Source organism: Apium graveolens, chromosome 7 (assembly GCF_009905375.1).
Source record: "Apium graveolens cultivar Ventura chromosome 7, ASM990537v1, whole genome shotgun sequence".
NCBI lineage: Eukaryota > Viridiplantae > Streptophyta > Magnoliopsida > Apiales > Apiaceae > Apium > Apium graveolens.
The window spans coordinates 152,826,301-152,898,389 of NC_133653.1; the positions used below are offsets into that span (position 1 = coordinate 152,826,301).

General features: G+C 35.1%; 8 protein-coding genes across 9 annotated transcripts; 5 read left to right on the forward strand and 3 right to left on the reverse strand.

The window, feature by feature from the left end:
• Positions 1–21,664: 21,664 nt before the first annotated feature.
• On the forward strand, positions 21,665–23,334 carry LOC141674128 (uncharacterized). Its single transcript, XM_074480852.1, has 3 exons — positions 21,665–22,085; positions 22,182–22,658; positions 22,931–23,334. The coding sequence occupies exons 1-3, from the start codon at positions 21,665–21,667 to the stop codon at positions 23,332–23,334; spliced, it is 1,302 nt and encodes a 433-aa protein (XP_074336953.1).
• Positions 23,335–24,123: 789 nt separating this feature from the next.
• Positions 24,124–24,507, forward strand: LOC141674129 (putative mitochondrial protein AtMg00310). Its single transcript, XM_074480854.1, has one exon. The coding sequence runs from the start codon at positions 24,124–24,126 to the stop codon at positions 24,505–24,507; it is 384 nt and encodes a 127-aa protein (XP_074336955.1).
• A 296-nt stretch (positions 24,508–24,803) lies between these two features.
• On the forward strand, positions 24,804–25,601 carry LOC141674130 (uncharacterized). Its single transcript, XM_074480855.1, has one exon. The coding sequence runs from the start codon at positions 24,804–24,806 to the stop codon at positions 25,599–25,601; it is 798 nt and encodes a 265-aa protein (XP_074336956.1).
• Positions 25,602–30,487: 4,886 nt separating this feature from the next.
• On the forward strand, positions 30,488–31,509 carry LOC141670684 (anther-specific protein LAT52-like). Its single transcript, XM_074476639.1, has 2 exons — positions 30,488–30,819; positions 30,928–31,509. Exons 1-2 carry the CDS (start codon positions 30,654–30,656, stop codon positions 31,263–31,265), a joined length of 504 nt encoding a protein of 167 aa, XP_074332740.1. The 5' UTR covers positions 30,488–30,653; the 3' UTR covers positions 31,266–31,509.
• A 4,245-nt stretch (positions 31,510–35,754) lies between these two features.
• On the reverse strand, positions 35,755–36,431 carry LOC141674131 (secreted RxLR effector protein 161-like). The gene is made up of 2 exons (XM_074480856.1): positions 36,428–36,431; positions 35,755–36,329 (listed from the first exon to the last, which is right to left on the reverse strand). Exons 1-2 carry the CDS (start codon positions 36,429–36,431, stop codon positions 35,755–35,757), a joined length of 579 nt encoding a protein of 192 aa, XP_074336957.1.
• A 2,831-nt stretch (positions 36,432–39,262) lies between these two features.
• On the reverse strand, positions 39,263–39,934 carry LOC141674132 (uncharacterized). Its single transcript, XM_074480857.1, has one exon. The coding sequence runs from the start codon at positions 39,932–39,934 to the stop codon at positions 39,263–39,265; it is 672 nt and encodes a 223-aa protein (XP_074336958.1).
• Positions 39,935–40,582: 648 nt separating this feature from the next.
• On the reverse strand, positions 40,583–51,943 carry LOC141672529 (actin-related protein 2). 2 transcript variants are annotated; one of them, XR_012555577.1, is made up of 16 exons: positions 51,769–51,943; positions 51,455–51,565; positions 50,539–50,673; positions 50,160–50,231; positions 49,971–50,049; positions 49,709–49,758; positions 48,992–49,095; positions 48,818–48,886; positions 48,668–48,731; positions 48,356–48,424; positions 46,646–46,729; positions 46,422–46,480; positions 44,414–44,480; positions 41,522–41,605; positions 41,018–41,234; positions 40,583–40,867 (listed from the first exon to the last, which is right to left on the reverse strand). XR_012555577.1 is itself a non-coding variant. In XM_074479147.1 (15 exons), the coding sequence occupies exons 1-15, from the start codon at positions 51,808–51,810 to the stop codon at positions 41,154–41,156; spliced, it is 1,170 nt and encodes a 389-aa protein (XP_074335248.1). In that variant the 5' UTR covers positions 51,811–51,943; the 3' UTR covers positions 40,890–41,153. The 2 variants fall into 2 exon arrangements, 1 of the variants encoding a protein (XP_074335248.1); XM_074479147.1 differs by lacking the exon at positions 40,583–40,867 and having other exon boundaries at positions 40,890–41,234.
• A 2,165-nt stretch (positions 51,944–54,108) lies between these two features.
• Positions 54,109–58,483, forward strand: LOC141673047 (uncharacterized). The gene is made up of 4 exons (XM_074479776.1): positions 54,109–54,282; positions 55,346–55,726; positions 57,654–58,211; positions 58,287–58,483. The coding sequence occupies exons 1-3, from the start codon at positions 54,124–54,126 to the stop codon at positions 58,197–58,199; spliced, it is 1,086 nt and encodes a 361-aa protein (XP_074335877.1). The 5' UTR covers positions 54,109–54,123; the 3' UTR covers positions 58,200–58,211; positions 58,287–58,483.
• The last annotated feature ends 13,606 nt before the right edge of the window (positions 58,484–72,089 follow it).

The following is a 72,089-nucleotide window of genomic DNA, read 5'->3' on the forward strand; positions in this document are numbered from 1 at the left end:
CTTCATTTTATCATGGCATTTAACTATCATGAAAAGGCTTTTGAACTACTTGCAATACATACTCGAGGGTTCATGGCATTTCTATATAATTCAAAGATAAACGAAAGATACGCTTGATTTAAAATATATCAAATGACTCAGGATAATTGCATCAATATATATGAACTGTTTATAGTAAATACGAAGGTCAAGTTGAATCACTTGCCTTGGGAAAGGCTGGTCTGGTCTGACTGGTAGGAGCAACTGGAGCTTCACTCGACCTTTATGGCAAGTTTTCTCTCATCTCGAGATCCTACATAATAATAATAATCCTCATTATAATATATTCTTACCGTCTTAACCTATTTACAACTTGAAATTAAACACGGATGGCACTTAGGCTTATACGCACTTAATTTTATATTCACTTTTAAATTACAAAAGTACACACATAGCCACATAATCACATATCATATATTAATACCAATAACACCATATATACCATAATGCAACACTAGGCTTGGATGATCTCGACTCACAACTTAAGTCACTTGGTCGCTAAACTAGACAAGGTCTTCTAATTTTGGCTTCCTAACTCGATGTGCCTTTCCTAAATTATCCAAAACCTTTTGACCCTCACTTGTGCCTTTTACTCTACTGACCTTATACTATCTTACAACTATGGTGGTCGACCTAATACTCACTTCTAAGGGTTCTAAAACTATGTGATAAGTGAAAGTGCTCACTGGTGCAAATTTCAGAATGACAACTATAGTTTCTTGAGTGCATTAGGCACTCTTAAACTACAATTTTTCCTTCAAAACTTTTACACAAGACTCTCCTGACCTAAGGGCATCTCACAAACTTGATGTGGCTCAAGGGCCTGGCTTGGGCCTTCTTGGGCCTAAGCTAAAAGTCCAAGGTTCCCCTGTTTTTCTGGGCAGAAAATGCCCTGACTTGAATTAACTTGTGACACATGGTTCTAACTCATATCCTATGAACTATGGTTGGAAAAACTTCTATGACACTCCCTCTAACTAAGGCCCAATAGGGCCTAATGAGGGCCTACCCATGACATGATCAAATCTTCCTATTTCTAAGTTGCAACAAAACTGTCCCCTGCTGGACAGATTTTGTTATTCTACTTGTGCACCTAACCAAAAGACAAGCAAACCTCCGACCAACTCCTAAAACCTTTTATATACTCCCAATACTAACGTCTGGTGGCTTGGGCCTCAAAGTGCACATCAATGACATGGTCAAAACTCACTCTAAACCTCAGGGTACTAAACTGATTTTCTGCACAAACTATAACTCTCATTTCTCCAAGGTTTTGACTTGACAAACTCAACTACCAACATCCCAATACTTAAACCAAGACTTATACATGGTAATCTACTGAACTAACTCCCTTATTCTCAAAATAACCTTGGGTGAGATCATCCTTACCTAAGGTACAATTATGGTAAAATAAAAGAGATCGCATTTCTCAACTCACCAATCATTAAGTTTTTAAAACCACAAGATATGCATTTTATAAAAGATAACCACGAATTATTACCATGCAACAAGAAGCATAAATCAATATTAACATATTATTCCTACTGAAATTAAGGCTCACTAACAAAATCTTTCCAAATGATCAAAATCTTACAACATTCTAAGAGAAATCCACATGCATGCATGTCCTCGGGTTTTGCAAACCAAAACAACATATTTTCTACATATATTCTACCATAAAATTGACATGCAAGCCTAGCATAAGCTATACCTAGATGATCACTTAGCATGCAAGGAGTTTTATCAAATTTTCACCATAAAATTCAAGTCATTATCACATAAACATGCAAAATTTGAGCAAAACAACAAGAATGATCTCAAGGACCATTCATTCGGCTCCCATATGGTCATGGCCGAATGAAATGGATGGGAATGGCCATTTAATCATCAAGAGTTTCCTTCTCAAGACTTGGCAGTTATCCATTCCTTGTAGTCCTCTCAAAAACAACCCTAAACTCACAAGAATCAAGGTTGTATTTTGAGTTTCACTAAAACCTTTACATGCAACCTTTAAACTTAAACTTTCTACTCAAAACTCTTTGAAATATGAGTGATCATGGTATGGGAAGTAACATTTACTTGTGTAAAGAGTAGAAGCTTGGTTGAGGAATGAAGAAAAAAAATGGGGAGGGGGGTTTCGGCTAAAAGCCGAGAGTGAGAGAGGGAGGAGGGAGGGAGGAGAAAGTGTGGTGGTGAGTGAAGTGAAATGATCATGTCTTTGCTTGTTTTATGGTTTTTGTATTGGAAAAAGTGAGTGGAATTAGGAATTGACATGATTAGCCTTCCACTTGAACTTGGTTCAATTTGCATGCAAGGGTAAAGAAGGAAATTGGCTAGAAAAATAAGAGTTAGTGGAGTTGGAATTGTCCTCTTTGTCCTTGAAAAGAATGAGAGGGTGGTTTGCATGCAAGGGCTTTCTTGTAATTTGCTAAGTATGACAACTAAAATTTATAATGATTTATTTTTATAAAATAAAATACAAGTTCAAAAATTATAAAATTTATACCATAAAATAACTTGGATTTTTAGAGACTTTATAAAATCATTTTCAAAATTTGTGAACAAAATACCTTTTAAAAGAAAAAATTTCCAAGGCTTGAAATATTCCTTATAAATCAAAAATAAAGAAATTAAATAAACTCTTGCTTTGAAAAATCATATACTACATAAAGCAAATTTATAATGCAGAAATTTTCACTCACACAAACGTACAATCATTGAATATATTTCATTCGGCTTTAATATTATACCAAATCCACAAATAATATTACGCGAAAATACCGGTCGTAACAAATTCTCTTAGTTAATGTTATTTAGTATAATCTCTTAGTTTAATAAAAACTCAATTTGTTATTTTTCTTAGCATTGAGCGATAACCATACATTGTTGCATAGGTGCATAAATTGAACTTAACCTAAACCAGTCTATGTGGGAACGAATCTGATTTATATCTTACACTACTTGCGAACGCGTATACTTGCGTGAATATTAGCGTGTGTTTTCGCCCTAACAACATCTGAGGAATTAATTAAAGAATTTGAGAAGATGTAAATTGACTTAAGGACGACCGGTAAAGGAACAGAAGGATTATTTGAGATTAAGCTAGTGTCAGAACTGACTGAAAAGATACGAGTATGTCAGGAAAAGAAGATGAGTGAAGAAAGAGGAACACTGACTGGTGAGGAAGTGAGATGCAAGAAGGACGAGAAAGGGATCATGAGGTATGCATCCTGAATTTGGATTCCCAATGTGCAAGAGTTAAAGGACGAGCTGATGAACGAAGGGCACAGCTCCAGATATTCAATCCACCTAGGAAGTACGAAGATGTACCATGACCTTAAGGAATATTATTGGTGGCCTAACATGAAGAGAGAAGTAGCAGAGTGGGTCAGCAAGTGCTTGACATGCCAGAGAGTGAAGGCTGAACATCAGCGACCTAGTGGACTATTACGGCCCCTGGAAATTCCGGAATGGAAATGGGAGCATATAGCCATGGATTTTGTGACAGGCCTACCAAGGACAAAGACCAATCACGACGCCATATGGGTTATCATAGATAGATTGACCAAGTCCGCACACTTCCTACCAATCAACGAAAGGTACACCATAGACAAGCTAGTGGATATTTACTTGAAGGAAATTGTAGTGAGACACGGCGTCCCTGTTGCCATAGTATCAGATCGAGACCCAAGGTTTAATTCCCGATTTTGGAGAAGCTTCCAGGAATATGTAGGCACCAGACTAAACATGAGTACCGCTTACCACCCCCAGACTGATGGACAAAGCGAAAGGACTATTCAGACCCTAGAAGATATGCTACGAATATGTGCCATTGATTTTAAAGGAAATTGGAATGACCACTTACCCCTGATCGAATTTGCTTACAACAACAGCTATCACGCTAGCATAGGAATGCCTCCGTATGAAGCTATTTATGGAAGGAGATGTCGCTCTCCCCTATGTTGGGATGAAGTTAGAGAACACAAGATAATAGGACCAGAGTTAGTCCAACAGACCAGGGAAATGGTAGGACTCATCAGGAAAAGACTGGTAGCAGCTCAGGACAGACAAAAGAAGTACGCCGACCAGACCAGGAAGGATAGGGAATATGAAGTAGGAGATTCAGTGCTATTGAAGGTATCTCCGTGGAAATGTGTGATGAGATTTGGGAAGAAAGGGAAACTGAGTCCCAGATTCATAAGACCCATTGAAATTCAGAGGAGAATAGGACCTCTAGCTTACGAGCTCATCTTGCCCCCTAATCTACAACAAGTGCACGACCTGTTCCATGTATCCATGTTAAGGAAGTACCATGCAGATGCACGACACGTAATAGAATACGAGCAGGTAGACTTACAACCAGACCTGACCTACATCGATCAGCCAATAAGGATAATGGACCAAAAAGAACAAGTGTTGAGGAACAAGACTGTGAAGCTGGTTAGAATCTTATGGAGAAATCAAAATGTCGAAGAGTAAACTTGGAAACTTGAAGACGCAATGAGGAATAGATACCCCACCTTATTTTCTAATTGATTATGGGATGGAATCCTTGTTAGAGGGGAAGACTATAATAACTCAAATTTTTGAGACCTTGTAAAACGTTTAATGAATAGTAACCCTGACATATGGGGAAAAAATTTTAGCCCACACTATGTAGTGCATGAGAAAATGAGTTTCGGAGTTGATATTATGATTATACGTACCAAATGAGTGTATGTAAACGCTATTAGTTTTCGAAGAAAACAAACTTTGAAAAATGACCATATTTACGAATCATCGAGGATTACGGGAATCACAATATAATTACGAATTTAAAACCCTATGGATTTATATCCAAGTATGGTAATTCAAAACACAAGAAATAAATATGAAAGGAATTACGTCGAGAACCATTTACGAGGAAGTATTACGAAAACATTTAAGCGACCGAGTGAACGCGTGAACGATCACTAACTAACCATGGTAAGAAAGTAACCATGGTTACTTTATCAAATAATGAGCTAAGGTATAGGATGATCAACCAAGGCTAAGCAAATAGTGAGATAAAGGAGCTAAACAAGTGGCTTAGCTTATAAACTAGGAAGCTAGTTGGATTTGTCCCCAAGATTTGCAACAAGAATAAAATCCTAGGATCTAAACTAGAGAGTAACAAATAAATATAATATATCACAACCTCATTTCCAAGAAGCAACCAAGGAAGAAACAATAAAAACACTCCCTCTCTCTCTCTAAAACCTCTCATTCGACTTTTCTTCTTCAAGCCAAGAAATGAAAATCAAATCTTCAAGCTCTAGCCATGGATAAATCCTCCCATTAACTATCAAGCTTCCTAACAACCAAACTAAGGTAAGATAAATCTTTGAGCTCTTTTTATCAAGGTTTGATGGGTGAAATAAAATCAAGAAAGTTGAGAATGAATAGTATAAATAGTAACTCTTCTTTGGTTTTTTAATTTCAATGGTTATTTTAGGTTCCAAAAACCATACTAAGCACTCCCAAGACTTCACCATCATCAAGAACACATCACAAACTCTCAATAAAGGTAAAAATCTTTGACCCAACATTATTTAAGATTTAAGTTCAAGATCCTTTTAGTATGTAGTTGTAAACCTAGTTTTAGTGGTGGTATTGTTGAAATCTTGATGTTTAGCTAAATAGATTTAAGGTTGATTCTTGTTGCCTCAAGAACATGATGTTCTTGAGATGAGTTAGTGTATTGATGATGATCTGTTGATTTTTGGAGGTAGTATAAAGATTTAAGGCATAAACGAAACTCCGATCGTAACCCTAATCTCGCTAAAACGAACAAATCCTAACTTTAAGATTCTGCAGAAAGTCCCGAGAATTTAAACTGTAGTTTCTTGAAAAATAACCCTTGATTATGATATAAAACGTTAAAAGGATCGTTTAGGCACTTGAATCGCTTGATTCCGATTTACGGATCAAAAGTTATGGCCGGTTTACTAAATATGATTTACGCGACAAAAACTGCTACGAATATCGACTTAAGAATGTTCATAAATCATGAAATTTTTTACAGAGAGTGGTATTTTGAGTTTCCTAAATTCCATAAATAATTTCAAGTGAAAATAATGATTTTTCCATTTTATAAAAATATCAGAGCCGAGATCGCGCGATTAGAAACCGTAGAATCCATAAGCGGAGCCGACGACGAAAATGAAAATGAACTTAAGTTACTTAGAAAAAGGAAGTGACCATAATGTGCATAAGGACCTAAAGAAATAATAAGGGTAAAATAAGTTGAGAGGGTGCGTAATAAGTAGCACATGAGTGCGAGTCGCCGTAAATTAGAACGGGACCTAACGAAATGAATTGTGTTTATGGTTATAGATTTCCGAGCGTAACCTAGAGCATCCTCCACCTCGAGATACCCAGGCAAGTTTACGAACCCAACTCCATTTAATGTTGTGTTGTGAAAGGATTGTTTTATTATCATTGCATAAATACCATGCTTGCCATGATATGCAATAATTGAATTTTTCACATAATGTAGCGATGTTGTACGATAAGTATATATCATAAAATATTTAATTTCGCTTTAAGCGTGACGTATAGTTATAAGACCAAGAGTCGGTCGGGATTTTAAGATGAAAACCTGGGAATCATTCCGGTGATATTATTAGGACAATTATGTAACACCCCCAGATCCGGGGTCGGGGATCCGGGTTGTCACGGTCTTTCTTTCCACAATATCACTTCACTTAATTAATAATAAATAACCTCATGCTGTGACCCCATACTAACACACACCACAACCCGTTATAGTCTTTAATCTATGTTTCAAAGTAAGGCGAGGGAAAAAGTTTCGTTCGCGAAACGCCGTTACTTGAAACGGTCGTTTCTCCTAAACCGTGCATCGGAATCGAACGAACTACATATCAAAACGAAGCTCGTAACATGAGCTATCTAAACATGGCAGTGGTCATAATCTAGCAGGGGGTTCTCGGGTCATAATGCTATGCACAAAAACAGTCCAAAGAAAATCGGACGTTACGACGGCTATGTTTACGCGATTTCCCAATTTTAAACCATACAAAACCAACCACAAACCAACCTCAATCCAACATACAACCAACATCCATCCTTATCACATCATAACAACCCCAACCAATTCAATTTAATCATTCATACTTATGCCTAAACTTAACTTTAATCATACTTAAGTTCCTTTAAATCAAAACCACAACAATTACCATTCCATTTCACTACCATTCCAAATCCCAAACTCTAAATCATAACAACAAACTACAATATCAACCCACTAATCAAAATCATCTTATAATATATAGGAATCTAGGGTTTGGAGATGGTATACCTTCCTTGAAGCTTTTAATCCATGAAAGATCCTTGGAATGTCCATGGAAGCCTTAATATATGCTTAAGCTACCTTGACCTTGCAAATAAAATCAAGAATCACAAATTTGTTCTTGAAAGTTACTATTCACCCTAAACTAAAATGATTTGTTTGAGATAGAAAACCTTTGATTCAAGCACTCAAACTACTTGCTCTTCTTAGTTATGAAATATAGGATCCAAAGAAACAAACCTTATAATTTTCCATGGAGTATAGCTTGTGTTTTGAATTTCTAATTCACCATTTTGGTGAAAAATTCGAAATGAAGAAGATGAAAAGGGGGGAGAGAGAAGCTTGCTTTGTTTTCTTGATCTTTGTGCATAAAAAGCTTGGTTGATATCCTTTTGTTTTGTTAATTACCTTTTAACCATGGTAAAATTTGTGTGGCTTGAAATCAACCAACAATACCTTCCCTTTGGTCATGCTTATGTCATCCTCCTATGTCATCTTCCCACACTTGTCATCTTCTTGTTGGTGTGGTGACATCATCATCACTAACCTCTTTGATTAGCTCTTAATTACTTGGCTAATGACCGCTGATCTGTTATACGGTTCACTTAACTTTCGTTCTCGTTTATCGTTTGAGGGATCATACCCGGGATCTTATTACTTGGGTTCCCTTAACCTTTCTCAATACATTATATTCCTTTTATGATCCTCTCTTATAATCCTTGAATTTAAATCCTTTTAATCATGTTACCTTATACTCAATTCTTTCCGTATCTAGTGGATTTTCGGGAAAAATCAAAGTGTTCGGAATTGGATTCTGACGATCTTTACATACACTTATATACCATATAGAGTACTAATAAAATCTCAGAATATCCATAACAGAACCCCTACATAGTGTGGCATGAAAAGTTTTCTCATTCAGAAAAAACACTATTCATAAGGGTTTCAAAAATTTCCAAAAATTGGGGTTATTACAGTCTCCCCTCCTTAAAAGGATTCCGTCCCGGAATCAGATAGAAAATGAATAGGGATACTTTCTTAGTATTGCACTTTCTAACTCTCAAGTCAATTTTTCCCACATTGTGGTTCTACCATCAAACTCTTACTAGTTTGATAACCCTTCTCCTAAGCACTCGTTCCTTTTCACTCTATAACCCTTCCTGGTTGCTCCATATAGGTTACGTCTGGTTGCATGTCTATGCGCTCATATGCCCCTATTTGTCTGGCATCTGAATTACACTTCCTTAACATTAATACGTGGAACACGTTACGACCTGCTACATGTTCGGGGTTAGGGCTAGCTCATATGCTAACTTCCCAAACGTCTTAATATATCCAAGGGTCCAACAATTTGTAGACTTAGCTTTCCTTTCTTTCCGAATCTCATCAATCCTTTTCAAGGGTTTCCAAGGGGATACCTATAACATTACTAGGCCCCCTATTTCATACTCTTTGTCCTTTTTTGAGTCAAATCAGCATACCTCTTATGTCCATCTTGGGTTACTACCAGCCGTCCTCTGATTAGATCTATTATATCCCTGGTCCTTTGGACTACTGCGGGTCCGAGCATCTTGCGCTCTACAACTTCATCCTAACATAAGGGAGATCGACATTATCTTCCCTCAAGGATCTCATAAGGCGACATCTCGATAATGACATATGATCTATTGTCGTGATATAACTAAATCCGCGTTAAGTGATCATTCCAAATTCTTTCAAGTCTATTGCACAGACTCTCATTATAGCGTTTAGCATTAGAGCTTTTGCTTCTCAATACCCATTCTTTTCTAGTTCGTAATCGCTACAACCTTCCGTTCCTAATATTATACTAGTTATACTTTTGCTCGTTAGCGTTCTATAACCTTTTAATGACCACGACAACCTTAGTATCACGAATGTGTTCCCATTCTGCATACTACCACCACTTTATTACTCCTTTTTCAGTTGTTTCTATTTTCCAAAATTTGATCAATCAAATAGAAGTAAAGAAATTTGTTGAGAGATCACTATGATCATGAACACTTGTTATATCGCATAGTTAGTACAGAAGGTGGCCAGCCTTTAGTACTTGACAAGCAATTAAACAATAGATGGTATCCTACTAGGCTTCTATCACACAGATAGATAGTCATTCGGCAATACCTCCCCTTCTGGAAGGGTTGTTCTTCTCAGCTTACATGAAATGAAAAGAAGATAAAAGAACGAATGGAAGAGAATTGTATATATGAAAAATATACTGCCACAAAATATCTGGCTTGGAACCTACCTCTGAACTATAGAGGTTTGTCATAGGAGAACAAAACATATGTATTTATATCAACATCAAGTATTATAGCATCGTATTTCACGTGCCTAAATATTTTCGTTATCCCGTCCATCATTCTATGGACCCATGCTCTTCCTCGAGCTTATACATAATTACCTTTGAAACTCCCTCGACATCGAAAATCGAATCTGGGATCTCATTCTAGACATCATCGTTACTTGAATTCTATGCTTGCACCGTAACCTTCCTCGCATAATCATACGACTCTCTATTGATAAGAAAGAATAATAATTCACTATGTAGATACTCTACTTAATTAGTCTATCAATGATAACTTATACACTACCACGACCCGATTAGTGGTACTCAATCTCAACACCCATTCCAATACAACTCTCATGGTTGTAATCAGCTCACTACTCGCAGAATTATTGCTGCCTTACTATGGTCCACCACTGACCTACTGTAGTCATTCATTTTCCTTGAAGTCTTAATAGCTAACTATACGGAGTCCATACATATCGTATCGAATTCTTCTAAGGAGGTAACATAATCACCATTCATGATTCATGAAGAACACTCCTGATCCTGACATACATACATGACATGAAGCAGATAAAATTGCAGAAGAGTTTCAATCAAAGCAACGATAGCAGGGTAATACCATTCTAAATCATATGCCTTAAATAGAAGACTTACTCAAAGGTTCGTCTAGTCCTTTTTGAAACATGGTCCTGGCTTATCTCAAGATAGAACCTTCTAAGATAGATAGCCCGTTCATGGCGATTACACGAATTAAACCTTTGCCAACTACTATTACGATTGGGTATTGCACAGTCATCAGAAGGAATGTCAATCTTCCAAACCATAATACAATCTGCATAGCTTTAACCATCATCACTGTATTCCTTTGGCACAAGCGCCTATAATTATCCTCTTACCTTTAAAGTGTCGGCCACCTCTTTGGCCTTTCCTGATAGTAAAATTCCCTTACAGTCAATGTCACTTTAACCATCTCCAAATAAATTTTCTACCTTATTTCAATCACAGCTTATGTGAAAATGCTTTCCTTAAAATCTGATGAGTAAAAAAAAAATCACCATTTTTCTATAAGTTATTGCCTCAGTCTTTAGAGGTTAATCACTGTCATGACTGACTCTCAATCATAATTAGAACATCTTTTATCTTAAGTCCTAATTGCCCTGAATAATTTCGACCTTTACTGGTTCGATCCATACTTTCTCGTGGTTTAACACGTGCCCCACTTGGCACCATTATAATTACATCATATTTCTTTTATCAACATTTTTATTCTTGAGAATTTTGAATATTACCTTTCTCCTTGTAAAACCTCTAAGGTTATCCTTCAATCGTTCCTCCTGTATTCCCTAGATACAGGGCATATCACAATACCATTTACTAATACTAGAACCATTGTCTATATTCTTCTGAAAAATTTCTCCACTGATTCTTAAAGGTTGTTGTTACCTTAACCCTTTCCCAATCATACTGTCAAAACTCAAACTGTCCCTATTAAGGGTGACATGCCAACCTTTATGCAGTCCCCTAGGATTCATTTTAAGTTACCAATGTTCTATCCTTAATTCCACCTTTAAAAGGTACCTGCATCCTTCCATGGATAAATCAAGTCATATATCCTTGATAGATTATCTTATTCATCATTCCCACCTCGATAGTCTGTACCTAACTTCATAATAGCATCCTTATTCAAATTGAGGTCAATCCATATGGCCTCCAAAAGATAACAATGGTCATCCGCTTTTCTTTCCTGATTTGGTAATGATAACATGGATGTTCTGGAAGATATTGGTCATGTTCAACGTGAACTTCTTCTTAATAATTCCTTATTTACTTTTGTTGTTTATCTCAACAGTCACCTCAATGTTGGGATACCTCCCATACCTGGCGTCTCCCTTTCTGGGTATCGAGCCACCGGTCTTACATTTCACATTATTGAAGGTCACTTCCTTCATCCAATTTTTCCTGATTTCTTACTTTCTTGTCTCCTCAGTCTATCCGTGTCTCAATATTTATCCTTCGAACTATCTCAAGGTTTCCTCGAATCCTCCCAACTTAAAGGGGGTACAATATATGTATCTCTTATGCCTTCAACCATCAATTTTAACTCATGGTGGATCATCATCCTGACGATTACATACTTTTCTATTTCTATTGCTATGAGTCTTTAGGGTTTCCTCATACCCAACTCCCTTATCATTCCTCAAACTCTATTGCCTTTATATTCCTTTCCACTTCAATTTCTTTTTATTTTCCTTTCTCTTATCATTATTTCACAAACCAATCACAATATAAGCATTGATTTCAACATCCCGTCATTCTGGATTCGTGCCCTTAGAACGAATCTTGACAACTTTTACAACTTAAATTCACAATTCATCATACTCGTCTGCCTTTGTTCTGGCTCTAAAGCTTTTACACTCTCTCCATAACCTTGGGAATTACTTTCCCGAAAATAATTGGCTGAACTTTAATCAGTTTATTATAATCTCTTGCTCCGTGCCTACCTTGGCCTTTCACCAGCGGGTGGTCTCTCTCTTGGGAGGGTAAGTGACAAAAACAGTCCTTTTGAGATTCGTCAATCATTTAGAATCTCAAATGATTCCTATATTTCCTTTAGCCAGGCTCTTGCCTCGGCTGGTTCAGCTTGTTCCTTGGAACTCTAAGGGCTTAGCGACTTAAAGGCCCTGAAAGAATTTCTCACCGCATTGTTTCCTCAAGGTGGTGGTTGGGGATAGTAGTCTAAGTTCTTTTTAGACAGGTCCATGAATTTCCGTATAGGAGTACCGTCTCGGGTCTCCTTTCCTTACTCGACTTTCTATTTCCTTAGTATGAAATGTTTCATCCTTCTCCCATACTTGGGGTTATCTTATACGTTAAAATCCTCATTTTCCACTCCATTATGTCATGGGTTCCTTCTATCTTGATGGCGACCTCCCTGACTATCACGTTCAGGGTTTGCTCTAAATCTTATTCCTCAAACTATGGCTCTCATCTAAGTTCTCATCCTTACGCTCTTGAACTTTGGGAACCCAAGTTCTATAGGAATACCTCATTATTCCCTTATCATCTTTCTCGATATTAATCTTTTATCTAATTGTTGGCTCTCTGCCTTCATTCATCACTTTTTCTGGAACAATATGTTCTCTTCCAATAATTCGGGCTGTATTGCAATCTCAAACAGCTTTTCGGTACCGGCTCCGGTTACCTTCACTTCTATTTCCATTTTCTCAAAATCTCTTATAAACTCTCCAAAAGACATTATCATCTTGAGTCTCTCCTTTTTACTAAGGGCATCAGCCACCATATTGGCTTTCCCCGAATGATAAAGAATCTCCCAATCATTATTCTTGATTAGCTCTAATTGCCTCCTCTGGCATATGTTGAGCTCTTTCTACGTAAAAAGGTACTAGAGCTCCTATGGTTTGTGTAAATCTTGCACTTCTCTCCATACAAGTAGTGCCTCCAATCTTTAGGGAAAAACTATTGCCACGAGCCCAAGCTCATGGGTGGGGATATCGAATTTTTATATTACCTTAATTGTCTTGACATGTACGTGATTACCTTACCGTGCTGCATAAGCACGCACCCTAAGCCCTTGTGCGAAGCGTCACTACACTTCACAAAATCTCCTTTTCCATCCGGCAATGCCAGCATAGGGAACGTCACCAACCTTTGCTTTGGTTCTTAAAAGTTGTTCTCGCATTTCTCTGTCCATTCGAACTTCTCAGTCTTACGAGTAAGCCGCGTTAAAGGGGCTACTATCTTTACAACTTGAACGAACCTCCGGTAGTGACCGGCCAATCCTACCTCTGGTAGTCGACCAAACCATGGTCATCAATTCATCAGTGGTCCTTTATCCAATCCTATCAGGATCCTCCATGGGATCCTCCTCAACAACTATCCCTTCTAGGACAACATCCTCAACCGCTAAATCCTCAATATCAACATCATCCGGTCCTGCATTAGGACACTCTATCAGATCCACAATCCGATCTCCAATTAGTAATAAAATATCATCGCGATGTTGCTCCTCAACCTCGGGGTTCGGAGTCCCGCTACCATATACGATAACGAACTACGCTCCTATCACGATATTTATAAGGGTTCCCATAATGGTTTTAACTGTCAGTACTACGTTAGGTAGCCCGACTATGAACTTGGCAAGAGTTCTTATTATCTTAGTGAACTTATTATCTTAACGTCCCATCATCTCTGAGGTTTATAACGCTTAGCTCTGATACCATTTCTGTAACACCCCCAGATCCGGGGTCGGGGATCCGGGTTGTCACGGTCTTTCTTTCCACAATATCACTTCACTTAATTAATAATAAATAACCTCATGCTGTGACCCCATACTAACACACACCACAACCCGTTATAGTCTTTAATCTATGTTTCAAAGTAAGGCGAGGGAAAAAGTTTCGTTCGCGAAACGCCGTTACTTGAAACGGTCGTTTCTCCTAAACCGTGCATCGGAATCGAACGAACTACATATCAAAACGAAGCTCGTAACATGAGCTATCTAAACATGGCAGTGGTCATAATCTAGCAGGGGGTTCTCGGGTCATAATGCTATGCACAAAAACAGTCCAAAGAAAATCGGACGTTACGACGGCTATGTTTACGCGATTTCCCAATTTTAAACCATACAAAACCAACCACAAACCAACCTCAATCCAACATACAACCAACATCCATCCTTATCACATCATAACAACCCCAACCAATTCAATTTAATCATTCATACTTATACCTAAACTTAACTTTAATCATACTTAAGTTCCTTTAAATCAAAACCACAACAATTACCATTCCATTTCACTACCATTCCAAATCCCAAACTCTAAATCATAACAACAAACTACAATATCAACCCACTAATCAAAATCATCTTATAATATATAGGAATCTAGGGTTTGGAGATGGTATACCTTCCTTGAAGATTTTAATCCATGAAAGATCCTTGGAATGTCCATGGAAGCCTTAATATATGCTTAAGCTACCTTGACCTTGCAAATAAAATCAAGAATCACAAATTTGTTCTTGAAAGTTACTATTCACCCTAAACTAAAATGATTTGTTTGAGATAGAAAACCTTTGATTCAAGCACTCAAACTACTTGCTCTTCTTAGTTATGAAATATAGGATCCAAAGAAACAAACCTTATAATTTTCCATGGAGTATAGCTTGTGTTTTGAATTTCTAATTCACCATTTTGGTGAAAAATTTGAAATGAAGAAGATGAAAAGGGGGGAGAGAGAAGCTTGCTTTGTTTTCTTGATCTTTGTGCATAAAAAGCTTGGTTGATATCCTTTTGTTTTGTTAATTACCTTTTAACCATGGTAAAATTTGTGTGGCTTAAAATCAACCAACAATACCTTCCCTTTGGTCATGCTTATGTCATCCTCCTATGTCATCTTCCCACACTTGTCATCTTCTTGTTGGTGTGGTGACATCATCATCACTAACCTCTTTGATTAGCTCTTAATTACTTGGCTAATGACCGCTGATCTGTTATACGGTTCACTTAACTTTCGTTCTCGTTTATCGTTTGAGGGATCATACCCGGGATCTTATTACTTGGGTTCCCTTAACCTTTCTCAATACATTATATTCCTTTTATGATCCTCTCTTATAATCCTTGAATTTAAATCCTTTTAATCATGTTACCTTATACTCAATTCTTTCCGTATCTAGTGGATTTTCGGGAAAAATCAAAGTGTTCGGAATTGGATTCTGACGATCTTTACATACACTTATATACCATATAGAGTACTAATAAAATCTCAGAATATCCATAACAGAACCCCTACATAGTGTGGCATGAAAAGTTTTCTCATTCAGAAAAAACACTATTCATAAGGGTTTCAAAAATTTCCAAAAATTGGGGTTATTACAAATTAAAAGTCCATAATAATACGATTTGAAAGACTCAATTTCCACTTACAAAATATTAAATACCTCGTACTTTTATTAAAATGATTTCCAAAGATCACATTCCCTCAACTATACTTTATCGTTCGATTAAGAAATATTTACTAACTATTCATTTATTATGGGAGAATTATTCTCCAACGTCTATTTATTTCAAACTCGATAAAATATTAAAGATTATTATATTACGTAAACATAAATTAGTTGAGGAATATTATTTAAATATTCTTTTCAAGTAAACTCATTCGAGGTTTAATTATTTACCGATTAATATTTAATTATTTATTATTTATTAAAGGATTTATCTATGATTTAAAAATCATAGAACCTGATTTACAATACTTTCTGATTTTCAGAAAATCATTCGAATAATTTCGGATCGTCGAAAATATCATCTCGACTTATTTAAATATTTGAATATAGTTTCAAAAGAAACCCCCCTATTTAATTATTTGTTGACAACGGTCAATTCACATCCTTAGTACTTCCTCTGAAAAATTCGGAAGTACGTATACATATACATATATACACTAATAAATCAAGTTGTTTCTATCAACAAGCAAAATGCTTGGGGGAACTTCGATGCGGTTCGAGTTCTCGAGATATGATAGGATTTCCTAAAGGACAAAGGAGGGGTAGGATCCAAGTACTTCGTGTATTAGATGGACTACTGGTACCGTAGGAGATGGTACTTTACGTACCTATGGACTTGCGAAGTGTGTGTATACCCAAAATGAGGACACATAGCCCGTATGCGGCAAGGGTGATAACCTGGATACGAAGGTGTCGTCCTCCTACTAGTAGAAAAGGTTACTTTTATCATAGTACGACTGATCATCGTATGCGGTGGCTCCAATGAGTGTCCTATTCTTCCAATTGGAATTGTGATGCAATACCGTAACCCGAGCCTAGGTGCTGGGTTTACTTTTAAGGTATTCGCAGGATAATAAAATCCATTAAAGGATTGTTTTCATAAGAAGGTGTGTATCACCAAGGAAAACTATGCTCGAATAAAATGTAATTATCTTATAAGATGGTTTACGTAAGTTTACCATGACAGTCATTTTTATATTGTACATTATTATGCTGGGCATTATAGCTCACACTTATTTTCTTAAATTGACACAACACAACAGTGAATCAAGATGCCTATCATGAGAACCACAGCCAGGAAACGGGTAGGAAATGGCCAGTTGTTCCATAGGTTGTTTGGTGTTGTACCGCAGGTAGTCCGAATAAGCTGGATTGGTTTTCAGTTGTTTTTAGTTCGGCTTATTTATAAGTATGACTTATGTAAGGTAATAAATAAGAAACGTATATTTGGCCGACGGACTAGCCTTACTTAAAGGTTATTCCCCGGTAAGACTTAATTACTTTTGGGTTGTAATAATTATCACTTTGTGGTTTGATTTACTCTAGTTATGAATGGTTCGTTTCCAAGACAATAACCTATAAGTGTGTGTGTGTATGTTAAGTGTGGGGTCGTAAGGTGTGAGTATTTATATATTGTGGCGAGAGGTATGTGGTTTGTAGTGGTTTAGATGGCGTGGCCTCCGAGATCCCTTGTCCCAGATTTTGGGGCGCCACACTAACCATAGGAATGAAAGGTCCATTCTTGAGGATCTGAATGTAGAGTGGATTGGCCATCTTGATGAACAGCATCATTTTCTTTTTCCAAAGAGTGTAGTTAGCTTTGTCAAAGGTAGGAATTTTGATGCTACTAATTTTCTGTGTATTCATTCTTCCAAGATCTAAAATTTGTTTACTTTCAAATTTTGCTCTGATACCACTTGTTAGGAAATGAATAACACGGAGAGGGGGTGAATGTGTTTTACTGTTTTTGAGCTTTTCTTGAATGTTTATGGTTGAACAAAGTAAATTAATTGTTGTAGTGAAATGTGTTCTTACAGAAAAATAAAGAACACAGATCTTCAAAACTCACTTAATTTTATATTAAAATTAAGACTGTTTTGCTACAAAAATTTTAGGCTCTTTGTTGATAAAGATCTTAGCTTTCCCTGGAGAGTGTTACAAGAAATTTGATCTAAATTGTTACTCCTGACTAAAGACCAGTATTAACTTTATAACTCAGTTAACTGCTGGTTTACACAGTGTGTAATAAGACATGCTATTAACTTTTCTAAACTGTCACTTATCATTTCTATTTATAGAAAAGTAGATCTTCCATTTCTGGCTTAGGATATCATTAGCATCCCGTGTTCACTTTAATCTTCCTTTGTCCCTTAATCTTTATCATTGATCTTGCATATTCTTCAAGCTGCTTTTGTAGACTTGTCAATCCAACTGTTGGATTGTTTGTTGATTGATTATCTTGGATATTGAACTGATCTGTAACTTTATACTTTGAGATTGTACATCGAGATCTCCAGTTTAGATTTATAGAACACTTGACATCTCGATAAGTATATTGGCTTATCGAGATCTCTAGTACTCTATATTCAGTTTGGCTTGTAGAGGTCTTCAGTTCTCTATAAGAGAATTTTGGCTTGTCGAGATCTCTAGTCTTCACATCTTCCCTTTGACTTATCGATAACTCTTAGTTCTCTAGTGGCTTCTTGACTTTTCGATTTCTCAGAGTTCTCTAGTCAAATTAACTTGTCGAAATCTCAGAGTCCTCTAGTGAATTTTAACTTGGCGATATCTCTGAGTTCTCTAGTGAATTTTAACTTATCAATATCTCTGAGTTCTCTAGTGGAACTTGACTTATCAATAACTCAGAGTTCTATAATGAATGTAGACTTGTCGATAACTTTGAGTTCTCTAGTGAAGAAATGACTTGTCGATATCTCCAATCTTCATGTCTTCAATTTGGCTTGTCGATATCTCACTGAGTTCTCTAGTAGCTTTCCTGACTTCTCGATAAGCCATTCTGGAGTTCTCGAATGACTTCTCTATAACATTAAATCTGTGACTTGTAGAAATCTTGACTTAGAGTATTTTTCCCCAAATATATTTATTCAACTCCAAGCTTCTTCGAAATTCTTCCGAGGCATGATCTTCTTGATCTTCTTCCAGATAGAATCCTTAGGCTTGATACTATTTCAGGAAAAAGACTCTAGTCTGCTCCTTTGCATTTTTACAGACTTTAAGTGTTACAAGTACAAAATACAGATTAAGATAACAACACAACTTACTTAGGGTTGACAAAATGTCTTAGTCTTCAAAAAGTACAGGCATGTCTTTTACAACAAAAACCCAGAACACGGCGAGAACTACGGCGGTGAGAGAGGCCGGAAATCGCCTTGCGGTGGCAAAGAGGGAGAGAAAATATTGTAGAAGAAAAAAAGTAAGGAGAGAATTTTGATAGATTTTTGTAGAGTGTGAGAAATGAACTCACACTCCACTCCTTTTATAGCCGAGTAGAGGGAACTCAACCGACAGTGGGCCTAAAAGAAATGGGTCTGTCAAGTCACCAAGGGCGGGAAGCCCAGGCATTTTGAATTTTGAAGATTCAAATCTAGAACGTTCTACTATACTTAAGATAATTCTAAAACATTCTTTACTAAAAAATCAAAAACATAAGTTTACTTACCCCGGGTTTATGAAAAAACCATGGGGTATAAATTGAGGTACCCAACCACGCCTCAGGGACATCATTCCTAGGCATTGTTGATAAGATGTCTCCTTGGCGTGGGTTACCCATGCCTAGGAAGTATTGAGGCTTGAAAGTCGAACTATGTCTAGGAGACATGATTTCTAGGCGTGGTTCATAAGGCGTCTCCTAGGCGGGGGTGACCCACGCCTAGGATATATTGAGGGTATGAAGATATATACCACGCCTAGGAGACATGATTCCTAGGCGTGGTACAATGCATACTTCCTAGGCGGGAGTAACCCTTACCCCCGCCTAGGAATATGGAAGGGTTGAAACTCAACCACACCTAGGAGACATGATTCTTAGGCGTGGTACAATGAATGCTTCCTAGGCGGGGGTAACCCACGCCTAGGATTTTGACAGGGATGGAACCCAACCACGCCTAAGAGACATAGTTCCTAGGCGTGGTACAAAACTTGTCTCCTAGACGGGGGTTACCCATGCCTAGGAAGTATGGAAGGAATGGAGCCTAACCACGCCTAGGAGACACAATTCCTAGGTGTGGTACAGAACCTGTCTCCTAGGCGGGGGTGACCCACGCCTAGGAAGTATGGGGGGATCCAACAACGCCTAGAAGACAATATTCCTGGGCGTTGTTGGTAACATGTCTCCTAGGTGGGGGTGACCCACTCCTAGAATGCATAGCACCATGAGAGCCCATTTTCTGATAATTTAATTAATCAGAAAATGGACTAAAATCAGAAAAATTGCTAAAAATTCCCAAAAAATAAGGAAAAATAAGCAAAAAATCAGGAAAATTAGAAAATAATTTTCAAAAAATATTTTTAATAAAATATTCTTGAAAAATTAAAGAAAAGGTACCTGTGAGTATCAAAAAATTCATGTAAATTAGGAAAAAAGCCCAGAAATTAAGGAAAAATTCCTGTAAATTGGGGGAAAATCTCAGAAATTAAGGGAAAATTCCTGATAAATATCAAAAAAATCCTAAAAAAAGGAATAAGGTAAGAAAAGTAATAGGGAGGTTTTAAAACAACCCTAAAGCCATGTAAAAGGCGAATTATTATAGATATGTAAGTCGCTTCACACTTTACGCAAAAACGATACCCTGTAAGGGAACAAATGAACTTAACTTCTGCGAAATCTTTTACAGTTTCCCAGAAGTTGGGGGGCAAATGATATGGGCCTAAAATTAGCCTAGAAATATAATTAATGTTGAATTAATTAGACCTGATATGGTCCAATAACGAAGCCCAATTAACGAGGCTCGAAGCCCTAATTATTTATTAATTTTGTAATTAATAAATAGGGAAGATTAACAGCTCGTTAAATGAGTCCAAACAGTGATATAAATATATAAAAGATAGCCTTGAGGGCACCTACACCCACAAGGAGTCTGATTCCTTGATTCTAGGACTTCAAAGTCTATCCAAAGTCTGAGACTTGTTCAACAAGTCTCCTAACCCTAGTCCAATTCAAGGACTCCCAACATCTATATAAGGGGTCTCACTCCTCCTCTCAGAACTACGGTTTTGGCTTGATTCTCTAATACACAGAGATACGTAGGCATCTCGTAAAGGCAGAATTAAGCTACGAACACGAGAGCAGCCATTAAAGGCTTTGAGCTCTCAAACCTTAGTAATAAATACAGTAGTTAATACACCCTATATTTTTATCCATAACACTTATTAACCCCATTTTCTTCACAATTCTTATCATAACAATTTGTCCATCTAATTATTTTTTCAAATCTTCCCTTCAACTCCCATTTAATTCCTTTAATTACATCAATTCCATTCCATTCACCCCAACCAAACACAATCTTAGGGTTATGAATATCAATAACTAATTTATTGAACTTGCTCTAACAATATTTTTTTATATTAAATTTAAGGATCAAGTTAGAACATGCTCTGAAAACTACATAATACACATTTAACCCATAGGTTATTTATCTCCTCCCTCTCCCGCCCCACCTAAGCAACACAATCTCATGGGAGAAATCATAATTACGTGATAAAATTGAAAATTACAGGGATATCTTCATCCTAATTCTCATCCCTTTTAGCATTGTAAGGATATCATAATCCTAATTCTCCTCCCTCTCCCGCCCCACCTAAGCAACACAATCTCATGGGAGAAATCCATAATTACGTGATAAAATTGAAAATTGCAGGGATATCTTCATCCTAATTCTCATCCCTTTTAGCATTGTAAGGATATCATAATCCTAATTCTCATCCCTTTTAGCTATTAAAACATCTCTGGTGGGGTGTTAAATCAAACGTACCAGTACTTTAAAATTATCAAAATTATTAGATACAAATGTGCAGCAGCCCCGCCTAGCATTATGACGGCCCTCAGCTGGAACTGCTAGGGTTTAGGGCTTCCCTGGAAGATTCAGTTCCTTAAAAATGTTGTTCAACAACATAAGCCTTCATTTGTATTTCTTTGTGAAACATTATGTGGGAAAGTAAGGATGGAAAAGATTCAGAGGGAATTAAATTATGAAGGGATGGTGGTAGTGAAGGCTCAAGGAAGAAGCGGTGGGATGGCGCTGCTCTGGAAACAAGAAAATCAAACTACTCTTTTGAGTTTCTCGAATTACCATATAGATATTAAAACTAAGAGTTTTAGAGTGGGTAGATGGAGATTTACGGGATTCTACGGAGAACCCAATAGGAGAAAGACGTGGGATCTGCTTAGAAATTTTTCTCGAGATAGTAACCTACCATGGTGTGTCATAGGAGATTTGAATAACATAGTTTCTCAGAGTGACAAGAGAGGGGGAGCCCCTTATCCTACTTGGTTAGTAGAAGGATTCAACGAGACGTTGGTTGACTCGGGGTTGGTCGATATGCATATTATTGTGCACCAATTTACTTGGGAAAGGAGCAGAGGTACTACAAATTGGATAGAAACACGACTAGATCGGGTGCTCACGAATGAAAGGTGGAATAACTTATTCTAGAAATCAAAACTTTACAACTTGGAAGGAAGCCCATCTGATCACAGCCCCATATACTTGGACACTAGAAGCAACTTTAGTGAGTCGAAATCAGAAAGAAAATTTAAATTCAAAAATGCATGGCTAGCTGAGCCCATGTGTTTCCAATTAGTGAAAGATAGTTGGAAGGTTTACGCTTCTGATAATGTTCGAGATAAAGTGTTGCGTTGTAGCCACAGCCTGGCATCTTGGGATAGTGAAGTGAAAGGGAACTTTAGTGGTCGTATTAAAAAGTGTAAAGCAGAGCTTAAAAATCTGAGAAACAAAACAGATGCAGAGTCCTTAGAGAAGTTTAAAGAAGCAAAACAAAAATTATTTCTCATTTTAGATCAAAACGAGATGTTTTGGCGTCAACGTTCGAAGCAACTTTGGCTTCAAGCTGGGGATAAAAACACCCGATATTTCCACGCTGCTGCAAGTGAGAGAAGGAGATCCAATGCTATTCAAAAACTTCAAAACACAGAAGGTGAGTGGTTTGAATGGAATAGTGGATTAGGTGAACTAATAGCCAACTATTTCGAACGATTGTTCTCTGTTACATAAGCAAATTGGGAGGAGGTTGTAGATAAAGTCCCGACTACTATAACAGCGGCTCAAAAGGAAGATTTAATGAGGGAAGTATTTGTAGAGGAAGTTAAGTTTGCTTTGTTCCAAATGCTTCCGGACAAAGCTCCTGGTCCGGATTGCATGACTCCGGGTTTTTTCAGAAACACTGGTCTATAGTTGGTTTTGATATAGTGTTAATGGTCAAGAAATTATTTGCTGAAGGAATCATGTTGGATGGGTTAAATGAAACAAATTTGGTGCTAATATCAAAGAAGAAGAACCCAAGCATGGTTAGTGATCTCAGGCCAATCTCACTTTGTAATGTGCTAATTAAAATTATAACAAAAGTGATGGAAAACCGCTTGAAAGTGTTGTTAGATGTGGTGGTTTCGGAAACGCAAAGCGCATTCACTCCGGGAAGGTTAATCTCGGATAATATATTAGTATCCTACGAGGTGATGCATTATCTAAAGAACAGGACATATGGTAAAGAGGGCTTCATGGCTATAAAGCTTGATATGAGTAAGGCCTATGATAGGCTAGAATGGGTTTTTATGAAAGATGTGCTTTTGAGAATGGGCTTCTGTGAGCACTAGATAAAGCTGGTTATGACTTGTATAACTACGGTCTCGTATAATATAGTGCACGGAAATCATACTTTGGGTCCTATTAACCCGACTCGCGGGATTAGACAAGGCGATCCTTTGTCCCCGTACTTGTTCATATTATGTGATGAGGGCCTATCGGTGATGCTGAAATATTATGAATCAAAACAGTGGATCTATGGTATTAGAGTTTATCGTCAAGCCCCACCTATTTCATATATGTTATTTGCGGATGATAGTTATCTTTATTACAAGGCATCCACAACATAGGCAAATCGAGTTTTGGAACTGTTGAGAATTTTTGAAGGAGTTTCTGGCCAAAAGGTTAGTTTGGAGAAATCTTCGGTGTTTTTTAGCTCTAATGTGATCCCATACAACCGTGTCAATATTTTCCAGGTATTGCTTATGAGTGAAGCAGACATGCATAGTAAGTACATGGGTTTACCTAATTTGTTGGGGCAAAAAAAGTCAGTTTTGTTGGGTTTTCTCAAAAAGAAATTAGAGAATAAAATTAGGACATGGGAGAGAAAACCAGTTTCGAAGCCGGGGAAAGAAATTTTAATCAAACTGGTGGGTCAATCACTCCCGACATACGCGATGAGTGTTTTTTTGCTACCAATGGGGTTGACTAAAAGTATTGAATAAATGTTAGTCAAGTACTGGTGGAATTCTACTTAAAAGGGAAAGAAGAAGATTCATTGAGCTAGTTGGGAGAAGTTGTGCAAGCACAAGTCAATTGGGGGATTAGACTTTAAAGATTTTAAAAGGTTCAATTTAGTCATGCTGGGTAAACAAGGGTGGAGGTTTATGACTAATCCAGATAGCTTGGTGTCCGGAGTATATAAGGTAAAATATTTTAGAGACGGGAATTATCTGAACGCAAAACTGGGGGCGAGTCCGAGATTTACCTGGAGGAGCCTGTGGGAAGCTAGGGAAGTAGTTAGTGCGGGGGTGTGTTGGAGAATTGGGTCTGAAGAATCAGTAGAAATTTCAGGTCAACCATGGCTCACTGATATGGATAATCCATATGTCACAACGGTGTCCGACTCATTCCAGAATAATAAAGTGAAAGCTCTAATGCGTATTGATAATAAGGTCTGGGATCACGAGGTCATCACGGATTTGTTTAATCTTAGAGATCAAAAGTGCATATTGGGACTCTAATCTGCGAACATGATAGTATAGACACCATTGTTTGGCAACATGATTTTAATGGATCTTATACGGTTAAAAGTGCGTACGGGTTAATTCAGCGAAGGAATGGTAGCTATATTTCTGAGGAGAGGTCGAAAGTGTTAATGTAACTTTGGAAAATCAAGGCTCCTCCTCGAGCTCTCAATTTAGTCTGGAGGGCTTTATCAGGATGCTTACCAACTTTGTTGCAATTATATCAGAAACGAGTCGAGATAGATACTAAATGTTCGGTCTGCCTAGGAGAGGAAGAATCGATTTTCCATAGCATGGTATCTTGTCCATTCGCAGTGAGTTGCTGGAATAAGTCTTTTCCAGGAAGTCAATCGATCCATACACAGGTGCTCGAGGTCTGGTTGGAGAAGATGTTTGGAAAATATAGTGATAATAAATATGCAGACATTGTGACCTTGTGTTGGGCGCTATGGAGGGCCAGAAACGATGTAGTGTGGGAGAAGAAATACTCGAGAGTAAATAGAGTCATAGCTTCAGCAAAACAGTACCTTTTACGATGGAAGTGTGCCCCGGTTACTTGTTCTAGTGTTTTATTCAGGTTTGTTGTTGAGGAGGACGGAGCTATTACGTGGGTAAGGCCGACAAGGAACTCAATAAAGGTAACAGTTGATGCTACTCTATTTGCAGAAAGAAGGGAATATGGTCTGGGAATAGTGGCTCGGGATGCAGATGGGTTGTTGGTGGAAGCAAAAATAAAGTGCTATTCAGGAACGGTGACAGTTGAGTATGTTGAAGCGTTAGGAATCAAAGAAGCATTGTCCTGGATTAAAAACAAAGGCTGGCAGGAGGTGAAGTTAGAGTCGGATTGTTTAGCAGTTGTGCAAGCAATTCGATGTACTGTGGAGATGCAGTCAAGCTTTGGCCAGGTGGTGGCTGATTGTCGTCGTGAGCTTCGGGATTCAAACAGTATTTCTCTGTTATTTATTAAACGATCTGCTAATGTGGTCACTCATTGTTTTGCAAGAGCGTCACATAGATACCCTGATCGTACTTTTGATTGGAGTGATATTCCTATTGAATTTCAAGATTGTATTCAGATGGAGTCTATTTAAATAAAACTCTAACTTTTGTCAAAAAAAAATGCACTTTATACCCCAACTTTGATTAAAAAATTATGTATCAAAAATTTGGAAAAATCAGGTTGCATACCTTAATTTATATTTTATGCACCCCTTTTCATAATTTTATTAAATTAAACAAGAATAAAATCGGAAATTTAATAAAAATATTAAGTAAATTGAATTTTATATCTTTAAAATAATATTAAAAATTGAATTTTGATTCAAAATTGTAAGTTTTTAATTTTTAAATGATAATAGTAATTTTAGTTTTGATTTTCATATTATATTATTAATGCTAATATTTTGTAATTCTACAAAGAATAATTTTAACAATTAGTTTTGATTATATAATTAAATTTAATTAATTAGAGTAATAAAATTTTGTAATTGATATTATAAAAATTAAAATCGAATGTAAAATTAATAGTGCTATTTGAAAATTAAAATTTTATTATTTTATAGTTGATATAAAAAACTATACAATTTTTAATATCATTTGAAGAAGATAAATTTTAATTGGATTAAGTATATTGTAGAATTTTCGGTTTTACCTTTTCAAATTCAACAAAATTGTAGAAAATGGTGCATAGTGAATCCCAAAATTGAAATATAGGGGTCAAAATGAATTTTCCAAATTTCTGTACAAATTTATTTTTGAAACAAGGTAATTGGGTGCAAAATGCATAACCCAAATTATTAATATATTATAGTCTATTTCTTCTTCAATAGTACTCTTTTAACACCTCTTTTTTTTTATCAAGTATGTTCAATTGTTGACACTGTGAGCAAATATATTAAAAATAGGCCGGAAGGTATATATATTTCCCCGGGATGCAATATATATTTTTTTTTATATTGAAAAGTGTCAAAAAATATCAAAAATTGAGTATTTTGAGTGACGCATATTAATTCAATTGACTGTCAACAAAAATGTAATGTTATATCATGATATATAATGTAAGAATTTGGTCGATGGTTTTATTGTGATTTTTGGTTAATGCCTTTTGAGTCGTTGGATGTTGCCCCTGTTTTGCGAGTAATTGAGATATCTACGTAAAACCTGTATCTTGTTTTTAATTTGTCTGTGCATGAAACGAACAGTAAATATATTCTAAAATAACAGTGATCCCAAATTACACATATATATTTGAAGAAGTAACTCTACACATAATTTCATTATTTGGGAATCTTTTCTTACTATATATTAAACCGGGACACAAGGACAAAAAGTTCCATTTTAATAACTGTCGAATTATCAATATATTATTATTTATTCAATAATTTAAAAAAAAAACATTACAAATTTAATTTTAAAAAATTATTAGTTGGTGCTTCCAAGTTAAAAGTGAAAAATGTCACTTGGTTTGCTTACAAATATGACAGCAGGGGACTTGAAGAACAATAAACAAGAGCTTGTGGACATGACTGGGCCGGATTGGGTCACCACTTGTTATATCTGCAATGTGTGTTTCAAAGTAAACTAGTTACCCGGATAACACACGTAGAAAACAGGACATGCATTTTCACCTCGGACTGTGGTGATGCTAATTTCGGGGTGTGATGAATTTCTGAATTGTACACAAAATTCTTTAATAAAGTATGATTGTAAAAGAGCATGATTTCTAAATACAGTGAATTTTTACTTTATGCAGTAATCTGAAATTACAACACTAACCTCCACTCATTTTCTGCACCATCACTGAAAATCTGCTACATTTAATACATTCATTGACTCATTGAGTTAAATGTATTACTAATTCATAATATTAACTATAAATATGTTAAAACGAGCAAATAAACATCTAACGACTGTAGTAATAGCCCTTTTTCTAATTTTAGCATTTGGATCATATAAATATTTGAAAAATATGCATATCGAAAAATAAAAATACATAATAAATATTCTGATTTCAAAACAAATACTTTTTACCTATGTAAAATTAGAAATATATACTTTAGATATTAACAATATTTTAATTTTATAAGTATAAATATGTAAATATATACACATACAGGTATCGTCAAAAAATTTAAAAATACTGTGACTTTTTTTCTTCTTTTTTTTTATCGTAGGTAACCCGCAGCCGCTACTTTTCGTGTGCGCACTGGATAAACCCTACGGGCTCACGTAATAGCCTGCAAACCACGTGAACCAAGGTAAAACGCATTTAAGCAACAGGCTCTGACTCATGAGGCATAATTATAAATTCTCCTCCCGTGAAATTCGAACATGTAACCAAGAGGATAATTATCCCCTCTTTAACCAACTGAGTCAACCTTGAATTAGTATCCAGAAGTTTTTCTTAAAATAAATTTTATTTCACTCTTTTACGTGACTACTTTTAAGTCAAGAAAACTATTTGTTTATTTTTTATTAATAAATTCCAAGGAAATAATATATATTTCTAGACTAGTTACTTCTTTATTCATGATAGATAATAATATTAATTTCAAATTTTATAATTTAATTTTTAAAATGTTTCACATTTTAAGTCTATATTATTTATACTATTATTTTGAAAATGAAGTATTAAAAATTTGGTTGTTGGTACTTGATCATTTAATCTAGGACCGTCAGATCAAACTCACGAAAACAGTGAGTAGGGGTGAGCGCGGTGCGAGCGGTGCGGTTTTTTCCTCAAACCGCAAACCAAACCGCGCATGCGGTTTGATCAAATTTCCAAACCGCACCCGCACCGCATACTCTCAAAAACCGCATAAACCACACCACGAAAATGTGGTGCGGTGTCGTGCGGTTTACACTTTACAACTTTGAAAATTTTAAATAAAATACAAAACTTAAATTTAAATAAAATACAAAACTTAAATTTAATCAAATTTCAGACTAATATAACACAAAGTTGCCAATATTCTTAAATAATACAAATTAGAAATTACACACCGGAAAGTTTAACTTTTTTAGGAATTCAATTACAAAACAAAAATAACTTATAAATTATAAGTTATAATTATTCTAATTAAAAATCTAAGTTATGATTAAAAATAACTAGTGGACAATAATGGTTAATTGCATTTTATATTTTTGATAACTAATGCAGCAGAGTAGTCATTTTTCCAAGCTACCGATCTCCCTGTACGAGAGCAAGTAACCAAAGGGTGAAAAATAATTTAATTCTATCGCAGCTCTTAAATTCTATTAAATGAGTTCACTATTTATAACATATTAAATATTGCGGTGCGGAACAGAAATTTAAAATCACAACCCGTACCGCACCGCGCGGTTTATTAAAAATTCAAACCGCAACCGCACCACGAAAATTAAAACCACATTTTGTGGTGCGGATTGGTGCGGTGCGGGCGATTTTTGTGATTTGTGCGGTTTTCTGCTCACCCCTAACAGTGAGATATAATCTTAAAAATTATTATACAAGAAATATAAGGTTCGAATCCTAACAACAATATATTAAAGTTATAATTTATAATATATAATAATAAAAATGATCGTAATACATTGTAAAATTATTATACTAGAGACATAAGGTTCGAATCCTAATACCAATACATTAATATTATATTTTATAATAAATAATAAAAAAAATATGCATAGCACGAATTATATATTGTGATATACTAGTATAATTAAAATTAAAATTAAAAGAATTAGGTATTACGAACGGATACAGTTTGCGGCATATATTTAAGCACCCCCGGGCCCCACGTCAATCAGTCATAAGTTATGGATCAGTCAAATTGCATTTAATCAATTAGCAAGACATTTTAATAGGAACAGGGACTAGGGACTAGGTTTATAAGTACTAAATATTTGCTTCTCTTCTTTCATCCTCTTTGTTAGGATTTGTCTATTTTTAAGTAAATCGAGGGGCTTTCACTGGTTTTCTCCGGTGGAAAGCCCCAACCCCTTCATTCTCTGTTATTCTCGTTTATTTCCTTTCAATAAAGCCCAAATTTTTGGGTGTTTGTGTGTCTCTCCTCTTGGAGTGTGTGTTTTGTCTCTCCTTTTGGAGTGTTTGTTATGTTTTTATTTAGTCATGCTTGGGTTTATCGGTTTATCTGGTGATGGATCTGTTGATGACGAATTTATTGATATTTTTGGTGATCTGCAAAGCCTGCATCGGATCTAGGACGGTGGTGATTATTGCAAGAGCTCACCTTTCACAACTAAAAATTGTTCATCTTTCATGGGTTTACACTTTCGGCATGTCTATAGCTGGTATACGGCATGTAGATAGCTGGGGTGCCTTCGGCATGTCTATAGCTGGTGTCCGGCATGTAGATAACTGGGGTGCCGCTTCTCCAATCTCATTTTATGCGATTGGTGTTTCTGAACACCGGGCTAACCATAGTTTTTATGTGATATGGTCAATTGCGATGTTGCTATTTTCAGAGATGCTGCTGCAATTTGGATCGCTTGGGATGTCTTTGATTTCGTTTTTAATTTCAAGAATTTTTAAATTCTATGTGTTAAACGATCAGGAAACAAATCATCTAATTGTTTGAGTATGTTATTTGTTTTATCACCCGGTTGTATCGACAGTTGGGGGTTTATCCCGACTGTACTATATTCAATTTAATGAGAACTTTCTGCATTTGTCAAAAAAAAAAAAAATAGGAACAGGGACTTAGTGGTAATTTGAGATTACTGCATGAAGTAAAATTTTACTGCATTTAGCACCACCCTAAAAGAAACTTGAACATAAACCAGAGCCACAAGGCAATAGGTAAAAGAAGAAGAAAAGGCAGAAGTGGAATAATTGAATGTTGGCAAACAAAGTAAATAAATTCCTGTTTCCCTCCCACGGTAGATCTACTATGCTCCACAATCTGCCATAGGACATTCACATGTCTTTGTTTGTTTCCCTTCATTCTTAAATAATTTTTACTTGGACCCTAAAACAACAAAAAGATTGTCCCAGTCTTTTGAATCACTTGTGTTATCCACTAAATCTACTAGGCATCACCTCATAGCCAGAACTTGTCAATCTACATAATCATGTTGTACACTTGCTCTACTCACTCTATAATTTATACACCAAATTTCCCAATTCCCCCCCATTCAGGACTATGGATTCTGTACTGGAGTTTCTACTTTCAATAGTTTTGTTAGTTTTGACAATCCCTCTTCAAGTTGAAGCACGTAAAGTTCATCCGCAAATCACAGTTATGGGGATTGTCTACTGTGACATTTGTTCCAATAACACCTTCTCCAGGAACAGCTACTTCTTGCCAGGTTAGTTATTACTTATTATATCCCCCCCCCCACCCCCATATTAATATCGGAAATGTGTTTAACTTTCCATATTCTTAAAAGTTAAAATCTTGTTTCTTTGACTATTAGGTGCGGAAGTGAAAATAGAGTGCAGGTTTCAAGCAACTTCTCCAAGAACAAGTGAGCAGATAACATTCTCAGTGAACAGGACAACCAACAAACATGGGATTTACAAATTAGAATTACCCGCAATAGATGGAATTGAGTGTGCTAGAGACAAGGCAATAGGGAATTTATGCAGGGCGAGCTTGATAAGAAGCTCAACCGATGCGTGCAATGTGCCTGGTTACAAAAGCACAACAGATGAAATCACTATAAGATCAGAAGCAGCAAATCTCTGTATTTACAGCCTTAATGTAATGAATTATAGACCATCCAAAAGAGATATTGCTTTATGTGGGAATTAGAAATTGTAGTTTCCTCTTCGTAATTGGATTGTACTTCCCATTTTCACCTTCTTAGCTGAATGCATTCAGGTGGCCTATGTGAGATCAGTCCTTTAAGTCATATTATTATTCAAGTGATTAGGTTTTGTGTTGTAGGAGCATGTACCAGGATCCTAGTGCCCTGTAGACTCTAGTCCTTCGTTTTGCCAAAACCATGCTGCAACTATTTTTTAGTTTCATTGTCAATTCCTATTGTCTTTGAGCATTTCGAAGCGACTCTTTATTCCAGCTCCTAACTTAAAAGAATGACAGGGGAGCACAAAAATGTTGCTCCAAAACAATTTTAGGGGCTCTTCAAATACTAAGACATCAGATTTCATGTCAACTTTAAAGCCAAATTTAATAACACCGGAAAACTTAACACGAGTGTATTAGTTGTGTATAGAGTGCTACTCCACTAGAAACTCTTTTATAATGAAAATTAAAATAATTTTATATATAACAACAAATGCTAACAACATCTCATACTGAAGTCAACATTAATCATCTATATTAATACCACCTTTGATATTTAACAACAAACTTAATATCAATATTAACCAGAAACTGAATCAAAACTGGAATTTTCACCTTTTATTCAAAACAGAAGCACGAGATAAATCATTTATGTATGATTATCAGCAACAGTATTATGTTGTTAAAGAAAGAAAAACAGATGATCAATGATATCTGAATAGTAACTGAAGCTAACAGTAAGCTTATAAAACAGTAAGCAATAAGTTTTAGATTGGGAATCACAATATTCCGGCGGATGCCTTATCACATGCTGATTAGCCACTGTGATAGAGCTAGATCATAATTCGTAGAATTGAGATCCCAAACACGAGTACTCAAACAAAAGCTACATACTGGCCCCAACTGATATGTACTTTAATAAAAAGGAACACTATGGCCAAAGGACAAAATTGTATTAACATATTTCAGTGAACACAGAGCCCTAATGCGGGACCGTCCTCCCGGGCCACTTACGTATCTTCCAATCAAAATAAATTTTCCGTCATAAAGGAATTGAATCAATCGATATCCTATCATAATCTACTCCCCATTTCTCATGGTCCGGAGTAATCTCAACAACTGATGGCGAAATAACTGGAATGATTAGTTATTCGCTAAATATCAATAACAAGTTCCACTGTATAGAGTGAAATGAGATAGCATAGTTATTCACTATCTATCTGGAAATAAATTATATGCTAGCATAACAATTGCTAGACAGGAAAATGAATTTTTTTGTCACCCCACTTATTGTGTGTTTAGAAACTTACCACTCAACTATATTTTTTTTTGTTTTACTCACTAATGTTAGGTTCGGATTTTTTTTAATCACTAACATTAGGTTCAGATTTGATTATTAGTATTTTGTCAATTTTCTATAGCATTATTAAAATATAGTGATAACTAGTACAAAAAGTGTTATATGTGTCTTATAAGAAAGCTTATATGTGTTTGCTAGATGCATATGGAGGAGTCGTATAATGTCTGAATTATATACGTATGTTATAGGAATAACGCATATTGTTTTAAACATCTCATCAGAACAGATGTATATACATTGTAAACAGACGCATATCTCAGTTCATATACGTCTGTTATTTTTTAGGTGAGGTACTAAGTTCAAAACCAAAATTATTAGGATGAGCCATCGCAATCCGCACTAAAATTATTGGGAAATAAAAAAAAATAAAAAATTCAATATAATTAAAATAGCAAACTGATCATAAAGTACTTATAAAAAAATTAAAAAATTACATATCAATATTTTACCAAACGACACTTTCAAAAACCCTATGAAATCACCAATCAAAACTCCTTCATGCAACTCTTACCGACCCAAAATCAAAACTATAAACTCATTCATTCTAATAGAATTGTGAAACAAGTATATATATAAATACACAAATATAATAATATTGTAACAATGTGAAGTTGGTATTAAATCAAACAACTCTCACAAGATATTTATTTTACAAACATGGTTTTATAACTTATTTTTAAGATTTTTTTTTGTATATAAAAATTTAAACGTTAAATTATTATTTATAAGAAAAAAAATTAAAAATAATTCATGAAACTACATTTTTAGGAGTCTTAAAATGCTTGTCAAACTCTCATCACCAAGGTAAACGTCTTGGGGGACATATGAAGTACTATATATAAAGATATACACATATATCAAATCATTAAAAAATTACAGACTACCACTATATTTTAATAATGCTACCAAAAATTGACATAATGCTAATAATCAAATCCGAACATAACGTTAGTGACTAAAAACAAATACGAACATAACATTAGTGAGTAAAAGAAAAAAAATAGTTGAATGGTAAATTCCTAAAAACACGTTAAGTTGGGGGACAAAAAAATCCATTTTCCCTTACTAGAATAACAATTGCATGCACGAGATAATTTATTAAGGGATTATTTCTATTTAAACAAATGCTTTATATATACAGAGAGTCTTATTCTAATATAAACTAATTAAAATATAAATTACAAACCGGACCACGCACAATTTAAATAGGATAGTAATATCCTCCTTTCAATCAAACTATTTGTCCGGTCTGTGCTACAGGATCTAATAAATCTTAGAGTAAGTGACAAACTATTAGTATAGTTTTACCATTGGTACGATGTACAAGTCTTCATTAATATTTTTATATTTTTTAAAATTATAATAAATTTAGTTTAGTTAATATTAAATAGTATATAATTAGTGAGATTTAGACCATTAACCTTATTAGTATGTTTATAAATAACAATATTAATATTTTTATGCACCTTAAAATGCGTGTCAGACACCCTCTCTATAAAGAAACGAGGAAAACGGAGAGAGTAACATTTTTATGTATTATATAAAATAAAAAAGAGGTATATTTATAATAATTAATATAAGTACAAATTAGAAAATTAAAAATTAAAAATTAAAATATAAACATAAAAAAATTGAATAATAAAAGGCAGATAAATATACAGGAAATACATGTGCGATGAAAACTTCAAAATAAGTATTCATTGAATGTTTGAGGTTAATTTTGTAATATTAAAAATTAGTGTGTGCAACAATCAATTTAGTAGGGTGTGTATATATCACCGCCATATTCTAATTTTCTTCATTTTTAATTGAATTTTTTCCTTCAATTGGTGAACTCTTTTTAAAATCTTACTTCACTATATTTTTTTACATTCTCCAACAATCAATATGAATATCATATTTGATATATTTTGACAATAAATCACTAATTATGCCTACGAGAATCACTAAAATTTATTGGTATCTGAAATAATACTGATTTCAACTTAGCGATTCGGGTAAGTATAAATACTAATTTCTCGCCAAAATATATAAATGTGCCATGCAAATTGATGAATGTGAGATGAAGAAAAATATGGTGAAATTATTTTTTTTTAAAAAGTTAATCGACTAACGGGAAAAGTAAAATTAAAAACGAAGGAAAAAATGTATATACATGAATATATAATACACATAGAGGAGAGAAAGAAATTAAACATTTGGTTGGTTTTTAGTTTTTTATTCCAATATTAGTTTGTATCCCAGCAGTTGCCTATCTATAAATATATTATTTTCTTTGTTATTGGGAAATGTTATATTCACTAGTATAATTGAAGTGTGAAACCGGTAATAAAAATCAGTAGGTTGTGTTGTAAAATACTAGTTATAACAGTATTATATCGAACCTCTATAAAAGTAAATATAGCAGAAAGGGAGAAAGAGAGCAGACTAGAGAGATGAAAGCTGTTTGGGTGTGTTTTCCATCATTACGAAGAAGGCTATTTATAGCCAAAACAAGTAACATAGAATTTAATGCAATGCAAATATTTTCAAGTTTAAGCCTAGCCTTACTATTTAATGTTTGAAAATTACAATCAATTTACAACACTCCCCTTTGATTGTTATTTTAAAATGGATCATAGACTGCCTCGTTAAAACCTTGTCAAAGAAAAACCCCATGGGATAAAAACTTTGACGAAGGAAAAAGAGTACAATCTCCCCTCGAAAAAAAACTAATGATTCTCCAAAGTTTTGTTGTAACAAATCCTTGAGTCGACGCATTCCAATGTTATGCCGTAACTTCCCAAATGTTGAATTCAGTAATGATTTCGTGAATAAATCAGCAAGGTTGTCACATGACCGAATTTGTTGTACATCAATTTCACCATTCTTTTGAAGTTCATGAGTGTAGAAGAATTTTGGTGAAATGTGCTTCGTTCTATCTCCTTTGATATATCCTTCCTTGAGTTGATCAATGCATGCAGTGTTATCCTCAAACATAACGGTAGGACTTCTAGTGATGTCTTGTAATCCACATGATTCCTGAATATTCTTGATGATAGACCGCAACCAAACACATTCTCTATTGGCTTCATGAATCGCAATGAGTTCTAAGTGATTTGTTGAGGTTGCCACTGTAGTTTGCTTCGTAGATTTCTAGGAAATGGTTGTACCGCAATATGTAAACACATATCCAGTTTGTGATTTGTCAAAATGAAGATCTGACAAATATCCAGCGTCTGCATATCCAATCAGCTGAGATGTTGAGTTTTTCGGGAAGAATAACCCAAAATCAATTGTTCCACGAAGATAACGAAATATATACTTGATCCCATTCCAATGTCTGTCCATCGGAGCAGAGCTAAATCTAGCCAATAAATTCACAGCAAATGTAATATCTGGCCTTGTATTATTTGCAAGATACATAAGTGCACCAATTGCTCCAAGATATGGGATTTCAGGGCCGAGAACTTCTTCATCATCTTCTCGTGGTCGAAATATATCTTTATCAGGCTCTAAAGATCTAACCACCATTGGAGTAGTCAATGGATGAGATTTATCCATGTAAAATATGTTCAAAACCTTTTCTGTATATGTAGATTGGTGGAGGAAAATTCCCGATGACAAGTGCTCGACTTGTATACCAAGGCAATATTTTGTCCTTCCAAGATCTTTCATTTCAAATTCTGTCTTTAGGTATATGACAGCTTCATCAACCTCTGTAGTTGTTCCTACAAGGTTTAAATCATCCACATATACAGCAATAATCACAAAATCATATTGTGATTTTTTGATATAAACACATGGAGAAATTTGATTACTAATATACCCATTCTTTTGTAAATAACGACTAAGTCTGTTATACCACATACGACCAGACTGTTTTAGTCCATACAATGATCGTTGAAGTTTAATGGAGTATATATGACGAGGTTTCTTGAACTCGTCCATTTTTAACCCTTCTGGGATTTTCATAAAAATTTCACTATCAAGTGAACCGTACAGGTATGCAGTAACGACGTCCATAAGACGTGTTTCCAATTTTTCTTTAGATGTCATACCTAATATAAAACGAAAAGTAATTTCATCCATCACTGGCGAGTATGTCTCTTGATAATCAATGTCAGGCCTTTGAGAAAACCCCTGTGCTACAAGTCGGGCTTTATATCTCATAATTTCATTCTTTTCATTTCGTTTTCTTATGAATACCCATTTATTTCCAACAGGGTTCACACCGATTCGTGTTTGGGCAACAGGTCCAAATACTTCTCTTTTACATAGTGAATTTAATTATGTTTGGATTGCGTCTTTCCATTTTGGCCAGTCTTTTCTTCGACGGCATTTATCCACACTTTGTGGTTCAGGATCAGAATTTATGTCTACATTCAATGTTGCGGAATACACAAATACATCATCAATTATGGCTTTACTTCGATCCCATAATTTCATATCATGCACATAATTTATTGAAATTTCATGATTGTTTAATCTCGTATCTTCAGGGACTAGAATCTCTTCAGGAGATAATACCACTTCAGGGGTATTTACTTCTTCTGGAGCATGTGCCACTTCAGGGGAATTTTTTTTTATTTTTCTTTTTCGTGGTACAACATCTTTTGCACCGACCGGTCTACCACGTTTCAGGCGTGGCTTTGATTCTGTAACCAATTCTTTTGTATCTGATTTTTGAATTGGTATATCTATTCTAGCTGGAGTATTTACTGCAGGTATATGAGATTTAGTTATATTTCTAGAATCGTTAAATACGTCAGGCATTTGGTTTGCGATATTTTACATATGAATAATTCTTTTAACTTCAAGTTCGCATTGACCGGTACGTGGATCTAGAAAATATAATCCTGACGCATTCCATGTTATGTCATGATTAACTTTATTTGAATGTTTATCTCCCCCTAAGGGAGGAAACATAGACTCGTCAAAATGACAATCTGCATATCTTGCGGTAAATAAGTCTCTAGTTAGAGGCTCCAGATATCTAATTATAGATGTGGAATCAAAATCAAAGTAGATACCTATTCTTCTTTGAGCTCCCATCTTCGATCTTTGTGGTGGAGCAATCGGTACATATACAGCACATCCAAAACTTTTGAAGTGAGAAATATTAGGAACTTGATCAAGTACCGGTTGTAGCGGAGAATGTTGGTTGTAGGAAGTTGGTCTAATCCTAATAATATTAGCAGCATGAAGTATTGCGTGACCCCAAATAGATGTAGGTAATTTTGCTTTCAACAACAGCGGTCTTGCAATAAGTTGGAGTCTTTTGATAAAAGACTCAGCTAACCCATTTTGTGTATGTACATGAGGAACTGGGTGTTCAACTGAGATTCCTACAGACATGCAATAGTCGACAAAAGTTGCAGATGTGAATTCGCCGGCATTATCTAAACGAATTGACTTGATGCAATGATCTGGGAATTGAGCTCGTAATTTGATTATTTGGGCAAGTAATTTTGCAAAAGCATCATTACGAGTTGAGAGAAGACAAACATGAGACCATCTAGTTGAGGCATCGATTAATACCATAAAATACCTAAATGGGCCAGATGATGGGTGTATAGGTCCACATATGTCGCCTTGGATCCTTTCTAAAAAAATTGGGCTTTCAAGCTGAACTTTAGTAGGGGATGGTCGAGTAATCAATTTTCCTAAAGAACATGCTGAACATGGAAGGTCATTGTTTGAAAGAACTTTAAAATCTTTAAGAGGATGACCAGTAGAATTCTCTATAATACGACACATCATAGAGACGCCAGGATGACCTAATCTTTCATGCCAAAGTGTAAAAGATTTTGGATCTATGAGTTTGGAAGCAACGACATTGTGTGACTCAATAGTTCTAATTTTCATCATATATAATCCTGAGAAAAGTGAGTGGAACTTTTCTAAGATTTTCTTGTTGCTAGGATTAGCGGAAGTAATAAGAAGATATTCTCTATCAGCCTCAGAGGTAGTTTCGATGTGAAAATTGTTGAGTCAGATATCTTTAAAACTAAGAAGATTTCTAGTAAACTTACTAGAATATAATGCATTTGAAATGTGTATGTGGGTACCGTTAGGTAGGACGAAAATAGCTTTTCCAAAACCTTCGATTATATTAGATACGCCGGAAATCGTTCCGACTTGAGCTTTGGTTTTGGTTATTTGGGTAAAATACTTTTGGTTCTGTAGAATCGTATGAGTTGTACCACAATCAGCAATGCATATATCTTCAGAATCCATTCTGTATATATTTAAGAAACATAATTTATTTGATAAGAACATAACACACTACATAGTTCAAACAAAATAAAGCACACAATACACACTACTAATCTTCAGCCTCCCATATGGGAGTTTCGTTAGGTTCATTCGGACCATTAATGCTCATTTCTCCAGTTGTGATTCTCGGGAAATCATCTATGTTATTGTTGGCGAAATTTGTTTCTACCATTTTCTCTTTTGATTTTTGAGAAGATTGGTATAACTTTAACAAGTTGATCTGGGTATGACAATTACGTGTCCAGTGCCCATTCATGTCGCACCTATAGCAAACATTTTCAGTTTTTCCTCCTCGTGATGCCTTTCTTTTACTCTGTGATTCAGATTGCCACTTCCGATGACAAGAGTTGTTATATGGACGAAAATGCCCGTGGCTCCGACCTCGTCAACGGTACTGCCCTTGGCCCCGTCCACCTCTATACCCTTTTCCACGTACATTCTGCTGGAATGACATGTTATTTACTTCAGGTAATGGGGCAGATCCTATTTGACGGGATTGATGATTCTTAATCACCAATTCATGATTCTGTTCAGCAACGAGGAGAGTTGATAGAAGATCCCCGAACTTAGAGAATTTGCGCTCCCTGTACATCTCTGCTAAGTTGATATTGTTGGGGTGAAAAGTTGATAGTGTTTTATCGATTTTTCTTTTTTCCGTAACTTTCTCACCACACATAATAAGCCTAGAACTTATTTTGAACAAAGCAGAGCTATATACTCGGACACTCTTAAAATCCTGAAGTCTTAAATTAGCCCAATCATTTTCAGCTGCAAGTAGATAAACTAGTTTCTGGTGATCGAACCTATCCTTTAGATTTTCCCATAAAATAAAAGGATCTTCGACTTCTAAGTACTCAGATTTTAAATCTTCATGCATGTGGTGTCGGAGAAAAATTATGGAGGTAAAGTTTTCTTCAGTCGTGGATTTATTTTCTGCCTTTATTGTATCGCTGAATTTCTTTGAACCCAAGTGCAACTTTACATCTTGTACCCATGATAAATAATTATCGCCAGAAATGTCCAAGGAAACGAATGACAAGCTTGTAATATTTGTCATACTAAATCTGAATTAACACGAAAATTATTAAATTTTAATTCATCAATGTAAATATTACATAAAATCCTACTTAATCGGGTGCATTAACAAGTATGCAATAATCAATGTATATATCATTATTATCATTGATAATATAAACAAATCTATATATAAAATGACAAATGAATTTTCACCCGCCATACGGACGTCTGCGTTTGCAGATTATCTCCGACCAATAATAAATTAAAGTGGACAATCCTGCATAAGTTAGTTATGGGCAAAATTATTATCCGATAATTATGCAATTTATAAAATAAGGTTCCCATTATATTTCGGTATTACCCAAAATTAAATGGTACCGTAAAATAATTTTAATAGGCGGTGCTTCAGCCATATATATTTAAATTATTAGTAGAGGGTGTAACCACGTCTACTTCGGTCACATATATATATATATATATATATATATATATATATATATATATATAAATTATATGCAGAGGGTGTAACCACGTCTACTCATATATATGCATATTTAAATTAAAATTATACCTTCTCAGTTTCGGCAGGGTTTCGTGCTGATAACATGTTGTAAAATACTAGTTATAACAGTATTATATCAAACCTCTGTAAAAGTAAATATAGCAGAAAGGGAGAAAGAGAGCAGACTAGAAAGATAAAAGCTGCTTGGGTGTGTTTTCCATCATTCCGAAGAAGGCTATTTATAGCCAAAACAAGTAACATAGAATTTAATGCAACGCAAATATTTCCAAATCTAAGCCTAGCCTTACTATTTAATGTTTGAAAATTACAATCAATTTACAACACGTTGTACATTTTGATACTTTCTTCATATTTTGTGCCACAGTTTGAATTCCAGGTGTGGCCAATTACTGGTTCCAACAGGGGAATGTCAGCAATGATTAAGTTACAAAATAGATGACACCCAAGCCTCTGTCACATTTTAAAAGGAGAATTAAAATAAAAGCAATAAATTATAAAACTTTCAACTGAGTTTATAAGAAACCTGTCAAATAAACTGTAGCACCAATTGAAAGAAACAAATTTCCTTCTCTAAAATATAACACAAGAAACTTATTAAACCTTGGCCTAAAGTTATTTTAAGGATGCACTGTCAATTCCAGCAGACTACCATAACCTTTGCTGATCCCCACACCAGCTGCAAAGAAAGATGGTCTCAGAAGAAAAAATGAACCGCCTCTGAACCGCCTCTGACATATCATGCCTGGCCGCACTTGCTCAAACAAGCGACTCCTTCTTCCAAATAGTCTTCTCTATTTATCCAAAATTCCGGAGCATCCTATCAAGAGATCATTTAATGTAAATAGTTGGGTAAAGTGTCATGCTATCTGTATCTAGACACTGAAACCAAACCCAGAAATTACACTATTCTAAGACAGCAATCAACATGGAACCAGTCAAGTATTGTATGAGTCAAATGTGAACTATGACAGATGTTCATTGTTCACAAACTTAAGAATTGTATAGAATGGGAGCAAGCACCTGTCTACCAGTTTATGTGCTGTGTGCGTGTTTAGCTGTGTGCTAGGGGAAAAACAGAGTGTGTGGAAGCTATGTAGTGCTAACCTTCATAATTCCTGCAAGAACTGCACCTCCAAGGTACACCATATGCTTCCTTCGTGGCGGATCCTCTATCCTCAAGCGAAGTTTCTGTTCATCGGGATGAAATGAATAATAAATTTGGAAAATTAGACTCTGCATGATGTGGAGGCAGTAATGAGCAAAGAATTCCATTTAGGGTAGGCTAAATTACAATATCAAAAATTATACTTACATGTGATAGAACAAATAATTAAAAAGTGGTTGAGCTTGTGTCTCCCGCAACTCGTGTCTCCCTTGCGGGAGTCACAAGTTCGACTCCTAGTGTGTGCGTGTGAGATTAATTATCAAAAAAATAATAATTAAGAACCGATAATGATCAAATTTTGCATTGTTCTTTTTGGTATAGATCTTCCTATAGTTGTATCCTATGATTCTATAATGCATCTTTACATGGCAATCAGCCTGCCATTTTAATAATTACTAAACCATATTTTATTCAGTTATAACTTATAAATTGAAATTACGTTTGACTGTTTGCTTCGGCTTAATTTTAGGCTCTATTTCATGAAGGTTTCCTTCCTCAATTTTTCCGTCTGAAAAATCTTCACAATGTACACACCACTGCATAGTAAATATCAGGAATGAACCACCCTACTGGACCCTTATCACCCATAGTTGTTAGAGCAAGTTCAGCGGTGGTGCTAAGATACTTAGCTATTGCTATATTTTGAAATCAAAAAGTGATTTTTGATGTTGAAATAGAACTTGTGCTCCAACTATATATAGTTATAAAATGGCATTAAACATAACTAAATAAAGCTATAGTATAACTACCTAATCTTTAAAAGCACAATTATGTTTGTCACTCTTACTATAGTTACCCGGATCCCTCCATTTTCCCACTTGCAAACTTATGTGGCAATTATAGCAACATCTGTACTTGGTTCTATTTAGCATCAAGTATAGCATTTTGCTATTTTGCATCCATGTTTATGACCCCATTGGAGTGGGATTTTTTTCTTAGGTGCCACATTATAGAGATAGCATCAGTTTTAGCAACCCACCGGACATGCTCTTAAAAGCGAAAAGTGCAACAAAGTGTATGGGCCTGCTAAAGCTAAAGCACAATGTGTAAGTGTGTAAAGTGCAGCGATGCATAAGGGTCTTCCAAAGCTAAAGCACAATGTGAATGCGTGAAAAGTGTAACGATGCACAAGGGCCTCCCGAAGCTAAAGAATGATCAAACCCAGCATAAATTGAGTGCATTTGCAGTGGTAAATGGCCCCAAGGAAATTTCTTGCCAATTTAGGCAATTAAACACTGACGTATCAAATTCTTCAATACTCTTGTAGCTGTGATATACACTTCACAGTCCTTAGCTTCTTGGAGCTCTCTTGATCTATTTATACTTATTGTTGGATAAGTTTGCTGGCACTTTTAATAATTAGATATTAAGTTTTGTTCTAATATCGATTGATATTTTCTTGCAATTTTTGGAATTCTCTAAGTTTAACATCTTTATTATTTTTGATTTTGTACAACATCCAATTCTATATTGTAGATTAATTTTTTTACATAATGACACCCACACCCACACACACACACATATCTTTCTATACAAGTGTTGAGAAATTTCCGTCATTGATCCTATGATGAATTGATGATATATCTATATTCTCAGGTCTAAAGGCCACCTTAGATTATTGCTGATGTCATTTGAAAAATCTACCAATATTATTATTTGAAAGAAAAAATTGCATTCAAAACCAATAAAATGGCTAAAAACATAGTAATTTGGGTGCACATCTAGAACACATGCCTAATATAAAAAGGGTAACAGGCACCACTGCTTTCCCATATCTATTTTCGATATTGAAGGAAGTAGGTTCTAAAACAGCAGACACTTAACTTCCTATATACATGAGTGAGGCCTAAAGAGTAAAGATGCACCACTTTCAAGATCTCAGATAAAGAGATCTTTGTCCCACATTGAAGTGCACTTTCAATACTCTTGTAGCTGTGATATACACTTCACAGTCCTTAGCTTCTTGGAGCTCTCTTGATCTATTTATACTTATTGTTGGATAAGTTTGCTGGCACTTTTAATAATTAGATATTAAGTTTTGTTCTAATATCGATTGATATTGCATTCAAAACCAATAAAATGGCTACAAACATAGTAATTTGGGTGCACATCTAGAACACATGCCTAATATAAAAAGGGTAACAGGCACCACTGCTTTCCCATATCTATTTTCGATATTGAAGGAAGTAGGTTCTAAAACAGCAGACACTCAACTTCCTATATACATGAGTGAGGCCTAAAGAGTAAAGATGCACCACTTTCAAGATCTCAGATAAAGAGATCTTTGTCCCACATTGAAGTGCAGTTCATAATATGAATAAAATATAAGGCATGTTGAGGGCTCTACAAATTTTATCAAGATATCTGACAAGTTACTACATTAATGTGCTGCGGATCATTTTGATTAAGAGACGTGAAAAATTATAAAATCGGCTTTAGCCACTTCAGACAAGCTAACCAATCTTTAATACATACCGAAAACAATAGATACACATCTAATCTAATCTTATAATACTCCAACGCCCAAGAAGACATTTTTATATTGTATTACAGGCGTTTTAGGATCTTGCAGACCTAAGACTCTAGATTCAACTGGCTTGTAAGTTAAAATACGCTCCTTGTTTCATCAAGTTGTCCTGGAGACTTGAATAAAAATTTTCAAATTATCAGTTACGTATTTCCAAATTACCCAATAAAGTTTGGTCACCAATCTCAGTTTTTCTTAGCATCATATCATATTGATAGCAGTAAATTGTACATGCGATTTAAGATAGTTTATCATCCTATCAGTTTTCACTTTCAATTAAAAGTAAACATAAATCAAAGATTACCTTCAGTCCATCTTTGTTCCCTTTCAAAACAACATCAAGATACCGATCTTGAATTTCTTTCTCAAGGCTGCAGAAAACAACTGAAGTATGGTTATGAAACAAAATACGCAAGTGATACTGGTAACTACACCCAAGAGAAGTGTTGGTGTCCTGAATTTGTATCTTCATTGATTTAAATTAAAAAATAGACGTCGCTCATTACTACATGATACATCCATATGGCTAAAAAGGGCTAGGAACATGAGAAATACATTTTTCCATCAACATGTTACAGGTCATATATGTTTCCAATTAAAATATACTATATTCAGACTTGGCTATCTGGTAACCATATCAGCCATACCATTCTCACCACAGTGAAAGTAAAAACTTGTCTGACAATGATGGCCCTTTAGAAATCACTTTAACGTCCAACTAATTTAAAAAAGTGCCTTGCAAAAACGGCGGATTTTTTTTGCTAATTTAGTCATTGTTTAAGCTGTTTAAAATTTTTTATCTTCTTGGTCTTTGAACTGAGAACAAATATTTCTATTGCTTGTCCCAGGAAAAGTGGGAACTACAGGCAAAAAATGATTCTTCAATTTATGGAACATTAAAGATAACATATGATCAACTTAAGCTCTCCTCCTAACCTTGAGATTTTAGGAGAGCTAGTACCTTGACATGGTATCAGATGCTACAATTCTCAAATTTTTAATTTTAAACACTATACCTAATTATTGCCTCAAAGATGGGCTCCTAGTTATACACTATCCGACCATATTGGGTTTTCGACTGAGGGGAAGTATTAATTAAGATTATGCATGATCCAAGTAGGCCCTCCTCTTACTCTTAAGGGTTAAGGTTTTAGGAGAGTTGGCGACTTGACAAGGAACATTAATTACCATAATACTAGTTTCAGATCCAAGAAGAAAGAAATCTGAATGCAACATATATTGTATTATGTTATACATATAATTATAATGGTGTCATGTTGTCTCAAAGAATGTTCTTTAATTTGTGCCTTCACTGATGGAACAGAGTTAAGAAGTTGGCTACTACTCCCTCCGTCCCTCCCAAATGTTTGGGTTGGGCACGGAGTTTAAGAGAATGATAAAGTAGGAGAAGAAAGTTAAAAAAGTGAGTAAAGTAGTGGGACCCATTAATATTATATATATAAAGTGGGTATAGTGGAGAGACGTAGTGGATGTAGTTATTTTAAAAGTTATAAAAACTTAAATATTTTTGGAAAATTTTGAAATGTAAACAATTGGAAGGGACATCCCAAAAAGAAAAGTGTAAACAAATGGGAGGGACAGAGGGAGTAATACAATACAAGATCAAATTCATGGAAATACAAACAGTTAGTAAAGGAGGGACTAGTATTTAACCAACTTCACTTTTAAATTTATTCTTATATAACACACAGGTACTTGGAACAGTTAGTAAAGGATGGTTTTCTTGTTCCAACCGGAACCAGGGGTACTTCGGTTTGGGGTTTAACAGTAACAGGGGCGTTTGTGCAAACGAGCGAGCATGCATACACTCCTAATAAATTAATGTTTTTGTCTATTTAAGATAAAGCATAGTCATCTTCCTTCCCTAGCTCCATACCTCTCTTTCTTTAGACATACTATGATTTTGTTCTTATATTTTTATAAATACTAGTAGGATGTATATGTATCTATACAAACATATGTATAGGTTATTTAATGTGTGATTGCAAATTCTCTAATAAAAATGACTTGTCCAAACAAAATGAGGAGCCATATGTCAAAGATGGTCATTTGTATATGTATCTGGTGGATCCACCGCTATTAGCAGACAAATATAGGCGATAAACAATCAATCGGCACGGCATTAAACATGTTACTTGGACTACGGAGCAAAGTGTCTACAGAGTGTCCAATATGGCAAGTGAACTCTACCTATTTCTGGACACAAGTACGAGGACATAACATGATTTACTAACAAAAAAGTATAGAATATTTCACAGAAAATAGTAACAGTAAAAATAAAAAATGCGTACCGACTAGGTAAACCAGGATACATAGTACTCCCTCCGCTCAAAACTATATGTTGGTAGAGCTGTAAAAGGTAAAATACAAGCTCAGTAGGACATAGTAAGAGACTTGCAAAGTGTAGAGATATTATGATACAGGAATGGCCGCTACTTAATAAGGTATTCAAATACAGCTATTTAAAAAAATTGTGTGAAATATAACTATTTAATAAGTTTCTAGATTTAGTTACCATCATTCGATTGTCAATATCCATTTCCTGTATGCAGCGAAATACCATGTCAGCCATTCCATCCCCTTCAACATCAATAAGTTCCTACAGGAAGGAAAAATATGAGCTCGTAAGTTCCAAATTAATGTCGCTTTAACATAGGGAAGGAGTGGGCCTGTGTAGATCATATTAATGAATATTTTACTTGGGAAAGGAGTGAAATGCTCTAGTTTGTGTCAATCATATAAATGAGCTGCTCTTTCACTTGAATGGGAACTTGTGCAACTTTATATATCTAAATACCACACTTGGTGGTCAGTCGATACTATTCATACTTGTTATTTCGTAAAACTTGATACATATAATGACGTTTCATAAACAGGATAATGGTTGATGGAAAACATATTTTATCTGGAATTAGTTTACATGGATTGGTGGAGAATTAAATGCTTTTACACTGTTCAGAGTTAATCTTTACTTGCCAAAATAAAAGGTTAATTTCAGCTATGGTCTAGCACTTGTCATCCTCGACCTGTGATTTATATCTTTCAGTATCTTTGGTTTGTACTAGAAAGTATTGTGTGATCATATCTTTACTCCAACTAGAAAGGTAAGAGGTGCGAGACCAATGCTTCTCATGGAAATGGCATACCCAATCAACAATTTAAGTTTAATTGGTTGTCTAGGACTGGTATGTTTCCCAAGTACTACAATATGTATTCTAAACATAATTTAAGTTCTCCATATTTGGCTCTAAGGTGGGAGAATATGCAGATCAATGAATTTGAAGATTAATTTTTATTATTAATTAGTAAAAGAGATAATTGTGTTTTATTATCAGATTCAATAGTAAATAAGTATATTATTATAGATATTCTAGGTTATGATAGTAAGATAATGAGTTGTCTCATTACTTATATATGGCAGTAAATTACTATTAAGAAACAAATACTGGTTAGGATAGTTTCCGTATTTTCAGTATTACTTTTATAATTCTGCACCTATATAAGATGTAAATTATTTCCAGACTTCGATTAAATATTGAAATTGAGTTTGATCACTTCCTATGGGTTTTGATCCGAAAAAAAAAAATAATGGTTCCATAATTCCTTTTCAGGACTTGCGTATCATGCATGTTGTTTCTATACATGTTCAAGATACAAATCTGAAAATTTTGGTTGCCATCACTCTTTTTGTTGGTTGTTTATGCACAGGTCATGATAGGGTCATGGGGATGAGCATAAACCGAACCAAACCGCAAATATATCAAAATCGCGAGAACCTCATCATAGGTTTTGGCTTTAAAAATCATAATTAACATGTCTGGTATGTGGTTTCCATTTTTATTGTCAGAAACCTAACCTTAGTTCATGTCACCAGTCTATCAGAATACCAAAATAACCTACTTAAACAAAGAAAAACTGCCAACCCCAAGGTGAGTGACAAAGAAAGCTGATTAGATAATTTGTAGCTCCCTTTTTATCAGAAACTAACGCATTATACTATGTCAATGAAAAAAATTACATTACTCTAATTTGAATACTGCCAGTGACTGCCTAAACTTTTTACATTGCTTTCAAGTATTTTCTAAGGGCAACAAAGTTTTTAGCTGTGGTGGGGATGAGTACAACATAGAGCAGGAAGCCACTACATCAATGTTTATACAAGCTTTCTGTATATGAATTAATTGACATTGTATTTACTTCCAACACTAAAAATTGAATGTCTTACAGGTGTAAAGAGAGCCTCAGGGGCCTGAAACCTTTCAGTGCCAACTTTGATGACTCTTCCATCTGGGAGCTGAATGAATAAAAATTTTATATGAATCAGAACTTACTCCACATGTTCACATTAGAAAGCCGTACATGCAAATAGCCAAAATAAAAAGTTCTATAAAAAGAAGACTGCCAAAATCCAAATTCCAAGAAAAAATATCAATGATAAAACAAAAATCAAGCATAAATTGATGTTTTGCAGCTATACACAACATGAGACAGTATAGTAACATATAGTAGAAACACAACTACTAGGTCATCAACTTACAGTATAGTTCTTGACAAGGATAGTGGTCTCAAGTCCCAACTGATATTCCCTTTTATAATCGTAACTGCAGTATAACAGACATCACATAACATGTATGATCTAACAAAGAACATATTTTGTTAGAAATATATGAAAGTGTCACACGTTTACCTCAAGTAGCACAGCTTCTCTTTTATATCCCTAACAGTCTCAAAATCAGCACTCCTATTCATAGCATACCTTCAAAGCAAGCAATATGCCTATGGTCAACAGTCAACACGAGTAGTACATTAAAAGTAGACTTTTTTATTACTTTTAACAATTGGTTAGATTAGAAAGGCTAACCCTCTTCTCTGAAGCAAGTCAACAAGATACGATGTAATATGCCGTCCAGCAACATTCATTCTTTTTGTAAGATGAGGAAATGAGTAGCCATCAACAACAGGAACCTGGAAAGAATAGAAAGTACAAACTATAAAAGCTTTTGAATTATCTAACTAGTGGTTATGCAGTAATCCGAGCAAGAATTACAAAAACATTTTATATAAAATGCCAAGATGGACTAAAATATATGATGAAATAGGAATACAATGATATACAGAGTGTTAAAAACACTAGAATGGAAAGAAAGATAAAATAAGTATAAAAGAAAGTAAGTGTATATCACATAAGAGTCCGACAATCTACGTCTTTCAAAATTGGATCCAACTTGGAAGTAGTTATAACACATGAACAGTCCACCAAAAAATGTATTAGTGTTATAATAGCTTAACAAAAAATAGATAAATTTACTTGGCAATTTATTATTAGATTGTTGTAGTCACTCAACCAAGTAGATCAATTCACACTCACACAGAATAATACGGATATCCCTATTATTTGGAAACCCGTTAGGCCCAGAGCACTAACGGACCGATGGGTTACCTACAGTTTGGCTTTCGGTTATAAAGTATAGATATATAAATAGTATATATATATATAACCATATATCAATGTAAACCATGAAATATAGATTAGTGCAGTTGAAATATCTTGAATTCCATGGGAGTGTCAGTAATTTACCACGTGGGTGACACCATCACCAGAGTCAATGACAAGTCCAGTTAAAAGACCTGAAATTTCAAAAAGATAATCACATGTTTGGCTTGTTGGAGATTATTATCTAAAACTATATCCTGGTCATAATCTTGGAATTATAACTGTTTCAAATGAGTTTAAAAAGGGAGAGGATTCACTCCTAGCATGAAAAACAGAAATAAATTCCTTGCATATCCATCATGACTACCATTTTAAATATTTAACCTTTAATCATCTCTCTAAGCACCTTGAGCATATAATGTCAAAACAGCCTGAATTTGTATGAAGACCCCGGCAAAATTGTACTTCTCAAACATAGTCTCAACCTGCAGTTGAAGTAAAATTCAGGTCAAGCATCGGAAATACCTATTGCAATATTAATAAATTCAAAAATCAGATACCAAAAACTTTTAGGGGATGTAAAGAGATCATTAACCATTTTTTCACGATTCTTGGAGGGATTGAGAGGTGGGTCTGTCAGTAGGATTTTGCATTCTGCCGGATCAACCTATAATATACGTAAGCAAAAAAAAATTGTTATGAATTCAACATACTCCTGATCCAAAGTGAAATTCCTGCATGAATTTCTGGCCCATCTTTAATGGACATTGCATATAAGTTTTACCAAATGACTCACTGAACAGATAAGCAGAATCAATACTTATCCCAACATTGAAGATTGAACTCTATGCTGTTTTGTGAAACCTTAATAAGTATTATGCGAGGGAGGTCTAAGTTTTTTTAAAGAAGTTTAGGATTGAATGACCAGCTAAGAAAGATATCAATAATATTTGAACACATATGAGGGATTGTACCTTTAGTTCGCTATAAAATACATGGTCCCATACATGACCCATATCATCCCAATTTTGAACTATACCATTGTTGACAGGATAGGAAATGTCTAATTGATGCTGCCATTTTAAACATGCTTCTCCAACAAGAGTGTCCTGTATGTATACAATTTAATTATTAAAAAGTATGTATACAGTGTATGCTAGAGAGAGACTTAATGATACATACTAAAGACACGGAATAATCAAAAGTATACAAAACAAATCAGCAAATTATGTTCATGGGAGATTAATATGGCATGCGTATTACTAAATCTACTCAAACGGTTTATACATGCCTTTTTTAGTTAAGAAGAAAAAGAATACAGACTTGAAGAAAAAAGGAGAAAATTTGGAAATTATTCTTTAGTCTGTTTATCTGTTTTTTGAGGGAGTAAATTATGACGTTTGTTATTATTAATTCATAAACTTATATATGGCTTGACTCTAAATAGTTCCGCTTGCAAAAGAACTTTGACCCAAGTTTTCCTTCTGTTCTCTCCTTTAGAAAACTTGGGAACACGGCTAGGAGATATCTTCATTTTTATTTTATTATGTTCCCAGATCTTAACTTATGCATTGTACTTGTAAAAAACTCTGCAGATAGGATCCACTTTTGATGCTATAACAATCTCAATAGTCAATACAAGTTGACGGCAATTTCATATCGGTTTAGGTAAGAAGGGACGGAATACTAACTCTACAAAGGAACAAGTATTACACAATCTAATAAGTAATTTAATTGTCAAATATAAACTTTGAAGGAATATATCCAAACTCTATGTTAGCAATCTATACCAATGTAGAAACGAAGTCACAATATTTACATAAATAAATATAGAAATAGTACTGATGAGGGGGTTATAGGTGTAAAAGAATGAAGGGTGGAATAACAAACTTGAAGTTCTTGTTCCATTAGAGATTCTTCATATCTAAGCATTGGTCTGCCAACCACACATGGAAACACGGAAGTAGGGAAATTCTCTCCGGCAAAACCACACTTGACATACTGCATCAGGTTCAATTAAAAAAAAAACATTTTATAATGAGATGGATGAAAGAGGGGTAGTATATCCAACAATAAAGTCATACAGGAGAAGACCTAATTGGGCTATACATGAATCATTAATAGAGAAGCAATTGAGAATATGAAATGAGTAATAGATACATGATATAAATCATAAATCATAATATATATGTATTCAGGATTACCCCAGTTCCATTGTCGCACACCACCACTTTTTTGCTATCCATCTTTCGAAATTATTTGAATTAAATTGAATTGAATTGTTGCTTCTTCTTTCTAATCAATCCTACAATTTCAATTTCATTTTTCAGGTTCAGTCTTCACCCAACGCCCCCTTTGTCTTTTCCACTTTTCCTTCAACAGTACCTAAACAAAACAAGGGACCAAAATGTCATTTTCGAGTCTTAAATAGTCCAAAATGTCAATTTTGAAAATAATGACCCAAAATATCACCTCATAACAGTACTTCGTCTTACGATTTGTATTCTTAATACAAAATGGTAGATAGTGTGCCGTTTTGGTACTTTATTTTTTTTTAATTTTTTTATAATGTGCAAAACGTTAGTTGAAGTGGCATTTTGGCTCAAAACGGTATATCATATAGCGTTTTGTACCAAAACGTTACTTTATCTATCATTTTGCGCATAAAAAAAATCAAAATGCCAAAACGTTATACGAAGTACCGTTTTATCTTTTACATAAATGGTACACGATGTACCGTTTTGAAGTGACATTTAGGGTCATTTTTAACCCCCAAGTGACATTTAGGGCCACCACCCTGGGGAGCACAGGTCCTGACAATGGACACTACCGAACCGTACCAAACCGAAAATACCGAAAACCTAAAGTTCCGTTGAATTTTGACTATATTCATACCCAATTGTACCCAAATTTGTACGGAAGCGAATTACCGAAAAAATGCAAGAAAAATTATATGGAGGCCCCATTTTTATCGGAAATCTTGGAGACCACCTACGTTCTGCAATTAAAACACTATAAAAGGGGGGTTGAATACGATACCTACAATCTTTTCGATTCGTTTCAAGTTCTTTGTTATAAGTATGGAATCAAGATAAGCACAAAACAATTCGAGGAATATATTGTTTTATTAATATAAAACTTGAGGTTGCACAATCTAATCCATGAATTGATTAGCTACAATAAATTCAGCAGCACTACTTACTTTGGGTTTACAAGCTCAATAAATATGGTCTTCAATGGAGCTCCCGTAATTCACTTTATGTTGGCTGAAGAAGATGACCAAATGAAATTGTATTCATATGATGCTTTGTAAACTTCCAAATCCTTAGGACAAGTGGCACAATTTGAACCACTTAGGCTCTGTTCACTTCACTTGAATGGAATGGTTTTGGGCTGAATAGAATGGTCATTCCGGGCTGAATAAAAAATTGGTCTGTTTGGTTGGGCCAGCAGAATGGAATCACTTATCCTAGTCCATTCCGTTTGGGCTAAAATATAACAAATCCATTCCTTTTAAAATATGCGGGGCAGCCTCATTCCTTTCTCGGGGCAAGCAAATTGGATCTCTGCAATCGATCTCTCGCTCTCTCTTGTTTCGCTCGCTCTCTCTCTCTCTCTCTCAATCTCTCTCGCTCTCTCGGTAAGATATCTCTATCCCCTACCTCTGTCTCTCCCCCCTCTCTCTCTCTCTCTCCTTCCTCTCTCTGTCCCCCCTCTCTCTGTCCCCCCGCTCTCACTCTCTCTCTCCCCCTCCCTCCGTCACTCCCCTCACTCTCTCTCCTCCCTCCTCTCCCCCTCCCTCCGTCACTCCCCCCGCTCTCTCTCCTCCCTCCTCACCCCCTTTCTCTCCTGTGTGTCTCTCTTGTGTGTGTATTAAATTAGATAATTTGTGATTTTTAATTATTGCATACTTAATTACCTTTTCTGTTCCTGCGATTTTTTAATTTAATTTGTGATTTTTGATTATTGCACTTATAATACGATGTTCACAGGAGTACCTTTGAGAATATTGCATACCCAATTTATTATTGATGTTCCTGATGTATCTAAATCTGTGATTTTTGATTTAAGTCTCCAAATTGGTGTTTATATATTTCAAATTCAACTTGTTTGCTCATCTCAAACTGTTTTATTTTATGTATTGATGTGCTGTTTCTTTACTGGCCTTTTTGCTGTTTTGTTTCAATGTAGTTATGGCCCGACTTTCGTTGACTATGATTCAACATATTCGGAAGAAGAAAGCTATTTTAGTATATACACTATGGATGCGAATGGTTTTATCATTTAATGTTGTTTTCCAACTTATATATCTCCCTCAATTGACGAGAAGAACATTGAGGGAACGATACACGATTTTTAAGATGGAGCGAAATCAATATATACATAGGCTGATTCACGAGGGTCCTTCTAGTTGTGTAGAAAATCTTCGAATGGATAAAAGATCATTTTATAAGTTGTGTTTTATGTTGGAGTCAAGGGGTTATGTGCAAGAAAGTAGACACGTTAACGTGGTAGAAAAAATTGCTATGTTTCTTAATATTCTAGGACACCACACAAAAATGAGAATTGTTCACACAGATTTTCAAAGATCAAAGCAGTCAATCACTAGGTATTTTCATGCGGTGCTAAATGGGGTCTTGAGATTGCAAGGAGATTATTTTAAGAAACCCGAGCCAATTCAAAGCAACTCAACCGATAAAACGTGGAAACATTTTAAAGTATATGTCAAATACGCTATATTTTACATTATTTACATAAGCTCTATGACAATGTGCAACTTAATTATGTATATTTATTTATAGAATTGTTTGGGAGCTTTGGACGGGACACACATTAAGATGACTATACCCGTAGAAGATAGGCCAAAGTACAGAAATAGGAGAGGTGAAATTACGACAAATGTTCTTGGAGCTTGTTCACCTAATCTACAATTTCAGTATGTATTGACGGGTTGGGAAGGATCAGCCGCAGATGGTAGGGTCTTAAGAGATGCTATATATAGACATCGATTGATTGTCTCGACCGGTAATTAATTATATTTTTATTGTTACACATTCAATAAAATAGAATACAACAATACAAGACATACTTTATTTTGTAATGAAGGTACTTATTATCTAGTAGATGCTGGCTATACTAATGGGGAAGGTTTTTTGGCACCTTTTAGAGGAGAAAGGTATCATTTGAATGATTGGGATGACGATAATCAACCGACATCTGCCCATGAATATTTTAATATGATGCACTCGTCAGCTAGGAATGTAATTGAGAGATGTTTTGGCATCCTAAAGAAGAGATGGGCGATTCTTAGAAGTCCATCATTCTATCCCGTGAAGACACAAAATAGGATTGTCTTAGCTTCTTGTATTCTTCACAATCATATTCGTACTGAATCAGAATTTGATCAAGCTGAAATTGAGTTTGATCAGCATAGGCCCGAGGACCCCAATGATCAAAATGAGCATGAGGCGGACGAAGATCACATCACAACTATTGGCACTTCAGATGTGTGGACTGCATTTAGAAATAACCTAGCTGACTCGATGTTTAATAATTGGAATCAGTAGATTATTTTCACTGTTATTAGACTCTGACTCGATGTTATGTTTCCTGGAAGTAAGCTGTAGCTTATTGATATTTATCTTGTAATTGAACGGTAGTTTGACTAGTTGATGAATGTACTAGAATTAAGATGAACACTGGTCTAGAGCTACAGTTCTGCATAATTTAATCATTACTTGATATATAATTACTTGTGTCTTCTGTCTTCATTGTTTACAGATGGCATCGGATACTAATACTACCATGGAAAAAGAGGATAATATTGTGGAAAGAGGTGCAGGCAGAAATAAAAGGAAGTGGAGTGAACTAGAAGATGAAAAATTGGTCGAGGCTCTTTTAGAACTTGTGAATAATGGAGCATTCAAAGCTGACAATGGTTTCAAGCCAGGATTTTTGGGGTTTTTGGAGAATTCACTGAACGTCAAACTGCCAAATTCAGGCCTAAAGGGGAAGCCGCACATTGAGTCTCGACTAAAAACTCTTAAGAAGGATTATACTATGGTTTACGACTTAAGGTATGGAAGCACTTCTGGTTTTGGTTGGAATTCCGAGAATCAACTAGTCACAGCATCAAGAGATGTATGGGCCGAATATGCCAAGGTATGTGTTTCTGCAGTATCTTTTGATTAAATTAATAGATTGCTGCCTATGTAATAGTTCAAAATCAATGTACACATATTTCATGGTTCAAATCCTACATATATCAGAATATATTCATTTGCCATGTCCTTTATGTCCTTTAAAACATCGATCAAATGTGTTTTATCAATTACCTGTGCCATGTCCAGAACCTCAGGGATGAACAAATGTGTTATATCAAATGTGCATATACGAGAACATATTTAGACAAGTGTCCAGATAACGCAGTTATGTCTTACTCAATGACCAATGTTACTTTAGCTGATATATAATATAATTTTTGTGAAGAATGTCTATCTATGTGAAGAAGGATAAGAACATGACACATTAGATAGTAAATAGTGGTAAGTGGTCATTTGAACTAGCCATCACAGTTACTGAAAACTTCACACTTGCAAGAATCTTAAAATAGGCGAAGAAATTGGAAAGAACATGATATAGATTAACATTCACCAAGTAAAATTGTAATACGAAAAAAGTAATTTTGGTTGATATCTCTTCTTCATAGTAATTAGCTTAACTAGATAAGAAAACAATAATATATTACTGACAAAAAAGGGTAGCAGATGCATATCTATACATGAATAAGTAAATATATTTTCTATATCATTGATCTGCATCACACTGGAGAGAGTTCCTTCACAATGTATAAAGTATCATGTATAACAGGAAGTTATTGGCAAAGATTTGAAGGATAATAGAGTAAGTGCAGATCTAGTAACAAAAAACAGTCAACAGAGGATATATCTTCTAATACTATATATCTTCTAATTTAGTGATTTCTTATATGTAATTTAGTGATTTCTTATATGTAATTTATTGTGAATTTGTTTCTGCAGAAGTAGATATTTCAGGAGTATTGATAACCAAGTTATGTGAAATATTAGGAGTAACTGGAGTGATAGAGACTCTGAAACAGATGTATCAGATGTAGAAGAGGGAAAATGATCATTAAAATCAAACCAGTGATTTGAGAAATAAGAATCTGAAGAAGTAGAAGTATGAGTAGTGTTTAGATTTTAGAAAAGGAAAAATTGACTGATGAAATACCATATGTCTAGACACAAATATTTGTTTAGTAGTCAAATTAAGCAACTTATAACCTTTCTCACCATGTGGATATCCCAGAAAAACACATCTGATAGTTCTTGGTGCAAATTTATCAGACTCATGAACAGAAGAATAACACAAACACCCAAAGTTGTTGTTAAGAACCAGATTAGAGATAGCCATACCTGCCATACAAACTTCTGGACTTTTAAAAGGAGGATTAATACCAAGAAACATAGTCATCATCTTATTTAATTGAGTTATTTGCTGCTGCATTTGTGCCATTGACTCTGTAGAACCATAATTTTCCTGAGTTATTTAGAAGTTGTATCATACATGCTTGATCATGGGTTGTAGTAGCAGGAGCAGTAGATACACTGGTTGGTATATGTAGTAGTTTTAGAAGAAGGGAGTGAAGGTTAGTCTTAATAATGGACCTTTTCCTTTTCTCTTGCATTTGATGATGTGCCTTGTTTCAAATAGGTCTGCTATCTTTTTTATGTGCCTGTTAATCAACAATTCTCGCAAGAAATGAGAATAGTGTTGTCTGCTTGAAACATCTGGTCTTTATCCTCGGAAGCACAAGTATTAGAAGATATATAGTAGTTGTTTTAAATTTAAAACAACTAATTAACATCTAAAGTTGATAACATTTAGGAAATATTAAGGAGGGTAGTTCTGCAGAAAAAGCAAAATAAAAAATGTCAACAAATCAAAGTGATAATCTCAGTTGGTTAAATGTCGTGCAAACAAATAATGCGAGAGTAATATCATCTCTCTGTTTTGTGAAACACATTCGTTGTGTCAGTAAACTTAATCTGCATTATTTTATTTGCAGTCTCATGTTGGGGCTTTGAAATGGAGGACCACACCATTTCCATATTTTGATGATCTTACAATTGTCTTCGGCAAAGATAGGGCAACTGGCCATAATGCTGAAAGTGCAATGGAGGCGGAAGAAAATGTTAATTTAGAAGAAGCTGCTGTCGCTCAAGGAGGGAATGATGAGTCAAGTATGCAAGCATCTGATGAGTCTAGTTCTAAAAGGAGTTCGAAGAGAAAGAAGGTTGATGTTGAGCAAATGGCTGAAGTGATGTATAATGCTTCTAAAATGATAGCAGCTGAGTTTGCAAATTCAACTAAGGTGATGGCAGCTGAATTTGCGAGTTCCACCAAGTTATTAGTTGCTGCAGAGACAGATAGGTTAGAGAAAAAGGAAAAGCTTATGGATGAGTTGTCAAAGATCTCTGATATTGATGTTGTACAAAGGTTCAAGGCTGCAAAGAAAATAGCAGATAGTGAGAATTTGATGGTATTATTTTTTGGAGCATCAGATATAGAGAAGAAAGATCTTGTTGATGTTATATTTGCCGGTGAAATATAATCGTTATTGCAGGTATATAGTTTAATTTTTTTTTTAATATTTTTTCTAGACATCATTTCCTTCCTGATATTCTTTTTATTTGGGCAGGCTTTGTTTGTGAAATTTGGGAGTATGTCATGCAAGAAGTCAGGGACAAGAAGAGTCAGGGCCTTCCTTTTGTATTAAAGCAAATCTATGCCTATTTTACTAGTACTTTATTTTATGACTTACCAATTATGTGACTCAATTGAAGTGTTATTTTATTGTTTTTACTCGTATGAATGATATCAATTTTTAATTTGGTACTCGACATTTTATGTTATGTATAGATAATTGTACTTATTTTACGGTTAAAATATTATTTTGTTCGAAAAGTTTCAAATATCATTTGTTCAAAATTAAAATTAATATCAAGTTTTATAGAAAGATCAAAGTAAAATTATTAATTTTCTAATACTTAAAATAAATTTGACTTAAAAATAAATTAATAATATTTATTCCATTATAATCAAAGTTAAAATAAACGATCAAATACAAGAGATTCAAAAATATGTTGACCAATTTCACTCCATTCCGTCGTTAAAAATGGACAAGTGAACAAGAGAATGGAATGTTCATTCATTTCCTTCTCCATTCCATTCCTTTGTCATTCCATTCCTTCTTCCATTCCATTCCTCCCCCATTCCATTCATGCGAAGTGAACACAACCTTAATTCTTTTAGAAATGCTTCATTTGTATTTCTGAATAATTTTCGAGTGTTAAATAGCGACCAGAGGAAAATACTTGTTTTAATCTAAACTGCGACCACAGAGGTGACATTTTGCCTTAAAAGATTTTGGTTATCTTCTAACCTGCGACCTTAGAGTAGAAGGATTGCCTTAGAATATTTTCCTCTCAACCTGCGGCCTCTTAACCTTCGACCACATGGTAGTGGTTTTGCCTCAGAGTATTTTTCAAATACTCAACCTACGACCACATGGTAGTGGTTTTTTCTTAGAGTATTTTTCAAACACTCAACCTGCGACCTCTAACCTGCGACCACAAGGTAAGTTTTGCCTTAGAGAATTTTGCTAACTCTCAACCTGCGACCACAAGGTATTGAGGTTGCCTTAGATTATTTTCCCTGTCTTCAATAGTTGTACCAAAGAACTTTTCCTCTAATTAACTAAATTAATTCTTTTCTGAAATGTTGATACTCGGTGCACTGGTATGGTTCGCAAACAACTAACATGAGTGGATTGAGTCTGAGCAGAATTTCTCTTGGTAGCTTTCTTTCTAGGATCTATTAATTTTGTTGAGTCTGGGAGAGATGATCCTTTGCTTTTATCCAAAAGGACATTTAGTCTAGCTTGGACCAAATCACGAGCTTCTATTTCAAGTGCATTAATGGGAGGTGGATTATTCAGTTCATTAAGCATCAACTGAAGATATTTGATTTTGGAGCACTTCGGAATAAGTTCAAACAACAGTGTAGATCTTTTTGACATTACGAAAATTGTTATCCTTTTAGGATATCCTTGTACTCTTTTGGTGTCGTTGATCGATTCTTCTTCCACTACCTCATCAAGTATCTTTATGATCGGTATCAAAGAAATCTTGTCTTCTTACATGTAGAGGGTTTTACATCCATCAAGGCTTGATATATATGTTAGGTCACACACACTGTAGAAGGGGGTTGAATATAGTGTATACTACAATCAAATCGAATTAAGAACACAAGTATGAAACACAGAATAATCTTATTAATAAAACAGTATTACAATGAAACCGTTCTCTCTCAGTGATGAACAAATATCACGAGAGCTGCTAGGGTTACAATGAATAATATTCTCGATTAAGATAACACATATAGTGTAAACCCTATGTTGTGTTTATATAGACACACAGTTACAAGATAATCTTCTAATTGATATCGAATATAAGTCTGCATCCTAAAATATATCAATTAGTTATCTTTTCCTCCAAGTCTTCTATTCTTCATAGAATTCTTCTCCATGCATATCTCTTCTTGTTTTAGTTTTGATCTTCTTTTCTTTCAATCAGCCGCCTTTCTTATCTGAAAGTCTTCTTAAGTCCTAATATTATCTCCTGATAAATATCTTCTGATATCTTAAGTTCTGATAACTTAAGTTCTGATATCTTAACTTTTGACTTCAGTATAAGTACTGATTTCCAGTTAAGTCCTGATTTGTCCTGTTAGTCAAGATCTGAAAACTAAACACAAATCACTATTAGACATGACATCACAAATATATCTAACAATCTCCCCCAACTTATAAATTAGCATAATATACAAGTTCAATAGATATTTGATGATGTCAAAAACATTAAGTACAAATGCATATAAGAATTTGACTAGATAACTACAACTCACAGTCCTTGTAGCTTTTACCATCCTTAAAGTCTGATATCAGCTTTAGCCTGTATATACTTCAAAATTTATCAGCTGTAGTTCTTGACTTGGCTTCAGTGTGTGATCTCTTTAATGTCAGGAGTTGTTCTGAGATAGTTCTTCAACAAACTCCTCTCAGCATATTCAAGTTCATTCTGCATCCTCATTTTTGCATCTTTAAGTTCAACTGTATCTTCACATGTCTGAAAGATAGCAGCCCTGAGATCATTTATTTTTGCTTTCCTTATCTCCTGATCCAGTCTGATGATATAGGATTTATCAGACTCTAGATTGAATTCAAGTCCCTTAATACCAAGAAATGTAGTGATTTTGGAGGTATTAGGCTTCATCTCAACTATATCACCATTGTGAGCTATGTACTTAGGATAATATGGTCTGTCAGATTTTACAGAGTAAAGTTTCTTCTGCCTTTGAATATCAGATTTTAAGTAACTGGCAGTACCATCTGTTGATCTGTTTTTCACTTGAAGTAGAAATAGCACATGTTGCAATTCTTTAAAGTACTTCAAACGAATAACATTCTTTCTAATCTGGAATACCCCCCCATCTGTCATAAAATATAACATGATATCTTCTTTCAATACAGAGTGGAAGACCCGGCAATTTTCGACACGACACGACTTACACGACACGAAACGACACGAAAATTTAGTGTTTATGTTTGCATTTTTAGTACACGACACGAAAGTACACGAACACGAAAGTACACGGTCGAGATTTAGTGTCGGTTTTGTGTTTAACCTTCAAGTACACGACACGACACGAAGTATACGACATAAATAAATATTATAATTAAATTTTAATATTTTTTTGAATATATGTAGAATTATAATAAATGTAAGTATATTTATATTTAAAATATTATTTGATTTCATTATATTGTATAGATATGAGATCTAGATATATATTTTTCATATATTTTATAAATTTTTTACCTAAAAATCTTATATTTTAATTTATATTAATATTAAATTTAATATATATTAATATTCAAGTAACACGACATACACGACATGAAACGACACGAAACGAAAGTACACGAACACGAATGTACACGAATACTAAACATGTCGGTTTTGTGTTTAGCCTTCAAGTACACGAAACACGAAAATACACGACACGAAAGTATACGACACGAACGAATTGCCAGGTCTAAGAGTGGTAGACCATTTGTACAGACTCCAGTTGATTCAATCTTTCAGGAGTTGTTCCTACTCCTGGTTCACTCAAAGAGGTTGGATCAGAGGTAGTATTATTTACTATCTTTTCTTTAGATTTACCCAATCCTGATTTATCTCTAGTTTCCTTTCCTTGAATAACTCTTGCTTCAAAACCACTTGATGTAGTCTTCAAAGGTTGAGTAGACTGTTGAGCTTTAGTAAACCCAGGTAGTAGAATTTTTGAAAGTTTAACATGAGCAATGTCAGAGGTTTCCTTTTCTTTATCTTCTGATATCAAGCCAACTTGAGCTCTGTCAGAGGTTGCTTGCTTCATTGTAATATCAGAATTTACTAAGTCCTGATCTTGAACAACATGAGCTTTGTCAAAGGTTGTTTGAATATTCTTCTTTTTCAAAATTAGACTAGTATCTTCATCAGATTTTGCTTCCAGATCCATGATTGGCATATATATCTTTACAGGTTCATCAACTTTAGTTTTGCCCTTGAACCTTGAATCTACCTCTACTTGTGATTTGGATTTGGATTCAAATTTGGTTGCCTCAGAGTTTATTTTCTCTTTTATCACAATGTCTTTAGGCTTTGGAGGTTTCTTTGCAGTAATAGAAGCTTTAGACTTGGATTTGACATTTTCTGCTTTAAGTCTAGCTTCTTCTTCCTTCATACTTTCAAAGTCCATTCCTCGATTATCTTTGAGAAACAGTCTTTTTGAAATTTCTTCATCCAGCTTCTGTAACTTGGGGTCTTTATAGTAGACTGTTATTTCCTTCCCCTTGAACTTCAGTATCTGCATAAACTTCTGTGATTCTTGACTTTCACCCTATATCAGAATATCAGGCTTAGTCAGGATTTGCTTATCAGAATTTATTCTTCAATCAGCATCAGAGCTTGATCTCTGTGTAGAAGTTCCTGCTTTCCTAGATGAAGAGCCTTTGCTTTGACCATGACATCTACCCCTTTCAGAGTTTCCATGGTCTTCATTATCATCATCATTACCCTTCAATGGTTGATCAGATTTGCATTTGGACTTAATCACTTTCACCCCCTTTTTGGCATCATCTGGTAGAAGGAGAGAGACAAACAATTCCACAGAGTTTTGGATTTCATTGAGTTGATCTTGTTGAGCAGCTTGATTCTTTAAAATATCAGATATTTGAGCTTGCTGCTTTTCTTGAGTCTTTTCTATATACCTAATGCGGTCAAATGATGGCTTAAAAAACATGTTCTTTTCCAATTTGACATTCATGTCTTGCTAAATCAGTGTTTCTTGAATCTTGTTCACCTTGGCTTGAGTTATTGAGTGTTGACCTTGAAGGCGCCCGGTACTCAATGCAGTAACTCTGAGCTGTGCTTTGAAGTCATCATCCACCAGCATCTCATCAGCTTTAGCCAGGTGCTCAGCAAGAATATTTGCAGTAGGAACAAAATCAACTTCGTTCCACTTCTTGATCCATTCTCGTCCTCTTGGAGTTTCACTCCAAGGTACTGGTGCATCCTCTCTAACAAAGTTCTTGATTAAATCAGCTTTGCCTAGAACTTGTTGGGGTGCATGTCCTAAAGGACCAGCTGCATCAGCATTTAGATTTGTAGCAGCTTCACTAGTAGTATCAACATTTGCAGCATCAGAACTTACAGAGCCTGCAGAATCAGCTTCCTCTGATAAAATGATAGTGTGTGAGGCTATAGAGGTTTCAAAATCATCTTCTAAGTTCTGATCAACATCCAAATTATGATGCTCACCTAATATCTGATCTTCATCATCTAGATTCAGAAGAGGTGTTGTTGGAATATCTGCATTGAAATCAGCATTTAAAATTGGTGTTGTTGGTGGAGTATGTTGAGGAATGGTTCGAGCTTCCAAGTACAAAACCTCAGGCACATTCAAGTTGTGAATGTCTATTTCAACACTTATACCTGGTGCATCTGTATGTACTTGTTCAATGATAGGAGACACAGGAGGTGTAAGCATTGGTGATGTAGCAGTCTCTGGCTCTTGAATTGGAGATTGTGGAGGTGTAGATACAGTGGCTTCAGCAAATTCTGGTTGTGTAAATGGAAGGGATTCAATCACAATTGGCTCCTTTGGGATCAGAGATTCCTGATCCCCTTCCTTAGCTGCTACTTCCACATCCTCTGAATCTGACTCAGCTGTGTCCCTATTAGCTCTTTGTTTCTTCCATCTCTTCAAGGATGGAGAGACTGTGGGAACTTTATCATCAGAATGTATCTTTCTAAGCCTTTTGAGGGGCTTAGAACTCCCAGTTTCCTTTGTTTTCTGAGGAGACACTTCCTCAGCTGCTTCAGCAACAGCATCTGAAGGTTGAACCTGTGCCTCATCATCAGATTTATCTCTCAGAATCATCTTCCTTCTCTTTTGTTGTGTCTGAGGTACAGTCTTTGTCCTCTTTGCTCTAGAAGAAAAAGGCTGCACAGTAGGTGCTGATGGTTGATTGACATGTGCTGATGTATGTGGTTGCTGTATTTGGGTGGTGGTTGGTTCTGATGGTTGTTGTGTGTTGGTTGGTTGGACATCAGGATATAGCAATGAATAGGTTGCATAATCAGCATTTACCAGAGCTTGCTTTACTGATAAAGGAATACTAAGGGGTCTCAAAACTCCCTTCTTGTTGTCAGTAGATAAAAGATCAGTAAAAGCTCTTTTTGCTAACCTAAAAGGTTCTATGATTTCACCTGCTAGTTGTGGTTCATCTGATGTACAGTAATTGTAAATTAACTGACAGAACCTAGCAAAGTAAACTACATTCCTATCCTCTTTCATTCTATCTCCTATAAAACATAACATAGTCTTTGCATAATCAAAATGAGACAGGTTTAGGAGTGCATACCCAATTTGTTGTGTTAGAAAGGGAATGGCATCAAAATTTGAGCATTTGTTGGCAAACGTCTTCGTGATGCAATCGAAGAAGAAGCTCTATTCCCTTCGAATATATGGGCATTTGAGTTGACCCATCTTAGCCAAACTCTTTTCATATCCAAGATTAGCCATCATTTGCTGTAGCAAGGGCTCCTCCACAGCAGAACTGAATTGACATGATTCAGGTAGGTGTAGAGCTTTTCGAACTGCTCCCGGAGTAACAACATACTCAACCTCATTTGCTGTAAATACGATGCTTGGAGTCCCATGCTTACCACCATCATCATAATGTCTAGTACGCTAGAATGTTAGAACTTGAGTTCCAGATATACGGGATGGCTGTGTCAATGCGAACCCAATTTCACTATGAGATAAGAAATCCTAAATAAAATGAAGTTCCGAAGGAGCTTCACTCTTAGTGAGAATGGAAGCATAGTTGTTGGGGACGAACTTTGCTCCATTAAAGATTATATCCTTGGGTGCCATTGAGAAATAAGTGAGAAAGAAGAGTGCCTGAAAGGTGTTTGATAAAATGTCTATATAGAAAACCGTCAGAAAATATGAGAGAATAAGAAAAAGAGAGAGAGTAAATAGAATAAAAATGTAAATAAAAGATTTGAAAATCTTTTATCTCTTTTACTTAGACACCCCAAGTGATAACAGTTATTGAGAAGTGGAACAGACGTTACACCTATCAGGCATGCAGTAGTTAAGACAAAAGTTAATGGGCACGGGAAATAAGTAATGATTACTATGTACATGCAGTTTTTTTTAAAAAAAAATTGTTCCCACTAAACAAATGATTATTACTGTCTTTATCTCACTTAAACCAATATTCTGATAAAATATAACCATTAAAGTATTGACCTAAAAATAAATCAAGGAAATAAATAGTGCCACGTCAGCATCAGGATTTGATTATTATCAGAATTTAAAAGTCATCGGAATATGGCTCCTTTACTCAAAAAGTGAATATTTATTTCTGTAATTCTTCACACAAATACTGATATGGTTACAACAGAACTTAATCATCAGAACTTCCATCAGAACTTGTCCTCAGAATTTATGCAACTGACACTTAAACTGTTCATCTAAAATAACATTGATCACCACATTAATTTTCATTATTCATATGGAGTATAAGTGTGTGCTTTAAGCTAAATATCAGACAAAGAGTAAAGTCTGATTTACTTCAGTACATATTAGAAATAAGGCATAACTAAGAACTTTGCTAAAAATCTGTCATTAGTCTGAAGTCTACTATAGAATGAGTTCATACATGAGTCCACCTCAACTGTTTTGTGCTCATTGTATGCATATTTTGAAATTCCTTTTTACAGTGGCTTCTCAGTGTAAGTGAGTCACGACTGCTTATCAGAATTTATGCTATTATCAAAGTATATCTCCAGTAATCAGAGAATGTGAAAAGTCACCAAGAAAATTTTATTTTGTTTTTCTAATGCATATTACTTAATACCAGCAATGCACTTGGGTCTTCCCTTCCACATATATTTTTCTCTAGATCTCAAAGGAGTACCTGATATTTATTTCTTTTCTTTACTTTTTCTTTTGATAAGTGAGGCTTATCAGCACTTAGTACATCCATAAGATTTACCAACATCAGAACTTAACAGATAAGAAGCATTATTCTAGTTTTTGACTTAGTAATAAGACACACAAAGTAAACCTAACCAAGCTCAATATCAGAATCTGCTTGTGTTAAAAGATTTCCACATAAACAATTACTTCAAACATGGGATCTTTAGTATATTAAAGACTACTAGGTCAGCATCTAGCACAGTTATCCTCATTGGATTAAATAGTCACAGAAATATTTATATCACTATCAGAGTTTAAAAATTCACATCAGACAACAATCAGCACTTAGGTAAATTTCAATTTAAGCACAGATTACATAAAGAAAGTAATATTTGTAAATACGATCATAAAGTCTGATATATCAGAACATAAACTAAGCAAATTTAGAGAAAGAACCTGAAACCATTCCAAGTCCATTTACCAATCTTGTAAATGTAGCTTCACATGGTGGTTTTGTGAAGATATCTGCTAGTTCTTGATCTGTTGGAACAAAATGCAATTCCACTGTACCTTCCGTCACATGCTCCCTTATGAAGTGGTACCTAATGCTGATGTGCTTTGTCATAGAGTGCTGAACTGGATTACATGTCATAGCAATAACACTTTGATTATCACAGTAAATAGGAATTTTAGAAAATTCTAACCCATAATCCAGTAACTGATTCTTCATCCAAAGAATCTGTGCACAACAGCTTCCTGCGGTAATGTACTCTGCCTCTGCAATTGATGTGGAAATTGACTTTTATTTCTTGCTAAACCAAGAAACTAATCTGCCTCCAAGAAATTGGCAGCTTCCACTAGTGATTTTCCTGTCAATTTTGCAACCTGCAAAATCTGCATCTGAGTAACCTATTAGCTTAAAGTCTGATTCCCTAGGATACCACAATCCTAGATCAGCTATACCCTTAAGGTACTTGAAAATTCTTTTTACAGCTCTTAAGTGAGGTTCTCTTGGATCTACTTGAAATCTTGCACAAAGACAGGCAACATACATGATATCAGGTCTACTTGCAGTTAGATAGAGTAATGAGCCAATCATATCTCTGTAATCAGTAATATCTACTGATGTACCAGTATCCTTATTCAATTTTGTTGTTGTGGCCATAGGAGTGGATGCAGTTGAACAGTCTTGCATTCCAAATTTCTTCCAACAAATTTCTGGTGTACTTAGATTGACAAATAAAAGTTCCTTCGTCATTCTGCTTGACTTGAAGGCCCAGAAAAAAACTAAGTTCTCCCATCATACTCATTTGATATATTGACTACATTAGCTTGGTAAACCTTTTACAAAGTCTGTCAGTTGTAGAACCAAAAATGATATCATCAACATATATCTGCACCAAAAGTAAGTCCATTCCATGGTTGAGATATAATAAAGTTTTGTCAATAGTCCCTCTGTTAAATCCACTTTCCAGAAGAAACCGAGCTAATGTCTCATACCATTCTCTTGGAGCTTGCTTAAGGCCATAAAGTGCTTTATCAAGTCTGTAGACATGATGAGGAAATTTTGAATCTACAAAACCTGGAGGTTGTTCAACATATATTTCTTCTTCCAATTCTCCATTAAGAAAAGTACTTTTTACATCCATTTGAAAGACTGTAAACTTTTTGTGAGCAACATAAGTCAAAAATATCCTTATGGCTTCCAATCTAGCAACTGGTGCAGATGTTTCATCATAATCAATTCCCTCCTGTTGAGAGTATCATTTTGCAACTAGCATTGCTTTATTTCTTGTAATTATGCCATCACTATCAGTTTTGTTTCTGAACACCCATTTTGTACCAACAACTGATTTGTTCTTTGGTCTTCGCACTAGGGTCCAGACTTTATTTCTTTCAAATTCATTTAACTCTTCCTGTATTGCTTGCACCCAATCAGCATCTTGAAGAGCTTCTTCCACTTTCTTTAGTTCAGCCTGAGAAAGAAAAGAATGATAAAGACATTCATTTGATGTTGCTGTTCTAGTTCTAACACCTGCTTCAGGATTTCCAATAATCAAGTCAGGTGTATGTGCTTTAGTCCACTTACTTGCAGATGGAAGGTTATCTCTAGAACTGGATGCTCCCCCATGATCCATGCTGTCTCCATCAACATTTTTTGATGCTCCCCCTGAAATTATGCTCTCTGGGTTGGATTCTTCAGAATTTGAGGTTCCAGAATTATCAGAATTTGACCCATCAGAACTTAATGAATCAGAACTTAAAGAGCATGTTCTAGGTTCTGATGCTTCTTGAGATGTGGTTGGATCTTCAATATGCTCCCCCTGTACAGGTGCATTTTCCTTTGGTGTAGTCACCGCAGTTTCAATAACATCAGAGTTTAACCCATCAGAGTTTGCAGTATCAGGATTTAGACTATCAGAATTTACAGAATCAGAATTTAAAGCTTCATTCTCAAATTTCAGCTGATCATGATCATTAAAATTTTCAAGTCCAGTAATCTTCTTATCATCAAAAGAGACATTGATAGATTTCATGACAACCCTTGTTCTTAAATTGTAGACTCTGAAGGCTTTTGTGGAAAGTGGATATCCAACAAAGATTCCTTATTCAGCTTTTAGATCAAATTTGGATAGCTATTCAAGATGAGTCTTAAGAACAAAACACTTGCATCCAAATACATGAAAGTACTTCAGATTTGACTTCTTTTTCTTCACCATCTTATATGGTGTCTTTCCATGCTTGTTGATAAGTGTTGCATTCTGAGTAAAACAAGCAGTCTGCACAGCTTCAGCCCAAAAATAGGTTGGTAACTTTGCTTCATCAAGCATAGTTCGTGCAACTTCAATAAGAGTTCTATTCTTTCTTTCAACAACTCCATTTTTCTATGGAGTTCCAGGAGCAGAGAATTCCTGCTTTATTCCATGGTCTTTGCATAACTCTTCCATGATCAAATTCTTGAACTCAGTGCCATTATCACTTCTTATGATTTTCACAGAGTCTTTGACCAACTAATCCAGTTGTTTGACATGATCAAATTCTTGAACTCAGTGACATTATCACTTCTTATGATTTTCACAGAGTCTTTGACCAACTTATCTAGTTGTTTGACATGATCGAATGGGAAATTCATTGGACTTTCTAGCCACATTCATCTTGGTCAAACGGGTCATTTTCTTATCAGCCATCTGAAAAAATGGCACATAAAGAGATAATTTTAAAAGCGCAAGCTATGCAAAAACAAGCACAAAAAGTAAAGGGAGAAATTTTACCTGAAGTAATGAAGGCTTTTGGGCTTAAGATACTCCGACTTAATGTTATTGCTCTGAGATTCTTTAATAGAAGAAGAAAGAAGAAAAATTTAGAAATGAGAAAGTGAGGAGAAGTAGACTCTACTCACTCCTTAATATAGGAGGAAAAATGAAGTTGAAGGGTCAAAAAGCCCAGTAAGGATAGAGGCCCAAATGAAAAAGCCCAGAAAATGGAACATTCCAGAATATTCCAAGGGAATTCGAAAGAAATTAAATAAAATTCCCGAGAATTCTAGAGAATTCTAAACATGGTATTTTGATATATTAAGCCCAGATTAATAAGAGGCCCAATAGGAATTAGGATTTGGAAAAATGCAAAGCCCAAATCGAAGCCCTAAAAAATATGAGGCCCAGAAAGAAGATTAGGCCCAAACAAAGGCCCAATCCAAATTGGATTAGAAGGAAGCCCAAAAAGAACAAGATTAAGGTCGAAATTCAAGTCGTAAATTCTGCTCGAAATCTTTCGAACTTACACCCGAAAATAACGGGTATAAAAAACCAGGATTCAGGTCAAATTTCAAGTCGTGAATTCTGCTTGAAATCTTTCGAGCAGACACCCGAAAATTACGGGTATGATTGAACTGGATTGAGGTCGAAACCAAGACCAGGATCGAGGTCGAATCAAGCACAACATTTTTCAAGAATGGGGTACAGAAATCTAGACTTAAATCTAGGTCGAAGAATCGACTAGGATCCTGGTCGAAGCCCAGGTCGTGAATCCTAGTCGAAATTTAACGACCAGGAAGCAAATAAGCACATAATTTTCGAACTAGATCCAGGTCAAAGGTTCGAACTAGATCCAGGTCGAAAGTTCGACTAAGATCCTGGTCGAAATCCAGGTCGTGAATCCTGGTCGAAACCTTACGACCAGGAATCAAAACAAGGACAAATTTTCGACCTAGATCCAAGTCAAAGCTTCGACTAGGATCCTGGTCGAAATCCAGGTCGTGGATCCTAGTCGAAGTCCTTCGACCAGGATTGCAAAGCTGGCCCAAAATTCGACTAGGATCCTGGTCGAAAAAGGGCTGGAAATTTGAAAATATTTGTGGAAAATTGCAGAAAATTTGGAAAAATACCGGGAAAAAGGGAAAATTCCTGAAAAAATACCAGAAAATCCCTAAAAATAGGGAGAAGGTGAGAAAATAAAAGGGGGAAGTTTTTAAACGACCCTGAAGCCGTGTACAAGGCAAATCATTGTAAACGTGTAGGTCGCTCCACACTTTACGCAAAACGGTACCCTGAAAGGGAATGAACGAACTTAACTTTTGCGAAATCTTATACGGTTTCCCAAAAGTTGGGGGGCAAATGATAGGGATAAATAAATCCTTATTGTGTAATTAAATATTACATTAATTATACATGATTTGGGCTGCTAGGCCCAATAAGGAGATGTATGACATTCAGACCAAAAAGGTTAACACAGTGATTAGGCCTGATGGACCAGATCAGGCCTGATGGAACAAAGAAGGCCCAAAAACCCTGAATATTAATTAATTTCATAATTAATTAATAAGGAAAAAATTAGCTATTGAGAAGAGTCCCGATAAGGACATAAATCATTGCAGATTAGCCTCAAAGGAACCTAAAAGGATAAGGAATCAGTTTCCTACTATTTAGGACTCCAAAGTCCATTCTAATTCTGAGACTTAGCTACCAAGTCTCCTATACCAAGTCCAATTCAAGGACTCCCACATATATATAAGGGGCCTCACCCCACAGATCAGAACTACGTTTTTTTGGCTTGATTCTCTAATTCACAGAGATACGTAGGCATCTCGTAAAGAAAGAGTTAAGCTACGAAACACGAGAGCAGCCATTAAAGGCCTTGAGCTCACGTTCCTTAATAATAAATACAACAATTATATATATTAGTTTTTAATCCATAACATACCTTATATTATTTTAAACGTTCTCCATTTCCTTTTTAACTAAATTTATCATCTTATATTTAACATTCCTACTAACATCGTTATCACGATCAAGAAACAGGAGTCCCCGATATTGTTATTTGGCAAATCTAAATAAAAATATATGAATTGTTAAAATTTCCGAATGATCAAAAAATACAAATTATGAATGAATAATACTGTTTGATATATAAAATTAATAAAATTTCTTAACATCAATAATTCTATATTTTATATTTTATTAACTAATAAATTTTTTGAATAAAACAATAATTCGTCATTATCATTATATTCCAAGTCATTATAAATAATTCTAATAATTTTTGTATGGGCTAAATAATTGGTTTTAAAACAAATATGAATACAACCAATGATAACATATCAAATATGTAAAAAAAACTTCATTTAACAATTCGTAACGCTATTCTTAACAAAAAATAAAATTGGAGGTTTTATATTCATTATTGTTTTTAGGCAAAAAAAAGAGCATGCAATGCAAATTAGAAAGAGCTATTAACTAAGATTAAGAAAAGATTAGGAGAAAAATAAACGACGCCTCGAGATCGCTTGTGAGTATACTAATGCGTTTTATTCTATTATTTAGATGCTCAGTCCTTCCATTTTTAGTTGACACATTTCTTTCTTATTAGTCAAATTAACCATTTTTTGACAAAAAATTAAACATTA

What these genes read in the sequence shown, in the direction of transcription:
- LOC141674128 (XM_074480852.1), top strand. Translation starts at nt 21,665, where the DNA reads ATGGAAAAGATTCAGAGGGAATTAAATTATGAAGGGATGGTGGTAGTG. An exon ending in TACTTGGGAAAGGAGCAGAG is followed by an intron (nt 22,086 to 22,181) that starts GTACTACAAATT and finishes ACAACTTGGAAG; the next exon opens with GAAGCCCATCTGATCACAGC. An exon ending in AAAACTTCAAAACACAGAAG is followed by an intron (nt 22,659 to 22,930) that starts GTGAGTGGTTTG and finishes GTTTTGATATAG; the next exon opens with TGTTAATGGTCAAGAAATTA.
- LOC141674129 (XM_074480854.1), top strand. Translation starts at nt 24,124, where the DNA reads ATGCTGGGTAAACAAGGGTGGAGGTTTATGACTAATCCAGATAGCTTG.
- LOC141674130 (XM_074480855.1), top strand. Translation starts at nt 24,804, where the DNA reads ATGGTATCTTGTCCATTCGCAGTGAGTTGCTGGAATAAGTCTTTTCCA.
- LOC141670684 (XM_074476639.1), top strand. Translation starts at nt 30,654, where the DNA reads ATGGATTCTGTACTGGAGTTTCTACTTTCAATAGTTTTGTTAGTTTTG. An exon ending in GAACAGCTACTTCTTGCCAG is followed by an intron (nt 30,820 to 30,927) that starts GTTAGTTATTAC and finishes TTTGACTATTAG; the next exon opens with GTGCGGAAGTGAAAATAGAG.
- LOC141674132 (XM_074480857.1), bottom strand. Translation starts at nt 39,934, where the DNA reads ATGACAAATATTACAAGCTTGTCATTCGTTTCCTTGGACATTTCTGGC.
- LOC141672529 (XM_074479147.1), bottom strand. Translation starts at nt 51,810, where the DNA reads ATGGATAGCAAAAAAGTGGTGGTGTGCGACAATGGAACTGGG. An exon ending in TGTGCGACAATGGAACTGGG is followed by an intron (nt 51,566 to 51,768) that starts GTAATCCTGAAT and finishes AACCTGATGCAG; the next exon opens with TATGTCAAGTGTGGTTTTGC. An exon ending in GTGATGGTGTCACCCACGTG is followed by an intron (nt 49,096 to 49,708) that starts GTAAATTACTGA and finishes TATTCTTTCCAG; the next exon opens with GTTCCTGTTGTTGATGGCTA.
- LOC141673047 (XM_074479776.1), top strand. Translation starts at nt 54,124, where the DNA reads ATGAGAATTGTTCACACAGATTTTCAAAGATCAAAGCAGTCAATCACT. An exon ending in AAACGTGGAAACATTTTAAA is followed by an intron (nt 54,283 to 55,345) that starts GTATATGTCAAA and finishes CATTGTTTACAG; the next exon opens with ATGGCATCGGATACTAATAC. An exon ending in TATGGGCCGAATATGCCAAG is followed by an intron (nt 55,727 to 57,653) that starts GTATGTGTTTCT and finishes TTTTATTTGCAG; the next exon opens with TCTCATGTTGGGGCTTTGAA.